The sequence below is a fragment of the Leguminivora glycinivorella genome, chromosome 3 (assembly GCF_023078275.1).
Source record: "Leguminivora glycinivorella isolate SPB_JAAS2020 chromosome 3, LegGlyc_1.1, whole genome shotgun sequence".
Classification (NCBI taxonomy): Eukaryota; Metazoa; Arthropoda; class Insecta; order Lepidoptera; family Tortricidae; genus Leguminivora; species Leguminivora glycinivorella.
Genome location: NC_062973.1, coordinates 9,405,033 through 9,477,121, shown reverse-complemented (window position 1 = coordinate 9,477,121; position 72,089 = coordinate 9,405,033). Strand labels below are relative to the sequence as shown.

Sequence of the window (72,089 nt, the reverse complement as noted above, 5' to 3'; positions counted from 1 at the left end):
CCACAGACTAAACTATAAGTGCTAACTTTTCAGTGTTGGATACTCTATGGCAGTTCCGACTCAATTATAATAAGCTCATTATAATTGACTTTAGTTAACTTAAATAATTTCAAAAATAGAACTTCATACAATTTCTATACTAATTTGCGATATCTGGCAAATTTTCCTGCATCTGAAACACATTTTTTTATCTGTCGCGTTATCGGCCAATCAGAGACGGTTATTACAAACAATTGGTTGCTAGGTAATTCGATGTTGATACAACGGTGAACAACTCTATTGACATTAATTTTAACTTGCATGAATGGTGATATTTCCGTCCATTGATGATGAAGATGATGACTCGTAGAAAAAGTATTGTATACAATAGTGATATAATTAAGCTTTTTACTCTCGTACCGTACTACAACATGGTACTCGACTGAAAAGTTTTGTATTATATCACGATTGTATAAAATACTATTATATAAATTTCTTACAGGATTCGCTACAATGAATAAATAACAGGTACAGTCGGTCTTTAGATCGTGTGGTCCGACCCGAGTGTTGCCGTTGTCGACACCGGAATCAATATAATAATGAATCTTTTTCTATTTATGCATTAACACACCTCTGACACTGGCGATCAAATATATGAAAGAGGCGCGTTCCCCGCACACAGTCTAAGCTCGCGTAGGTGAACGCGTACTATCCTTTATGAATAGGCTTTAATATCATATTTTTATATTTATAGAAAAAGCAAACCGTTTGACATTTATGGTGACTTGAATTTGCAACTTACAGTTTTTTTTTTTTTTTTCATTTAACATTAAATGGTCATTTTAGTACCAAAACTAAATTCTACGTTATTTATTTACTCGAAAACGATACTAAACATGACCTAATAGCTAAACGGGTTCTAATAGTTTTTTTTAAATAAAGGCATTTTAAAATTAAGCTCGCGGCGTCCCGACGCCGCGCGGCTTAAAGGTTTTTTTTTTCTAAAACTTAACGTTAGTAAAGGTGAGTAAAAATTATATTATTCATAATCTATATTAAATAGGCTTTCATATCATATTTTTTATTTGTAGAAAAAGCAAACAGTTTGACATTTATGATGACTTGAATTTGTAAATCATAGATGAAAATTTCAAATTTTTCATTTTTTTTTCTTTATTTACCATTAAATTATAATTTTAGTACCAAAAATGAATTCTACGTTATTGATTTACTCGAAAACGATACCAAACATGACCTATGAACTAAACGGGGTATGTTAGAATTTTTCAAAGCAAGCCGGGTGAAGCGGTACTTTGACCCCCCCTCCCGAGCCCCAGGGGGTAGGCTCCCGAAGGCTCCCGATCTTAATCGGCTTATTTTGATATAAGGAACAACTGTGCCAAGTTTCATGCTTTGGTCAAGAAAAAAAGGTTTGGCCTCTTTTTGTCGATAAACTTCCCCACTATTACCGTTTATCCTAGGTCGATAAAAGAACGCGGACGAGTTGGCATTTTGGTCGAAATAGGAACGTAGACAAAAATGGTATATTGACGATATCAGATATTGGACGAGTTGGCACTATGGTCAAAATAGGAATTTAGACAAAATGGGGTATTGACGATATAAGAAAGTGGACGAGTTAGGAAGGTTACGAATTAGGAATTGTAGGGTGACGACATAACACTGCGGACGATTTATGGAGATGACGAAATGAAACTGGGGCCGAAGCGTTCCTGAGCCAATGTTTTTTTGACTATGAAGAATAACTTTCCGTATTAAAAGGCTGGCATACGGCGCCATGTTGCGGAATTTCATTAGAAATAGAATTCATATTTTTAACTGCCGCCTCAAATCTCTCAAGAAAGGTAGTTTTCAATTCGTCTGTCTGTATGTTTTTTTTTTAATGTTTGTTTCACGATATCTCCGTCGTTACTGGACCGATTTTGAAATTTTTTTTTTGGGTGAATGTATATGCATACAGATTGGTCCCATTTTTATCAGAACCCAGTTCTGATGATGGGATCCTGCAGAAATCTAGGGAACTCCTCAAATCTGAAAGGCATACATATGGTGATTTTTGTGTTTTTAAAAGAACAACATGCATTTACGTACGGAACAGTGACATTTGGTGCAGTGGAACTGCTGATGATGGTCAGAACGGAACTCCTCAAATCTGAACGGCACACTTATAGTGACTTTGGCATTTTTATAAGAACAGCATGCACTTACGTCCATAACAGTGACATTTGGTGCAGTGGAACTGCTGATGAAGATCAGGGGGGTTACCATGACGTGCTAAAGCCGTTTAGTTTAGGTTGAGAGAGAGGGACGGAGCTATGTAACTGCTATAGCTGTGCTCTCAACCTAAACTGAACGTCTTTAGTACGTCATGGTAACCCCCCAGAACGGAACTCCTTAAATCTGAACGGCACACTTATAGTGATTTTGGTATTTTTATAAGAACAGCATGCACTTACGTCCAGAACAGTGACATTTGGTGCAGTGGAACTGCTGATGAAGATCAGAACGGAACTCCTTAAATCTGAATGACACACTTATAGTGACTTTGGTATTTTTATAAGAACAGCATGCATTTAAGTTCAGAACAGTGACATTTATTCGTTATGAGATTTGTTATGTTTGTTAAGCATATTGAGTTTTCAAGTCAAATTTTGTCAAGCTTCGATTTCTTATAATCGGATTCATAAGGAATTGAGGAAACTCCTCAAACCTTAACGGTATACGTAGATTCATTTGTGTTGCCATCAAATAATTAAAGCATCAAAGGCAGCTTTAAAAAATAGCTACACATTTCTACATAATCCAACATTGGCAAGTAGCTTTCACCAGAACCCCAAGGCGGCGGTTTTTTTTCTTAAAAATTATCTTCATACTGTACCTACTGTACTGTTACCGTTAAATCAGAATAATAGCGCCCTCTTGACAATAGTCATAATACTTATAGTGACATATTTCTGGTCAGGTTTCACATAAGTATTTTTGTTACAATAAGGTAAATATTTCCGAGCATAATATTATTGGAGAAAATTTTTTTTCCGTCCGAACTGGCTGGAGATAAAATCTAGTTTGTGCTAGTTTTTCCTTCACCCTCTTATCCATTTTTTATCGTAGCCTGAGCTTTGCCTGGCTTCGCAATAACTTCATAGATAATGGGAATAAAAAACACTTTCTGGGTTCAAAGTACAAACTAGGCAAGCATCTGTACCTAATCAAAAGTAAATATAGCAAACCTTAGATAATATTGTACCTACAATTTATTATTGGCTCTTAATTGTGTATTGATAATTGCCTAATACATGACCTGTTGAATGAACTGTCGCCTGCGGTATTTCCGGACCGATACAACCTTAAATTAAAACCTTTAAGAAAAGAGCGCACACCCATCTTAAACGCCGGCGACGCACCTCCTTCTGGTGTTTCAGTTCAGGTGTCCATGATGGGCGGCAGAGATCGTTTACCACCAGGCGATCTGTCTGGTCGTTTGAATCCTATCGCATTAAAGAATACACACAGATATCTATTTTTCCGCTTACCAATTTGGGCTTACATTATAGAGATAAGAGTATTTTTTGCAAGCCTTAAAACTTATCGATTGACCTAAGACAAAGTATCTACCGAAATGCCACGGTATCTTGCAATAATTGACCTCTCATAATGACTGATAAATGATAATATATCACAGAACGTGACAATCAAAATAACCAAGAAACATATACATATAGGATAATAAAAGGGAAAACAATGAATAATAGACCAACCAACGACACATAATAAGTTGATAACACGGATAACACTATAATGACGTAGGTACGAAGGTACGTGACGCAATTTTTTGAAACTTACAAGGTTTAAAAAATAACCTATATTTAGTTATAGTTACCTTATTACCTACGTTATAGGGTAAGACAAAATAATAATGAAAAGATTGGAAAACACTCTGTAGATTAGATATTCCGCCATTTCGGTACCTAAATGGCTTATATAACTATCTACCAGTGGCGGCTGGTGAAAATTTCTGCTAGGCAACACTGAACAAAAAGAAACCTACAGTCAGTTCATCTTTACTTGTCCTATCATGTAAACAAACGAAACGTCAAATATGATCAAAGACAATTACTAGTGATTGGAAATGTCGATAAAATGATGTATTAACGATAATTTGTAAATAAACGCTGCTAACGTCATCAGAGGATTTTCAATTTTACGTCACACAATATTTATGTAAAAACTAAATTTTGTTAGGTTTCGTCACATTTGCAACAATCCTATGGAAAAGGCTAGTACAGTATTCATTTTATAGTACCTAACATTAACATTAATACAACAAAAAATATACTGATAGTAAAATATTTATTGTAATGAGGTAGGAAATAAAACGTAAAGAAGTCGGTAAAAAATCTGATAAATTATTGTAATTAATATCAACGCACTTTTTTAAAGCTATACAAACTCAAACGTTCATATCGATCGTTCATAACGATAAGTTGTCATCCCAACATTATGACTCATAGACAATTTAGACTTCTTAATGTCAGGAGTTTTTGATGTCATCCGTTCGTAATTACAATTATTGATGAAAATCTTTTTAGAAATGATATTTTTCAGTGGTTTTTTGATTGATTTCAATACTTTGTGAGTTTATTTAAGTGTATCATAACATTTTTAGTGATGGTTAATGTGCAATTCCAGAGAAAATTGAGATAATGTTTTCCAGCAGTGTTTGTGTACATGATTGGACAAGTTAGGTTGAACTGAGTGTACCTTAACATTAGGAACTTTACTAGTAAAGTAATCAATTTTAGGCAAGCCGGTGGGAATCGGCTTGTATGGGCCAGCCGCTGCTGTGACCTACATAGTATATGTATATTTAATTTAATTCTGAACGAAGCGGAGCTCCTTGCTATCTTGACAGCATCAATTTAATTGTTTATTTTATACGGAACCCTAAAAATCGAATACAAAAACATAGGAGGGATATACATACCTATAGGCACATAGTATAGCTTTCATTAGCCTGCCTCGGGCTTTGAACGATGAATACCTTTTCCGATTAATTGATAGAAAATTTTAAGGTTAACGTAAATAGCATTTGTTTACAAACATTAATAATAAGACGTGTTTATTTATAGTCAGCAACTTAGTTGCACGTAGGTATGATATGCAGTTCAGCTGCGCCTACTGAAGTATTTCACCCCTAAAGTTTCACGACGCCAAATACGACTGTACCAAATTACCAATATAGGCACATTTACCTACCCTACTACTTACATATATGAAGAAGTAGTAGTATAGGATATAGGTAAATGCATAGCTGGGCACCGTTAATCAAATAGTTAACTTCGATAATCGTTAATCCGTTACTTAAAAAGTTAACTTCGTTAATCGTTAAAGCGATACATTTCGGTAGATTTAACGGAAGTTAAAGTTAATCGATAATCCGTTAACACGTCATAAAAATAGGACTCCACTGTAGGTATTAAGTATTTCTATTTACTAAGTATCCACCAAAAACCATTAAAACCTGTGACGCCAATCGGTAAAAAACCGAAATGTAATAATTACGGTCTCTTCGGGCTTTTATCGCCGTTGGTTGGCTAAATCCTAGGTTTTACTTCGGATTGGCAATTATTGAGTCATTCATGCGGTCGCGATCGTGGTGCGTCGGTTCTTCAGATTGAGATTTGAGATGACAACTCGATGCTGTGGGCCACGATAACTTGGTAGAGTAATCTAAGGCCCGCGCCGGACTCTAACTCGATGCGTCGGTTGCGCGATTTGTCTGTTATGCCTGATGATTGCACTCTATTCCCAGGTTAGTGATCGATCTAGCACGCCTAATAAGATTTAGAAGATCTCGAATAAGTGATCCAAAGTCGCCAATTAGTCTTTAGACTATTTATAACCGACGGATCTGCTTTTACCGATAAAACCTTGGTTTTGCCGTACTACGGGCATTTACAGTAGCAGTAAGAACGTGGTTTTCGTGGCGCAGCGAGCCGCTTATTGGGGTGCTGGATTAACGATTAACGGACTCTATGAAATTTAACGGAAGTTAACGAATCCGTTAACATTTTTTAAAGTTAACTTAAAAGTTAATCCGTTAACCGAAATGTTAACTTCGTTAATTAACGATTAACGGATTAACGAGTTAATGCCCAGCTATGGGTAAATGTGCCTTGCCTATATTATACCAAAGACATATGACACCGTATAGACAGCTACAGTCTAAGAAAAAAACGTACCTCTGAACAATATAGAAATCGGTACGGTGGCCTAGATGGCGTTACACCTTTGGGGACGCTCGGCTAGATGGCGCTAATACTAATATTTGACATTTTAACACATATCAAGGTAAGAATATGGGCCAAATAGTCAAAACTGAGAGTCAAAAGTTTTAAGCCTGTGTCGAGAGATGACAGTCTTTGGTGGTTACATATTTTACTTTGACAGTAACTCTCTATAATACTTGATCCTCTAATCCTCTTTGATTATACATATGAAGATATGCTACTGCTTATGATGAAAATTAGAGCGTGAATATCAAACATTCATGTTTATAAGAGTTTAAGAGAGAGAATTAATCACCAAATGAAAAATTGGTCCCTAAATTTACAGAGGTCTCCTTTACATCTCAAAACCTAGGCTTTGAGACTCGCTTGTGAGCCATGACGGAAATCGGGCCTAAATATCTACGAGTACTGGCATTAACTCGTTAATCCGTTAATCGTTAATTAACGAAGTTAACATTTCGATTAACGGATTAACTTTTAAGTTAACTTGAAAAAATGTTAACGGACTCGTTAACTTCCGTTAAATTTCTCCGAGTCCGTTAATCGTTAATCTAGTAGGGCACAGGCGCCATCTGCGCTGCGAAAAACACGTTCTGAACGCTACTATAAAAGCCCAAAGTACGGCAAATCCTATGATTTGCCGGTAAATCCTAGGTTTTACCGATGTCGATTGCTAAAAGTCCGAAATATTACCTAAAAAAGTATTCTTCACGTGGATTTGCTTTTACTAACTTTGATTCGGTGAATCCTAAGCGTTACCATGGCGACCGTTGTAGTGATAGGGCAGCAAATTCGAGCCCTATTTAGAATAGAATAGAATTTTTATTGCTCTCATGTTGGTGTACAGATCTTACACTAGGTACAATACATAGTTACATAGCAACATGATACCCTACAGGGTATTGCAATATGGTACACATAATATATTAAAAAAGAAACAAGCATCTTATAACTAAAGTACTTAATCCTAAATATAAAAATCCAGTCTATTTCCTGTATATAAGTAAAATAATATAGTGTATTTATTTATTTAATTCTTGGAATAGTACTCGTTTGCGTTGAAAAACTCTTGTAAGGTGTAAAAACTGTGCTCGATTAAGTAGGTTTTTAGTTTGTTAACAAATTTTTTGCGTTTGAAGAGCAAACTTCAGTTATATATTGGGGGAGGCAATTATAAATCCTAATAGTCATTACATGAGGACTTTTATTACTAATTTGTAAGTTGCTCGAAGGTATGGCTAGTTTGTCTCTATATCTTAAATCTATGGAACATGTGTGACGGTCTTTGGCTTTTGTATACAAACTAGGGTTCTTGCGGACAAATTTACTGGCTTCTAGAATATATAAACTGGTCAAAGTTAAAATTTTAAGGTTTTGGAAGAGAGGTCTACATGTTTCTGTATTTTTACTATTTGTGAGGATTCTAATGCATTTTTTCTGTGCTATGAATAATTGCAATATGTCTGTGCTATTGCCCCACAAAATAATTCCGTACTGAAGGCAGGTTTGAGTAAATGCATAATATGCAGTAATGGCTGTTTTAAAGTCTGTACTTTTTTTTATATTTCTTAAGACATAGGTGAAACGAGAAAGTTTTGTGCTAATTTTGTCAATATGAGATTTCCAGTTTAAATTTTCGTCGATGTTTATTCCAAGGAGACTGCAATTATTGATTTGTTGAATGGAATTATTTAAATATGTGTAGTTTATTTCTATTGGAGGTCTTTGATGGGGTCCGAACTGGATAAGGTTGGTTTTTTTGAGGTTTAATATAGTTATGATCATCAAACCACTTAACAATAACATTTAGAATACTATTCATATTTTGGTTTACTTCCTCGTTATTTTGACTTGAAAATATTATGGAAATGTCATCAGCATATAAAAAGCATTTGATATTGATGGAGTTAATTATCTTTGGAAGGTCGTTGATGTATATTAAAAATAATATACAACCAAGGACATTCGCTTCCCTAGCCTCTACCGCCCAAAGTGCCACAACAGTCCCGTCACCGCCAGCATCTCTCCTGACACAGCTTTTGGCAGTAGCTCAGGCGATCACTGCCTTCCACGTGCAGCCTAGAGTTCAATAGGCTAGCTGTACTTCGGCCTTTTACAGAAATATAATACGTTATAGTGGATACTGATGCAACTAAATATTTAAAGAAAAGTTCTTTTTTTTTCACGTGTTAACGGATTAACGATTAACTTTAACTTACGTTAAATTTGTCGAAATGTATCTCTTTAACGATTAACGAAGTTAACTTTTTTAGTAACGGATTAGCGATTAACGAAGTTAACTTTTTGATTAACGGTGCCCAGCTATGCCTATATCTAGTAGATTTCTAGAAGGACGGAGAACACGAATATTGACGTAGTAATAATGGTGTTGCTATCTTTTATATGATAACGAAATGTAAAACAAGGTGACGATTCAATTCATATAGCGATTGCGTCATATTGAGACAGGGAGCATAGTATATCATCGTGTCATCGTTCTCGCTGTTTATCTCATAACAATGTGGATTTTTTTATTTATTATTATGAATGGGCTTACTCTTGACCACAGACTAGCCGAAGGCAAAGACGTGACCTACGATGATTTGTCCAAACTGATTCACCACTAAGTACCTATTATGTACTTAAAAAATCGATATTTTATGTGACGTAATATGTGGATGTCCTCAAGGATAAAATTATCTACTAGGGAATGCAGAACCGGTACCAGTCCCAGAACCGGGACTGAGATTTCCGGTACTGGGAAAGAACCGGGAAATCCCGGTTCTTCGGTACTTTTCGGTACTGAGGGATAAAACATAAAATGGAAGTCGTCGATAAGTTTTGCTACCTTAGGTCGACCGTATCCAACAATCTCTCGCTTGATGCAGAGATTGTTGGATACGTATTGGCCAAGCGGCGACCATGTTCGGGAGGCTACGTTCAAGAGTATGGTGTAACAAACATCTCATTAATGTTTTATTATTATTAAGAACCTGCGATGTCCCACTGCTGGGCAAAGGCTTGCCCCCGCTTTTTCCATTCCTCCCGGTTTTGTGCAGTCCTCGGCCATTCTTTCATAAAGGAGTCCAACTTGTTCCGCCATCGCATACGTGGTCTGCCGGGTCCCCGTTTTGGCCTGGGCTGCCACTCTGTGGTAATCTTGGCCCATAGCTCATTCGACATTCGGCAGACATGACCGGCCCAGTCCCACTTCAGCTTTGCCGCTTTTCGAACTACGTCGACTATTTTTGTTTTGGAGCGCAGCGTGGTGTCCCATGTCCATGAGTTTTCGCTTAAGTGACAGTGGCAAATCGCCTTTCATGAGATGTTTTATGGACCAATAACTTCTCCAGGCGTTTTCAGTCCGTCTTTCGACTTCTTTCTCTTGTCGCGCCTGGAAAGAAATTAGTTGGCCCAAGTAGATGGACTATGCAACTGATTCTCCGTTTATCTCAATCCTACATGCGGTGCTATTATTGGTCATGAACTTGGTCTTCGACATGTTCATCTGAAGTTCAACCTCGAGGCTTGCGTCACTGAGGTCTTGAAGCATTGATCGTAGTTCGGAGGCAGTTGAGGAGAACAGAACAATGTCGTCGGCAAATCGAAGATTAGCCTTCTATTCCCGACGATAAAGCCCCGATCTTCCCAACTTGGCATAAGCTTCTGGAAGACTTGTTCAAGTGTGCTGGTAAACAGTGTTGGTGATAACGGATCTCCTTGCTTGACTCCTTTTTGAATAGAAAATGAGGAACCTGAGGACTGTAGTTTTATGGCGGCTGTACTATTTTGATAAATGGTGGTTATGAGCTGAATGTAACTGGGATCTATATCTTGATTGCGTAAAGCTGTGAAAATGGAATTGTGATGAAGACTGTCGAAAGCTTTAGAGTAATCGACAAATGCGATGTTGATGTTGGAAGCTTTCTTCTAAATCAGGCACAGGCTGTGGGTGTGTGGGAGATTCGGAGTAAAGGGTTTTGTAGAATTTGGTGGCTATTGTTAGAATTTTATTCCGGTCGCCTATTAGAACCAAAATTATAGTATACCAGACTGCGTTCTAAGCATACTTTCGAAACCTGGACGACATGTGCAAGAAATCATTACAGACCTCAACTAATTCTAACATTAGCAAAGTTAGTTTGGTTTACCCTCTAAGTATAACCGACGCCGAGGTCCCGATCATAGCCGATGAATGAATACCGAGCGGGACGAGTCTAACGCGTTTGAAACTATTTTCATTACATTTGTACAGCATTCAATGGATATTCCGTCGTTTACGTTCAAATTTTTGAAGTGATTAAATGCGTTTTAGTGTGTAATCTTTGTCCATTTTTCAGTACCGAAAAGTACCGAAGAACCGGGATTTTATAACATCAGTACCGGTACCCAAAGAATTCAAAAATCCCGGGATTTCCCGGTACTTTTGGTACCGGGAATTCCCGGGAGCATTCCCTAGTTCTTCAGATTGACAGTCCCAACTCAAGAAAACTTGTGTTGTGGGTACGGATACAAATACTATATTATCATTTGGAACAAATTCATTGCCAGCAAATAAAACCTACGCGGATTTGAACAAAGCTGTGACATGACAACTTGAAAGCATTATAAATGTTATGTTTAGTTTATTGTGTTTGATTATAAATAGTTGTTCATGTGTAAAGTTTTTCTGTGAATAGTAAGTATAAGTAGGTACTGTTGATTACTTAGTAAGTACAACTATACAGTAAAATTATAGTAAAAGCCGATTACAAGACTTATTTAAAAATGTATTACCATATTTAGACAAATCAAACTACGAATACTAATATAATAATTTTAATTTTAATATACCATATAATAATTATGTACCTAAATCAATTGTGACGTTGTAACTAAACCTCCGCTCACCTTACTTATTTACTTACTTACTTGACTAATCAACAGTATAGCTAACCCCCCTTTAAAATACCCCATAAATTTGGCCTTGTGATCGTCTAGCGTGAATAAGTAGAACCCTTCGACGTGAACCGCGATAACTCAGATCCTTTTAATGAGTATCAGCTGTATTTTTGACTAATTTTTAAAATTTTATTTATTTATATTTTAAAGAAGAATAAAGGTTATTGTAGCATAATAATGTAGTGTTATAGAAGAGTATTTTATTAGATTTAGGCCTAGAAAGTTATGAGTGAGAAAATTAATGACGAAATGAAGAAATTATTAGTATAGAAGTTAGTGAGTGAAACATACATGAAATTAATATTAAAAAATATTTTGGTAATCATCCGCTACGCTCTATTAGTGGTCCTGGTTTGGGTACGAACTTGCGTTGCGGAATAGGATCCTTAATCTCAATCAAACCACTTTATCAGGAGTCCTATGCAAGTAAGCCTGAAGGGCTATCTATCTAAAAACTAACCCCCTTTTATTTTGTCTCTTTTCCCTAGCTAAACCCCCCTTTTCCCCAATACTGCTAATAGACCATAACTTCTCGATCCTTCTAATGTATCATCAAGGCACCGAGCAGTTGCTACCACTGAGAATAAGAACTAAGTCTAGTAACTTTGAAGCTTTTGACTTGTCATCAGTGGACGGCGCTCGCATGCCACTGGGCCCTATAACAAACCTATGCTTTTTATTCCAAAGAATAGTTTGTTTCCCTAACCAACTTGATAGAATTTACCTTGAAAAACCAGTTAGCAACACTCACTGTCCTCGATGCCACACGAAAATCAGAAATTGCTACCACAATTATTAATTTCACTCAAATAAATTAAGTAATAAAAGGTTTTATAAATTACCAGTTTTACCACATATTTTAAGATAATAAACACCACATTTAAAGTCCATTTAAACCATATAAGTAGTAGTAGTTAAATTATTTCTCCACAATACACGTTGATCAATTATATTCCAAGACCAATCATAAAAGAACTCTACTTTCATAGAAATAGTGTGTGACTCTACCCTAATCCTATTGTTTTCCTACTCTAACATATCTGAAACACAGACCCTCACTTACCATAGATCTTGTGTTCAGAATATGTACAAGTGTATCCCTACTAGAACTGTACCGTTCAGCCAGCGAAGCTGAGATAGGCAACCTATAGGCTTGTGTTCTGATCCCCCCCTCTGCTCTTGCCCGCAGGCTAGAGAGTAGGTAGCAGAGAGTAGATCGCCCTATCCGTGTATATATCCAGTATTCTAGGACACACCAGTACCAGCCACATGGGAGACCCAGCTGCGATCAGACTTTACTTAGATATGGATCGATCACAACCGAAATCTCCAGCGACCAACGCCAGCATGAACCAGAACACCGAGTAAATAAATATATATATATATATATGACCCCAGCCTCAAATACTGCCGACTTCAGTGAGCAAGGATTACTCCTAATGTCTTTCGTCAATCGTGAAAGTCCTCACTTCCATCTAACAGTTGGACTCTTTGAGACCGGTGAGAAAATACGCTTTTGTAAGTATAAAAAGCGTCCAAGCCCTCCACTTGGAACAAAAAGACCCCTAAACGCCTTATGTTTAACAGCCGCAAGGTATAAAGCGCTTAGCCGGACAACAGTCTGTCACAAACAATGATCTGGCTTATAACTTTCACAAAATAACCCCATAGAAAATTACTAAATTCAATTTTACTGACCAACTAAATAAACGAATGAAGTTTCCTTTACGTGCTATAATCTAAGCTTAGTTTTACAAGAATTACTTCCTATAAAACCAAGCACAGACTTATCTCCAAGTACCAGCTATACATCGACCCAGTCTTTGTATTGCTTGACGGCACTCATGAAACAAAGCACAGAAAACTTCACTATACACATCAATTTAAATGTAACACTACACTATAAATAGAACACTAAAATAACCCCACAACTGACAGTAAAGCAATTCCACTACAGGTCTAAGTTCAACTGTACGACGATATTGTCCCCGCACAATCAAACAGAGACACAATTTCAAAGTTTACAATCACTTAGAATAATTTCCAAGTAAAAACAAACAGAGAAATAATAGCAGAACAACTTCACTCACCAGTATAACACACGAAAGCCAGAGACACTGTTAGTCTTGTAGATATTTTAAAAATGACGCGCGTCGGCTCGCTCCGACCCTTTTATAGATTCTATCTCCGACTTCCGACTTCCGACATCCGACTTCCGACTTCTGACATTCGACTTCCGACTTCTGACATCCGACTTCCGACTTCTGACATTCGACTTCCGACTTCTGACATCCGATTTCCGACAAGATGGCTACTCAATCGTGTGCTTTGTTTACTAAGTCTTATGCCCTATGCATTAGAGTTCACGATTAACACACGGATGTTTGCTTATCAACACGTGCCGAGTGCACGTGTTTTAGAGAGAGACAGAGCTATTGATATTGATACCTATGCAGTCCAATAGTGGAGCGATTCGCAAATATTTTTACGTAAATATTATTTTGTGGAACATTCTTATTTATTTTGTAAGTAATTTCGCAATGAAATATTTTATCTGTTACTAAATGTTACATTGAATGATATACTCAGGAAGCATAATAACCAATATTAGTCATTATTATTTCTTTGACTTGTAAATGAAATCCAGACACAATATCGGAACGTTACGCAGCTGACAACTGTCAGTGTCAGTATTCCGTCCATGTGAACGTAGTTTGTTGATAAATACGTTTTTCCAACCTGTTTTGCACCAAATAATAGTGAATTTTATGAGTGAAGACGTGACTAAACATGTGATAAACCATCACAGATATTATATTTGTTAAAATATTCAATGAAATCCCAAAGTAAACATGCACCAAAAAGTTGGTCAAGGAAAAGTTGATTCGCCGTAAGTTTTATATGTAATAACGAGTCAATTTCCTCGTCATGGACGCTTGTTCTGTTACAACGTGTAATATGTAACAATATTATAAATAAATGAGTATGAGTATTCATTGATACATATATTCCTGCATTCGTATAGCCACATCTATGCACCCCATACCTATATCTGCACTGTAGGATCCGGACTTACATCATTTACCACAAACACTTTGAGAACCACAAAATGTGCATATTTTGTAGCCAAGTATAAGATCGGACTAAAAAACGACAATTTTTTTTCAAAACTTGGTTCCCGCCAAAATATTATGAAAATAAATGTATTTCCATAGTATATTTTTTAATAACTAAAGTTCGGATTTTTTCCATGTATGCACCTTATTCTTCTTACTTTAGAATTTAAATTAGACACTAGTCCGATCTTAAGCCGAGAAGGTTTTTGGTTGGGTGTCTTGAAAAAAAGATCGGTCTTACCCGAGTGTACCTTAAATATCCAATAAGCATTGTTGGGTATAGCGCCATCTCTCGGCGAATTAGCTAATTAATTTGCGCGAACCGTTTTTTTTTTTTAATTACACTTGGGCGGCGTGGCGCTGACGTTGTTCCGCGTCTTACGACGTGCGTCGCCTGAGTGTTGCGGCACTAAGCCTCAATATGATGTAAAAAAGAAGATAAGTACTTGGATAGAATGTAAAAATTATGAACAGGTGGAAGACCTACTAGGATACGTAGTGTAGCCTCACCACACACACACACACACACACACACACACACACACACACACACACACACACACACACACACACACACACACACACACACACACACACACACACACACACACACACACACACACACACACACACACACACACACACACACACACACACACACACACACACACACACACACACACACACACGCGCGCGCACGCACTAGGGCTTCCAATACCGGGATCCCGGTATCTCGGGATCCCGGGATCCCGCCTGTTTTTGGGCACATTTCAATACCGGTATTTAATTTAGTAATACCGGGATCCCGGTATTTTTAGTAACTAACAAATTATGGCAAATGAACGTAAATTACTCATCAAAAACGTTATATTTCTGCATCATGATGGTCGCTACACGCGTAAATCTTGCTTCTTGCTCTCGTTTCTCGTTTTGTCACATTTTCTGTTTGGTGTTTTTACAATATCTGTATGAAAATGATGGTTTTTTCGATGATTACCTAGATAAAGAATTAAAGATACGTGTCAAAAGCATTCATTGAGGAGGGCCTGCCGCGAACCTTATTTGACACATTTGTCGCACTTGTGAACTCGCACGTAAGTGTGACAGAGAAGCAACACGTCAAACGTAGTTGCAACAGGCCACAGAGTCTCTGTAAACAAATCGCCTTGCTGCTGTGCTGCATCTATATCATAGATATAACTTTTCCAAAAAATTGGTTAATGCATACGAACTAACGTATAACGTAGCTACTCAATGGTTTATTGTGCGTGTGCGGTAATGTGTTGAACTCTAGCTCAAAACTTTGCCGTAACATTCCCTATAGTAACGAAATTGGGAAATCTGAATTATCAAAATCAAGAAAATTACTTTTCTAATCCGTAAATTAAGTGTTCTTATTCCGCGAAGTAATCTTCTTGTTTTGATTATCATGGATTTCCGCAAAGTAATGTGTGATTCCATAGATTATTTCTTTATGTGATTTATAATAAAATAATCTGTGTCGGATAATTTAGCTTTTTTGGCTAATTGTTCAATGATTTAGCGGATTTATTTTATTAGTGCTTTAGCTTCTCTAGCGCCACGAAAATCAAAAATACTACTAAATTGTACCACAGATATTGATTATAATGTGTTTCCAAAAAAAATCATCTCATGTTCTAGTTTCAAAAGTCAACGATGAAACTGTAGAGTGTGTATAATCGAGAAATGCTCTTAATGCTTGTTATTTAATAAAGTGATAATAATATCACTTTACTATAAAGTTAAATCTACAGTACAATGACACCATTAAATAACACTGACTATACAATGTAAAAGATTACCTACTGAACTACAAGGTTCTATTCCGCACGAGCCTAAAGAGATCGATGTGGCAGAAAACATGGTTTGCTATGACCGCGTCTTCTTACGAAATGTCTGACCTGGCGGCGATATTTAACTTACAGAATCACCTGACTAGAGATCTGGCGCTCTTTCCCGCTTGCTTTTATACTGAGTCCTCATGCAGTCCCTCTCATAAAAAAAATAAAGAGCACGGGGCGAAGCCCTTTGACCTACGTATACTTAAAAACAATAGCAGTTGAACCGACTTGGCAACATAAGTTTGCGAACCGTTTTGGGTTCAAATCGAAACTTATGAAGTTCGAAATGTATTCGATTTTACATATCACTAAGTCGGATTGGCAAGATTTCGCTGTAGTATAACGCGCATGAAAAGTAACAAACGAGATTTTGAATAAAATTTGATATTTTGAGCAAATTACTTGGTTTTTATATGTACCCGATTTCAATACCGGGATCCCGGGATCCCGGTATTGAAATCGCCAATACCGGAATGAATACCGGTATTGGATAAGGTCCGGTATTTGGAAGCCCTAACACGCACACACACACACACACACACACACACACACACACACACACACACACACACACACACACACACACGTACGCATGCGCTTTATATTATAGAAACTTAGTAATACTTAGTAATAACGTATTTACGTAAATGGAAGAGCGGTGCCTCCTAGCACAAGTTATTTCGTAAATAACTTAAAAGGAGACACCAGCCACTGTATTAATTGTACTTTTTTGAACAAATAAATAATTTTTGATTTTTTTGATTTTGATTTTAAAGCAATATGTGACATGTTTAACGATAAATATTTTTTGAGATTATGATTTCTCGTGCACTAAATGAAAAGTCGGTCTTAAAGTTTGTCAAACTGATGAACAGTTTTGTTTGCATCTTGTATAGTTGTTAAAAATATAAATTAATAAAATCTGTAAGTGTTAGTGTTTTTATAGATACATGGGTAGGCTAGAATCAACAATAGTTAAGCGTTGAACTCGATCTTGGCCTTTGCTTTATCTCTTAACAAAATATGCACGATTTTATCTAAAAGCACGATAGGTAGGTATTGCAAGCTATTTAAAGGAAGCGATGCAATCGAAACAATTTCAGTCTATGTTTGTCGCCGCAACGCGTACCATACCATTTCTCTGCGGTATAAAATACTTAAATTTGTTTCTGTGGAAGTGAACATATTATTAGTGAAACTTTTTGAAGTATTTACAAAGTTTTATTCATTACAGCACAAGTGATATAATCTTAAATGAAATTATAAGGTAATTTTAGGTTGTAGCAAGATGTTATTGATTTTAAGGCGATTGTGAATTTGTTAAACTAAGGTTGAACAAGGAGTGTTCGGCTTTATGAGCATTTTGCCGCCCTCGGTGAAGGAACGTCGATTAATTAAAAACATTACGTTTTTCATGGAAATACTAAGACAATAGACGGGCCAATCTTATGCATCTATCTATTTTTGAAATTTGGAAAAAAACATGCCTGCAGGCTGTTTGTTTTGTAGTCGATCTGTGGGAAGCAAATTTTGCTGCTAATCAATGTGTCCTGTGACTGTGACGTGAGCAGCATATTGTTTTCTTCTTTGTCTAATGGCCCCTGTACACACATGGCCAACGGTTCCACCAGCCCTTTGTGAAACTCCTTGGCCAAGATAAGAGCCGCTGTTTACACATTGGCGAACCAATCACTTGGCATTGGCTCTTCATGAAAGATGGACGTGGAATGAAAAAATCTAGGAAATTCTTGGTCATAGACGTTGTCAGAAAAAAAATATTAAAAAATAATAACCCCGTAGTAAAATTAAATTATTTGCAATATTAACAATTTTTTGAATATTCTGATAAGAACATTTATCTTTTTTAGGAAATACATTAAACATTTGCAAGGTTATTTTATTTCCTAAAATCTACACTATTATTGGCATAGATAAACTTATTATTTTCGTAAATATATCACTACTGTCCTCTCTGACGGCTGACGACCAACTGAATGAAGCGCCAACGTGTAAACGCAGTTGGCCATTGGCGCCAAGATCCTTTGATGTGTGGACAAAAAACCGACACGAATCGGTTGGCCGGCAAGCGCAAGCGCCAACTGCCAACTTACGGCCAAGTAGCCCTCTACACACATGGCCAAGGGGGTTGGTGGAACTGTTGGCCATGTGTGTACAGCGGCCATAAAAACTAATAGGTCTTGGCATAGAGTATATTGAATAGGGTCTTGGCACTAAAAAATGGCGCGAAATTCAAATTTTCTATGGGAAAAAGCTTCGCCCCTAAATTTTCAATAAACTTTTAAGTGTTAATATGACTCGTCGACGATTCCGCATGCGTTTTATGAAGGCAATTGCATATATTTTACGACAAGATTCGTTTAACCATCTATATATCAGGTAGGTATATGATATTAAGATAATAATATAAGCTGGAAAAAACAATAAAATAGTATGTATAGTACAATAAGAAGGTTTTATTTTATGAAAAATGTCAATTCATGCTTTTTTATGGAAGCGAATCCAAACGCGGTGATAAACTTCTATTAATTTTACATAGGTAATTAAGTTTTACCAGTCATTTCCCAAATGTTTTGTAAATGTAAGTAGGTACAAATTTTCTAATAGTTTTTGCTATGTAAGTACTTTACTTGTATAAAAATATTTAAAAATGATTTATTTATTATATCACGATTATATCAAACTAAATATTATGTTAAACATGGGCGGCAAAAGGCTTCCTACGCGAACACTCGGTTTACAAAAAAAGGCGCCATAGGAGTCTAGAAAGAAATCATTCAAAAATAAACTATTAGAAAATGTACACTTCTTATAATAGGTTGAGAGTGGATACAGAGCAAGAAAGTACTTACGTAATACAAGGGACTTCATTTTATTCCTGGATTTTCATTTAAGATTTAAGTAATCCGCCATTTTGTAAGAATACAGATAACGTCAAAATTACATGTGGTGTTTTTACAAATGAAAAGATTTTAATCACAAATTATCCCACAAACAGTTATGCATTTATACAGATGTTGAATTATGCGAAAATTGGTTTTTGAGAAGTAATTACCCTATTACGTTTAATATAGCAATTGTCTAATTTATGATTTTGTTGCCTTTCATTTTCTTACAGGTCAAGAAAAACATTTCATAAAAGTCAAAACAAACTATTTTGGCCAATTACAACACTTCGATCTGTCAGCTGTAAGCAGCGCGTCATCGCTTCTCATTGGTCATTATTTGCGTCTCTGTCGCGCCGCTCCGACCTTATAAATATCAGCGCGAACTCGCGCCGGACCTCTTTTCCACAGTGTTAATTCAGGGGGTTTTAGTCGGGTTATTTTGTGAGCTAACTCTTATTCAGAATGCCGGAAACTTCAAAAATGAATGGATATACAAAAACTAACGGACACAGTTATGATATGGAAGATGGATCAGTGTTTCTTTTCACCTCCGAATCGGTTGGTGAGGGTCATCCAGGTTAGTTTCAAATCTCCAATATCAAATGCTGCAGGAATCATGTTACTCGAAAGATGGCCGCCCTAGGCATGTGCGCAGATAATTTATAAAATATCAATGCTGGGCTAGCTAGAAACATGTTAATTACAATTCAGCCACATAAAGACTGCTATTGGGTTCCATGGTTCCTGGCGATTACTATGTTACATCATGGGCCGCACACAATTACATTTGTCAAAATAGTCGCAACACGTGGTCCGAGCCAAACAATGATGAAATGAACTATCAATTTGTGGGTTTACTGTAAAAGCATGAATTTTACAGGTCTTATTTCGTTTCAGATAAAATGTGCGATCAAATAAGTGACGCGATTCTTGACGCGCATTTAAGACAAGATCCGGACGCAAAAGTAGCATGCGGTGAGTGCATTATCGATTTTTGCAAAGTGTTTGTTTGAAGTATCGTGAATGTTTACTAACAAGTGCTACATTTAACAGAAACTGTGACAAAAACTGGGATGGTCTTGCTGTGCGGCGAAATCACCTCTAAAGCCAATGTAGACTATCAGAAGGTAGTCAGAGAAACCGTCAAACACATTGGCTACGATGACTCATCTAAAGGTAAGCATAAATCTTCAATATCCTCGAAATATTGTCATTATAGAAGCAGACACATAGTGCTGGCAACATGCCAGATACTGAACAAAATGTCTAAATGTCCATTAAAATCTAGAATCTCATTAAAAATGTATGTTTATATTATTTGAAACCTGAACTATTATTTCCTGCACAATAGGTTTTGATTGGCGTACACTAAACTTATTACTGGCTATTGAGGAACAAAGTCCAAATATTGCAAAAGCGTTTGAAGATAGAGAAGAAATTGATCTGGGGGCAGGAGATCAGGTATAAATTCTACATGAGCCTGTTGCACGAAAGAATTATGGGTTTCAAACAGAACGCTGGACTACCATAAATTGGCTAGTATTAAGTGCATGCTTAAATATTTGCAAGAGTTTATGTAAAACTTGCATTTTTGGCTGGCATAAAGTCCAAAAGGGCAATTTTCATTACATTAAATTAGTATAAACAATGTCAACAAGACAGCCAAAAGTTGCAATTTTTTGCCTAAAATTTACAGGATTCATAATATTACTTAAAAAAATACTACTGTTATAACCCGTGACTATAAAAAGGCTAACAGATTACTAGTAAGCTGGACCATATCAACCTGTCAGTTATTAGATGTGGTTAGCTTATGCAATTAACGGACAAGCTGATATTGTCAGGCAAACTGGATAACTGTTTGCTCCTTTATGTTACAATTTCATCAAAACTTTAAAACTTACCATTTGCATTGGAATCCCCACTCATACTTAGGATTATTGCATCAGAAAAATGAGAAAAAAATCAACATATTTCAATTTATTTCATCATACTTTTGGGTCCCTTACATTTGGCAGGTTAAACAGAACAAATGTCTTTAGGGATCATCCCCATACATTTGTCACGTTATCCCTTTAACAGAAGTATGAAATGTCGTAATATATGGATTTAATTATAGTGTAGTAATCATAAATATTATACTAATGGGCATGTTGGGACCAGGCTTTGATTACAAGACATGCAGCGTAATGTTGGCGCTTGACCAGCAGTCTCCGAACATTGCTGCAGGAGTGCATGAGAACAGAAATGACGAAGAAGTAGGAGCTGGTGATCAGGTAACTGTCCCTCTCCATTTCACCTGGTCTCATTTTCATACTGCACTTTTCACCCCATTACAAGTTACATGTTTGTGGACACTAGACAAGTCTCTTTCTATTAGCGTCCATGAATGGCTCAAAACCTCAGTATGGTACTAACAGTTAATGTGGTCATAAATGGTATATCATAAACTTGCTCAACATTGCCTAACTTTGCGCAATATTGTGTTAAAATAAAAAGTAAAGTTGACCACCAAGTTGTTACCACTGGGAATTAATTTTCCGATCATTTGCAAGGTGGGAAAAAAATGCCTTTTTTTACTTTTGATATAAATAAATAGATAGCAATTTGTGTAAAAAATACTCTTTGTTAGGTTTTTTTTTACCAGACAACCTTGAGAATGACAAGCAATCTTGAGAAAAAAATGTAGTAATACATTATGATCACACTTTTCAGTTAGTACCATGTTTTGTTTTAGTATAATCTTCACCATGAGTCATGACATCCATCTTAGTCATTTTTGGGTAACCATTAATTTTAGGAAAAAATTGTGGATACCATTGCAAACATTAAAAGTAAAGTTTGGCATGTAATAAAACAACTAAAAAGTTAAAAAAACAATGAGTGCAATATTTGTTTGAGTTTTTTTTTATTTTTTAGAAGAATATTAATAAATAATCTTCCTAACATTTTCTAGCATCTGTTTTACTGCGAAGTATTTTTGATTATATATTATAATACATTGTACAATGTATATTTAAAAATAGATTTTTTTAGGGCCTAATGTTTGGCTATGCGACAGATGAAACTGAAGAATGCATGCCACTGACAGTGGTCCTCGCACACAGACTAAACCAGAAGATTGCAGACTTGAGGCGAAACGGGGAGTTCTGGTGGGCTCGCCCGGACTCCAAAACTCAGGTAATATCTCATATCCTTGTTTATTTTATGTGAAAACAACTCTTGCGGGCTGAAAGATGATCCTAAAATGATCACGATATATTTTATATTTGTCTTGATATTTTAGAATAGAAAAAAATTGTACTGTACAGTACAATATAAAATATAAGTGTAAGGTATAATTTTAAATGTGATTCTAGGTGATTGTAATGCTCCATGCATACAAACTGGCAATTGGGCCATTTTCTTCTGAAATTTCAACATAAATTCTGATACCTTCCTTATTGTGTATGAAACATAAGTACTAAGTAACATTGTACCACAAATAAATAAATAATCTATAAATAATTATTTAAATGGGTTTTTAATAAAACTTATGATATGACTGAACCTCATCCACTAAAGTTAATATATTGATGAAAGAGTCTTCTTAACCAAGTACTTCATTTGTTGTGCATAAATCGTTGTTCCTTATCAACTAAAACACGTTCTCTAAAGCTTTATTCAAAAGTTATTGCTGAGAGATCTCCTTGCCAAGAGATCAAATGACAAAACACGCCAGCAATATCGTTCATGGGTACCTCAATAACGATCAAGTGATAAAATTGACACCGTCTGCTAGCTCGTTGATCAAATTCATTTGTGGAACAAGACCACCACGTTTCAATTTTACTCCATTTGTTGATGTAACGAATTGATCGTTATTTAACCTTTTGAGAGCAGTCTGGTAAGAACGAGACGCGAGGCAAGTTGACGTAATTTAGCGATTAAATAAAATTGCAAGTATTATACCTAGAATACTTAGATAGATAGATATTTATTTACATACGTGTATAAACTTGCACCTATATTCACAAAAGGAACATATGGAACTGCAAAAATTTCAGTGTCACTTAGCAGTTAACTGAAAATGATGATATTAAACAATGTCTCAATGTTTCCAAATAACATAATTTCACAAAAAGAAAATTTAAATCGGGTAGGCTTGTTGAGCAGGCGTGTAATGTATTCATTGCATTATGTAGGGAGCAACGTGTTTTCTATTGCATTTCTTATCTACCTCTTAGCTCTAATTAGCATTCTATCTTATGCCCAAGTAGGTATTCTGGTAATATTGTAGACATTATGATAATATCTGCTATATTGAATTATTTGTTATTATTTAATAATATCAACGTATTGTTTTACATGAGAGTAATTTCCAGGTGACCTGCGAGTATATCTTCGCTGGCGGCGCGACAGTTCCACAGAGGGTCCACACTGTCGTCGTTTCTCTGCAGCACTCTGAAAAGGTTACTATTTTTTTCTTACCTCATACCAAGAGATATTTACAGCAATTTTTACTGCCTAAGAGCAGCACAACGTGCTATGGACAGCCGCGAATTGATCGAACGACCTCTTTGGAGACACATATTCGTAATCAACTGATCATGATCATCCAAATTATACACATTCTAATTCAAACTTAAACATATCTCAATTATTATTATTAGGTTTGGATTGGATATGACAATGTTAAAATTGACCGTCTTTTTTTTTATTCTTATTCAATTAAAAGTTCATATTAGGACATTTTTATAGGAGATTAAGAATATTTTTGCTGAATGCGTTGCACTCACTCCAATACATGCGTGGGCGTATAAGATAAATTTAACGTTCTGTAATAGTCAATTATCTCCGCATATAATATTATTCATACTTATTCGTATGCTTATGATTTAATGCTGTGTAATCAAAATAATTGCAGACATCTTATAAATCCTTGTTGGAATTATTAAAACTAGTTAAAAAAAAAAAATTTAATCTGTTTATTTCTAAGAAACGTACATGCATTTATAATATAGGTACTTAACTGCTAATCTTAAATTGAAAAGATTATTTGAGTTAAGGAGTCTAGTTACATATGAATTGTTATTTATTTTATTTATAGTTAATGGATGTAATGCGGAAGTATGGCGCTTAATTGACCTTCCTGATAACATTTTATACGACGCAAAAATGTCTGATAGATAATATTTTGCATCAGGCAGAGACTTGGTAAATAACCTAACCACAAAATTAAACATATTTTAAAATTAAAGGAAAAATGGAAAAATTCACACCTTCGGCAGGACTCGAACCTGCGACCTTTGGCCTTGCCGGGGCCAAAGAAAAATAAATAGATTTAGAAAGGCCAAAGGTCGCAGGTTCGAGTCCTGCCGGAGGTGTGAATTTTTCCATTTTTCCTTTAATTTAAAAATATGTAAAATCGCTCGCAGACGTTTCTGCATGATAAAAAGCAAATTCACAAAATTAAAATTTAGAAAAAAAAAACCCCGACATAGCGGATCGATTTTCATGAAACATGGCTAAGAACACTTCCGACTAACTCAGCTTTCAAACAAAAAAAAACTAGATCTAAATCGGTTCATCCTGTAGGGAGCTACGATGCCACAAACAGACAAACACGTCAAACTTATAACACCCCGTCGTTTTTGCGTCAGGGATTAAAATGAGTAGATATTACAAAGTAGCAACATCGTCCCCAACATGCCGTCCCTTTCAAATCAATACATGTTTACAATCAAACTAGAAGGACTCGTATGTGAAATGTGTTTGTAGCAATCAAGCGAAAGTGTATCATATTATTATATTATTTATATAAAATCCTGTTTACAGTTAATTATACGACCATAAGCGAAACTATCCAAGTAGCGAGAGATATCACGCGCGTGTATAAGTTCAACAAAACCTTTATAACGAATTGATTAGCTAGCTTGATAAATAAATTATTCATACGTCTGTGACGTGAAGATAAGGTTGCAAACGCATGTAGTTACGTCAGTTTCTTAGCTTATCTGGCATCACTTGAAACCATGCTACGGCGTGGGAGTTCGCCTGAAGTGTATCGACAGTATGTGTGCACGTTATGTACCTCGTGCTTTGACTAGATTTATTTTAAAATAATTCGTAAGAAACTATTATACTAAAATCATTCAAGTTGACTTATATTTTATTTTGAGAGGTTTATAAATATTAAATATTTATTTTTGTTTACTCTATGATGAAGAAACTTAACTTTTATTCAATATTCTGTGAAATTCGGTGCGAGAACTGTTATTTATTACTTTCCCATGCTTAACGCCTTATGTACATGTTTGGCACAACATTAATATACAAAGCCTAATATACTACACATATTTAGTGCATAATCATATTACTTATCTATCTATACCTAATGGTTCTACCATTGTTATTTAAAATTGATGTGTCTAATTAATTCATAAATTAAAATACGCTGAATATTGCAATGACTTTTTACACAAGAAACAAAACAAAAATCAGAGGTAACAGGTGTCACTTAAGAGGGTCGATCTCAGACAGTCTTGAACAAATAGAACGCAAAATGCCTACAATATTTTTTTCGTTTATCTTAACTTTATAGCGTTATCGACGGAGCCCCGCTTCCGCGGGGCTCATATTATGTACAAATTGACCTAATTTGACAAAATTGAAGATAACCTAACGAACGTAACCTACCTATTAAAAAAAGTGTTCATTTTACTTTCTAGACCGTTTGCAATATAGACTCGTGCAACTCTTATACGCATTACTTACTAGATAAAATTAATGTGTAGATAACTCTGGAGACGCTGCGAGAGGAAATCAGGGAGAAAGTCATCAAGGAAGTGATCCCCGCCCAGTACCTCGATGAGAGAACCGTCGTGCACATCAACCCCTGCGGACTCTTCATCATCGGAGGACCACAGGTAATCTTTCATTTCTTTGAAAATTAAAAAAATGCATTTTTTATTTTTGTTATGGTGGACTAATATTAGACACAATTTTTTGACAGTGGGTTACCATTACCATGTTAGTATAGAGCAGTACAACACCAACTTGTTATTAAGAAAAAAAGAATCTGGTCTTAGGAATTAAGATAATCATTTGGTAAAGGTTAGGTCTTGCTTTTGGCTAGAATTTTTTATTCTTATTGTGATCTGTTATCGAAACATGTGTTGCTGTTATAGAATGCTATCTGGGGCCCATTTCTCGAAAGTTATTGGTCTAATAATATTAACTAGTGTGTTGTCATGGCAATCCATACGATTTGACAGTTCGTGGACTAATATAATATCGTTCGAGAAATGGGCCCTTGGAAAAGCTAGTCTTAATTATCTTTTTTAAGGCACTCCTTGATTATGAGATGAGTCGTGTAGTAGGTGATTGTATTATCGTAATCACAATACAATACAACTTGTTTTGCTGACTTCTTCTGAATTTAATGATAAAATTGTACGCGGACGTGATATAACATTTCCGTGTAAGGTTTCATAACAACATTTGAATTATCTGTATCAGACATACAATGTTATGATTATGACCTATGACTATACCTACTTAAATATTTTTTGCCAATTGTTTTTAAAGTGGATAGTTATGTTTGCACAGCTTAGTCCTTGTTTCTTTTGATTGAAAACTTATGAATTATGTAGTTGGTAATGTTTTTGAATTAAAAAAATAGTACATTACGATACAAGTGCGTAAAAAAGGAAGTTCGAAACGAGTGGCGATAAATTAAAACACGACCGAAGGGAGTGTTTTAAATCGACACGAGTTACGAATTTCCTTTTCGCACGTGTATCGTACGACGTTTTTCAGTACAGATGAGCCTCTGAAGTTTCGACCTGGCATATAATGAACCACTTCTCGAACGAGTGCGTAAAAAAACGACCATCTGTACTGAAAAATACATTACAGCACTTAAACTTCAAAACCGCACTATGTAGATTTAGCATAAATTAACAGGTCAAGATAAGCTATATCCCTCGCATTTGGAGCATTCCATGAGAAGGTCTACCAATGTCCCGTACAAACGCGAATTTTCTCAAAATTGTCTGGGGTAAAAAGGGTCTTTTTCTGAGGTAATGTGCAGAATTATGCAGAACTGATAGCATGATTTGAACGCCGAAAAAAAATCACAACACGAAACATGCGTTTATACGGGACAGCCCGTGGACTGCTCAAGTGCTCATATTTTGCTAATTTTGCAAAAAAGAAATAAATTTTGCGCCACTACTACTCTACTAATTAAAGCAGACTTAAAGAGTCCAATGTCTCTTCTACGAATTCTTGTAATTTTTTGTATCTTTTTCTTTGAGGATACATGAGGTGGCCTTAAGTAATGAAACAACGAAAACTTAATGTATTGGTCGAAAGAGAAGCAAAAGAAACTGGTATCATTAATGATTCTTTTTCGACTTATTCCAGTCTGACGCTGGCCTGACGGGTCGTAAGATCATCGTGGACACGTACGGCGGGTGGGGCGCGCACGGCGGCGGCGCGTTCTCCGGCAAGGACTTCACGAAGGTGGACCGCTCCGCCGCCTACGCCGCGCGCTGGGTCGCCAAGTCGCTCGTCAAGGCTGGCCTCTGCCGCCGCTGCATGGTGCAGGTGAGCTCCGATCCGACTATGCGCTCCTGGTGCCGTAGCCGAATGGCATTTCTGCGACGCGAAACGAAAACGAAACGCCGCGAAAGGTAGTCTGGCTCTGTCGCGCCATTACACAAGAGCGATAGAGATAATTATATGTCTACGAGCGTTGCGTTTCGTGGGCGTTTGTGCCATTCGGCTACGTAGGGTACGGGTATTATGTATGATAGAAAACGCCAAAGACCTGGAAACGAGTCGCTCGTCTAGTGCGGCCTCTGCTGCCGCTGCATGGTGCAAGTGAGCTCTTCAACCGTTATTTAGCCTTGTTATCTAGCTGAGACGATACCGCCAGCACGTCGAAAACGCTAAAGCCGTGGAAAAAGCTACTTACCTCCGCTCCAAAAAGCTTCTATCATCTGCTAAATGACCCACAGGGCAAGAACATTCATATTACACGTTTGTCTCTGACGTTGCGACACTTGCGACGCTGCTCGCTCTTCTTGGCTCGATCAAGCGCTTACGCTCAGTACCGAACGAAATGGCAATTTCAATCTCACAGAAATATGAAAGTGTATAGACACATAATTTTGGGGAAAAGTAGTTAGAATGCAATAATTATTTGCTATACTGTGATCCGAGTGACTTCAGCACTGCATATTTTCTATTTCGATGTAACCACCAGAAGGAGTGCCAATGGGTGTTGCCGACTATTTTCATTTAAATAGTCATTATAGTCAACAATAAAAGCAATGCCAATTTACATAGTAATTATACACATAATTCCTGCAATTAGAATTAGCATTTTTATTATGTTATTTGTTTAACACGCAATATCGTAGGTTAGAATAAAGTATATTCACAAAGAAAACTGAGATAACATCTCAGATACGGATCTATTTGTGTACAAAAAATAGTTAATTAATGGAGATCCTATCTAAATCTTCTGATACACATCTTCAATATCATAAATTATACTTTTATACCAAGCATTGTACCAAGCTAAAACTTCATTGTTATATGTATGTTTGTACTGACACTAAAATATGAGCCTCCAACCAAGATTTGCAACAACGCGGACTTGAATACTTATTTATTATTTTGGTTCGACGCGTTATTTCGTAGACTAAGGATACATCTTAGCAAAGAGGATCGAGTATTATAGAAAGTTACTGTCGAAGTAAAATGTGTAATCACAGTACATAGACTGCCATCTCTTGACACAGGCTTAAAACTTTTGAACCTCAGTTTTGACAATTTGGCCCATATTCTTAGCTTGATATGTTTTAAAATGTCAAATATTAATATTAGCGCCGTCTAGCTGAGCGTACCCCAAAGGTGTAATGCCATCTTGGCCACCGTACTTTTTTCTGTATGGTACTGAGGTACGTTTTTTTCTTAGACTTTATCTGTCTATACGGAGTTATATATATCTTTGATCTTAGTCATTCATATGATTCATAAGTCATAACTTTTGAGATTACATCAGGAGATATCCTTTTGCATGCGAAGAAGTGTCTGACAGCAATTTTCCTTATTTTATTAGGGATGACTTTGAGATAACATCTAAGATAGACAGATATGTTTGCATACAAAGAAAAGAGATTCTATCATCATATTTTAATCATGTACCTACCGTAAATTAGATATTTTTTGATCTCATTTGATAGCATCAAGTCTTATTTATCTGTACTTTCGACCTGATTATTATCAGGATCACATCTAGGATATGTATTGATGAATCAGAGCATAATTATGTAATGAGTTCCTATCAACGTTATTCTAGGACTGGTAGTTAGTGGGCTCAATATATTCATATACGTTTACGTTGGTATGTCGCCATTATTATTTTTTATTATTTGCTCGTTCGCGGGTTCGTGTCCCGGCATACGACCGCTCAAGCGTCTTTGAAACCCTTCCAGAGCATTAATATTAAGTAGCCGGGCACACCGACCGCGGCAAGTCGCGAGGCATTTGCCTCGCGCGGCAAATGTGCTATGTAGACTTGTCTCGGTCGAGGAAAGTGCGCGCGTTTTAGACGTTTGCCGTGCGAGTTATTTGCCTCGCGACAGTTATATATATCTTTGATCTTAGTCATTCATATGATTCATAAGTCATAACTTTTGAGATTACATCAGGAGATATCCTTTTGCATGCGAAGAAGTGTCTGACAGCAATTTTCCTTATTTTATTAGGGATGACTTTGAGATAACATCTAAGATAGACAGATATGTTTGCAAACAAAGAAAAGAGATTCTATCATCAAATTTTAATCATGTACCTATCGTAAATTAGATATTTTTTGATCTCATTTGATAGCATCAAGTCTTATTTATCTGTACTTTCGACCTGATTATTATCAGGATCACATCTAGGATAGGGTATTGATGAATCAGAGCATAATTATTTTATGAGTTCCTATCAACGTTATTCTAGGACTGGTAGTTAGTGGGCTCAATATATTCATATACGTTTACGTTGGTATGTCGCCATTATTATTTTTTATTATTTGCTCGTTCGCGGGTTCGTGTCCCGGCATACGACCGCTCAAGCGCCTTTGAAACCCTCCCAGAGCATTAATATTAAGTAGCCGGGCACACCGACCGCGGCAAGTCGCGAGGCATTTGCCTCGCGCGGCAAATGTGCTATGTAGACTTGTCTCGGTCGAGGAAAGTGCGCGCGTTTTAGACGTTTGCCGTGCGAGTTATTTACCTCGCGACAGTTATATATATCTTTGATCTTAGTCATTCATATGATTCATAAGTCATAACTTTTGAGATTACATCAGGAGATATCCTTTTGCATGCGAAGAAGTGTCTGACAGCAATTTTCCTTATTTAATTAGGGATGACTTTGAGATAACATCTAAGATAGACAGATATGTTTGCAAACAAAGAAAAGAGATTCTATCATCAAATTTTAATCATGTACCTATCGTAAATTAGATATTTTTTGATCTCATTTGATAGCATCAAGTCTTATTTATCTGTACTTTCGACCTGATTATTATCAGGATCACATCTAGGATAGGGTATTGATGAATCAGAGCATAATTATTTTATGAGTTCCTATCAACGTTATTCTAGGACTGGTAGTTAGTGGGCTCAATATATTCATATACGTTTACGTTGGTATGTCGCCATTATTATTTTTTATTATTTGCTCGTTCGCGGGTTCGTGTCCCGGCATACGACCGCTCAAGCGCCTTTGAAACCCTCCCAGAGCATTAATATTAAGTAGCCGGGCACACCGACCGCGGCAAGTCGCGAGGCATTTGCCTCGCGCGGCAAATGTGCTATGTAGACTTGTCTCGGTCGAGGAAAGTGCGCGCGTTTTAGACGTTTGCCGTGCGAGTTATTTACCTCGCGACATGCCTCGCCTAGTATAGACCCGGCTATTGATTAATTATTTCTTAAGAGGCCGTCAATATCAAAAAGTAGAAAATCGTAAAATTGGTAGTTTTCTACGTCCGGTTTTAGTTTCAGTATATACTTATTGATAAGAAAAGCACTTGTTTTAAACAGCGCGTATTCTTATCTACAAAATCAGTAGTTAACATCAAGGAAAAGTTACTCCCTGAATTAATTATGATTTTTTTCCTTACGCTAGTTTAAGAAAACCCGCAAATAGTGCTCACGTCTGAGTGAGCTGAGCTCAATTTTGTATACTTTAGGCTGCTAAAATTGATGCTGTCGCATTACTTATATCCTAAACTAAAAATTCAGTAGTTTACATGTGTGTTATCATGCTACTAAAATACAGTAAATGGAAGTTAAACGACATCAATATTTGTCTAAAAATACTTCGAATCAAATGGCAATTACTTCGAAAACCTTTTAGGCAAACAAAAGGCTTTCTTGATAATTATAAACTTTAAGTATGTGTATGCAAAATAGTGTGTAATACAAATCAGGAAACACTTCCAATTTTAGATACATACTTACTTAAAGTTGTAACTAAAATGCGGTCGGCCCCTGTCGGCATCTTCATAAATTTGAATATGTACGACCGTGTTTTAGTTTTAAAATAATGTTATTTTATAAGCTAGATAACTGGACTACAGAATTATTACCTTTTCATATTTTTCCTTACAAAGAGAACGAATAAAATCAATGTTGAATATAAACTTTCGTAAATTTTCCATACAAACGTCAAAACTGCGAACAGATTCTATTGAGTCAGACGCCCGATCGGGCTCGTTCGGAGCGGACGTGTCGCCAAATTTGCTCCAATGACATTTGTTTTTGACACTGGAAATCATATACGGATACAAAAAGATTGCCAGTGCTATGAATGTATTCAAAAGTAATAAGGTAAATAAATATCGTCACGTCTAAAAGAGTCTCAGTTTAAAATCGGTTTTTTTTGTGTTGTTTACTACTTATTATTGTTGAGTAATAAAAAAATATATGTAACTTTAATACAATGATAAGAAATATAGGTATTTTTTGTCTTCTAAACTTTATTAAAATGAAAGAGTTTTAAAATTAATTTTAACTCGTTGGAATTTATTTTCATTATACTGGTCACATTATTTAGTGTGTCAGTGTGTGTAACATTCTCTTTCGCGAAGAGACATTCAGTGTGGCGTATGAAAAAACTAACAGAACTAATCATTATAATTATATTCTATAAACGATTATTTACGTAAATGGCGAAATTATTAATTGTAATAATATATTATCTTATCACAAAATTGTTCTGTATGACTTACCTTCTTACGTTCAATATAATTTTTAAATGGTGTTTGCACACGGGGCACGTAACCTTAGATTCAGACAACTTTAACTAAATTTTGAAAATTATTATTTTAATGAAGAATTCTATATATGGCAACAACTTTACATGTAAACTGACTGTCAACCTCTGTTCATACATAACCTCAACCTTCATCTCAGTGCATTTATAACGGATGTTATAATGGCTAAACCGATCAGGAACAGTGAATTATTTTAATTCATTCGGAAAAGGGTTTAACCATTTATAATTAGAATAAACGAAGCACTGTTTTTTTACACCAGAGTTGTTTTGATTTTATATGGTGTTTGCACAAATTTATTTTGAAAAATAATCGGAGTCAATTCGTGTGAGATGGTAACACTAAATTCACACTGTCCGCAATCTAAACACGCGGCAGTGTGTCAAGCCAAGTTCAAGTAACCGAACTGGCAGACAACATCGTGTGTAATATTACACGAACTATTTGGAGCCTCTATGGGCGTCCTCACAACAAAAACTATTTCACATAAACGTCTTAAATTTGGCTCTTATATTGATATTTGTGACATACATATTATGTGCCTGTCGTGATTGTTTCACCGGATGGTCTGATCGGAAGATTAGACCATTTCGTTGGATCTCCTTCTTGTTTATGTCTTATTATTTGTAACGTTTATTTTGTGTGTGTGTTAACGAATAAATTAATTATATTCTATTCTATTATAAAAGTTATAAGAAATGATATTTTATGTCATCAATTGTCATAAAACATTTTGAGGACTGCCATTGAATTTGGCACCCGTTTAGATCTCACTGCTTTTGTCGTTGACGCCAACAACCAAGGCATATATAATATTGAACTTGGCTCATATTTCCCTTTTTTGGTTTTGATGGGATTTTAACGTTACAACTGATCTTCAGTGAAACTATAGACCTGTCTTAAGTTCCTCTCACTTAGGTCACTGACCTCTTCCAGTAAATTGCGGTAGTGTGCGAAAAGTATGTTGGTGAGTGTGACGTGCGTTAGTGTGTGTAAATGGGGTAATTTGACAGATACTGAATTTTTACCCATCGTGACGGGCTCTTAAAATTCTAATGAGGTATTTTCCGTTCCAGGTTGCATACGCCATCGGCGTGGCCGAGCCGCTGTCCATCACGGTGTTCGACTACGGCACGTCGCACAAGACACAGCAGGAGCTGCTTCGCATCGTGCAGAAGAACTTCGATCTGCGGCCCGGCAAAATCGTCAAGTGAGTTATTTCTTTTAATCCTTTTGTAATACAATTTGATTCAAATCACACGTTACGTAGGACCGCCAAGCTAATGAAACTGCAGAAGTTTTATGTCGTACGCTTTCAATTTCGTATGCAATTACTGGCACGTTCGCCAACATCTGTAAACTTAAGATCAAGTTTCATCTGTGAACTTAAGAAATGTGATGTGTGTAGTAGGTCTGAGATGACGTTAATTTCTTTACATGGTAATAGGTAACCTAGATTCTCCAGGCATTTGACATTTTATACCACGAAATGCATTCCCGCGCACTGTATGGAAATAAGATGGTACAATTGACTAAACATGAAGTGAATTAGGCAATGATTTTTACATACCTAGTTATTAATGCGTATGTGTAATCTTGTTTCCAGGGAGCTAAACCTCAGAGCGCCGATATACCAGAAGACCAGCACCTACGGGCACTTCGGCCGAGAGGGCTTCCCGTGGGAGAATCCCAAGCCGCTTGTCGTAGAATGACTTCAGACCTGAGCTCTAGAACATTGTACATATTCCACCATATAACACTTAATCTACGTGTGTCTTAGCGAGGGCGCCGAGTATCGCTCATGTCTCTCTATAGAGGTTTATGTTTCGCGACTTTAATCTCGCCTGTGGAACCCGCGTTCCAACGGCGACGTTACACTCGCCGGATTCAGTGTAATTATTAAGTATTCATTAGATTAGACACATTAGACACGTAGGTTTAACACGGTACCGTCATATCTGAATTTAAGTTAGTTCAGGGGTTCGACCGGGCAGTTCTATCGTTTAAGATATCAATCTTCGCTTCGGGTTGAGGAAATTGTGATTTTTTTTTAATATGTATGCCGTACCTAATTGATGAATTATGCCAGTGCAAACTATGATTTTTAAATGTTATTTTACTTAAAAGGTGGACTGCCTTATAATCTCGAATGTTTTCATTGTGAGCTTTATGATGTAAGTGCTATGATTGCCGGTAGAGTAGACTACTTCCCTGGAGGCGTCACAGCGGCGCGGCCGACCGAGTCGGCTCTCGCTCGCTGCAAATACAGTTCTGCGCGGAGGCGTATTCGCCATTTATTATTAAGTTATAGCTATTTAATTTAAGTGTCAGTGAACTGCCGGCTATTGATGAATTATTATTTAGCCAATTATTGTTGGCGCGGCGTACCGCGCAGAACGATTTGTGTTGTGTTTCCGAAAAGGAAAGGAAAGGAGCCATTTTGAAAGCACACCGACAAGCCCAGGGCAGTAGTGCACTGTGCATTTACCACGTTATGATTATTCCGCCGGTAGGCTTAATTAGACGCAATCCTAACCGTACGTTTTATGACATTAGAATTTAGAATTTTAACTATTCGTAGGTCGGTTAGTGAGTATTGTGGATTATATACGTTTTGATCTGTTTCGACCCGTTAAAGTTTCTAATTGACTTACTGTGGAATATCGATTTATCAGATTGTGAAATTTAACTAATATTAAAATTGTGTTCTCCCGGCACATTATCGGGATTTGAAAAGGTGTTTTATTTTACTATTTTTAAGAAAACAGCAACATATTTACACTTAAAAATGTAATCATTCATTGAAATTAGGAATAAGGTAAAGGTAGCAGTGCTCGACACGCTACCCTTTATTGACAATGACAAGATTGAAAGTGCATCTAATGGGGTACCTTGTACTAGTATATGTATTGCTAGGTGATTGACAAATACATACATACATTTTCTAAGACCAATATTCAAAACACCAAATATTCTTTGTTTTTTAAAGTTGTCAATCACAAAGCAAGATTGCCGAAATACACGGCATTAACAGGAGACTAGTGTCACGACATAATTTGCTACAAGGCAAAAAATAGAATAGAAATTAAAAAGTGGCAACACTAGTGCCACCCCTTCCTAATGAATTTACGTGAGAAATGGGGTCGACACTACTATGCCACTTTTTTTGCCAGACTTCAGTCCGATATGCAATTGTAAAAATTAAAAAAGTGGCAACATTGTAGCAGTATTATTTAATTTTGTTGACTTGAAATGAGCATAAACTAGTGTTGCCACTTTAAATTTGTTTAGTTGAGCCAGGACGCCACGATGCGTCGCGCCTCCTGCTTCGTCTGCGTCATTCGGATGGTGTCTGTGTTCAACCAGCCTTGCATGTCGAAGCAGTGGGATGCCCTGTACAAACGACAAAATAAAAGTATGGAAACGCATTGTCTTTATAAAAATAACTTTAGTGTAATTTTCGGCAGGTAAGTGTTTTAGTAGGGAAATATTGGTTTGTTCACCAAACTAAAGTGAGTATGATGGAAGTAAGAACACTAAACTTCCTCTGACAAAAGCTTAGAGAGGTTTCTAGATGGCATTATATAAATAACATTACAGCTTGGCCAAAAAGAGATCAAAATAAAAAGTGGCAACATCGTAGTACAGTTACCCTTTGAAATCCAAACAACGTGGCAAAAAAGAGGCGATATTTAAAAATGGAAACATAGTACCTAGAGTTGTTCCTTTCAAATCAATGTGAGAATACAGGACGACACTACCAGGTTGCTTTTTTGCCAGCCTGTATTATATGCATCATTGATTACATGTAAAAGAGAAAGGGCACAAACTACGATGTTACTACGTACCACAGATCAAATAATACTAGTACAGATACCTAACCCCATACTAAAAATGGGCGCCGTCCTAAGTATTCTAGACCTGTGTACTAAATTTAATCCACACTCAGAGAGCTAGATGGCGCCAGTAGCCACGCGTGGCCAACAAAACTCTTATCAGTATCCTACGTCGAAATAGTCATCAAACTGCAACATCTTGCGACATCTGTTTTAGCTTTCACGCACTAAACATACAACGTCATGTGCACGTTTAAAGTCAGACATTACTAGATGGCGTTGTAGACATAGCCTACCAGTGGATTGTATGCCGCGCGGTTTGTATGTGTGCGTGCAGGTGGTGCGCAATGTACGTACTACGCGCTGGGTCCCCTCATCAGTGTGCGTAGTCGAATGCACATGTGCTCACGATAATATTTGTTTCGTTGTATCTATCTACCTCTAATTATAGCTCTTGCGTACTTGCGCGACAGAGCTAGACTACATGTATGTCTGCATATGGTGTCGACAATTGCCATTCGGATTTCGGATACGCCGGCTGCTGAGTAAAATATAACACGCACCTATTATTATTGGTATTATTTTGTTGAGCCGTTTCATTATGAGTCCTGTGGCACATTGTTGTTTATATAACCTCGTAAGGACGTCTTGTTAAACCAAATGTTAAAACTCCAGTTTTAAGTAGGTAACATGAATAACAAATTATTTAGTTTCACTAATCAAATTGATTGCTCTATAAATTGATATAATCTGTCAAACAAGTCTGTCAGTAAATAAGAACAAAGAAAACTATAGGTATCCTTTTCTATAGCACCCTAAAGAAAAGGACGCGTGGTGACCTGGTGACGTCTTAGAAAAGTTACTTCGTTGGGTTAGTATCGACAGTATCGACACAGATCGACTAGAGAGAGGTAGTTTATCGATACAATAAGTTCGAGAACAGCATATTAATGCAAGTTAAAATAAATCATGTAAATAAAATTGTTATTTGTTATACACACTGTTTTTATTGAATTCCGTTAACTTTAAGGGAAGATCAAATTAATTTAATGTCTCTAAGAAACTTAACTCTTACGGTTATCGAGTTATTAAAAAAATAAAGATAATTACTGAACATGTGTATGACTGCCTTTACCAAAGATAATTACTGAACACGTGTGTGACCAATTCCTAATGTTTCTTGTTTTGACATGTGCAGTCAATCACTTGACACTAACTTGAATGTTATTCGTAAGGGTCTCTCACACTAATAAATTCATTTGTTATGTATGAAAATGATGAAAAATATTTTTTGCGGATTTAATTAAAAGAGGTATACATCAGGGTGGCAAACGGCCTCCGCGCGGCTTGTATGTGTGCTCGCCGCTTAGGCCCCGCGCACACGGAGGCAACAGTTGCTCGGCGACTTTCGTATTTGTATGAAAAGTTGCGTCGCCTCGTGTGCGCACTTTCATACTAAGCCATGGTCGCGACAAGAAAGTCGCCAGCAACAGTTGCCCGTGTGCGCGGGCCCTTACGTACTCGCTCTATCCGCGACACATGCAAGCGGATGTGAATGAACAAGATTTAGTCGCGGCCCCGCGCCCCGCGCCCCTACCTACCTATACAAGTACCTATTCTACGCATCACATTTGCACTGACCTTGAGAGGCCCGAGCCCCCAATCAAAGAATGCGTTGGTTTATTAAAATTTAAAGCACTCGAAAGCAGGCGCGTAGTTAATTAGAAATGTGGGAAAAAAACCGTCGCGTCGTCAGTGTCGTTTTTCCTTTCGTGTATGATATCTATTTCAATTTATAAATATGGAAATGTATATTATTAAGTAAACAAATACATGTACTTAATATGAAAAATAAAAGGTAATGTAGCTACTAGCTAGGTATTTGACAAAACATTTTCTAGAGTAATATTGTCTTCGGTTACCGCGATAGTTACTCATGAAATAAAATTATGGAAACGGATTAAATCGCGTATAATGAATGAATTTAAAATACAGTATAGAAATAAAAACAAATAGTAGTAAATATAGTATTTTAAATTCATTATACGCGATTTAATCCGTTTCCATAGTTTTATTTCATTTTCTAGTACTTTTTTACTCATGAAATTGAGAAAAACACCGAAATTAGTTATTTACTGAAACTTGACGTTCATATGTTCATTGTAATTTGTAATATGCCTACTTGAAAAATAAATATTTCATTTTCATTTCATTTCAACACATAATTACTATTATCTGTTATGGCCTTATGGCTGCCGGCCAGATGAGCCATTTTTTTTTAAAGTTGTTCACCCCTCTTTTTTTGTAACATGGGTGTTTTTTACGCGATTCATACTCAGAATCTCAAGGTCTTTCGATCCTGCCTGATAGGAAGTAAAAAAAAATGTCTTAAGATATCCATACATTTTTCAAACCTTCCATTCCGTTACTGCCATACAAAATGTATGAAAAAATGGTAACGGAATGGGAAAAAACTTGGGAGACTTTTTTCTCCTATTAGGAGTGAAAGAGCTCACGATTCTGAGTGGAAACCACATAAAAATTTCCAAATTAAAAAAAAGTCGGGTGGACGTACAACTTTGACAAAAATAAAAATGTCCCAGATAACAGTTCTAATCAACATTCAATAATTAAAATTATTTATTAATAATGAAGAACTAACACGATAAGGTAGGCAAGCACGAATTCAAATTTGTGATATTTGTGTTTATTGCCATCGCGCAGTCGGGGGCGGTGCCGCTCGGCTGCCCGCAGAAAGCCACTTTATTTGTGCGCCTGCTAACGCACACAGACGCGTCCGGTGTACTCGTGTCCGCACCGCCGCGGCGCCGGCCGGCACCCGTGCGGCACAGTGTGTTAAAAACCCCAATTTTGTCTCACCTTGTTTTTATTGCATAATACACACACACATATTCACATATTGCTTTTCGTTTTACCAACAACGCCATTCATTCATAAGTTTCATTAACGATACCATGTGGTTACGGAGTGCACACGAGTTGAATACGGCTACGTAACCAGTCTAAAATGTGCCGTCCAGACGCGTAAGAAGATCATGGTTCCGGAGAGCGCCCTTACACTGGTTTTTTGAGCGTATGACTAGCCCGCACTCAAGTGGCTATTCTAATTATATCACGTACGTTATGCACAGTCACTCCATCTAGTGACGAGAGGTAATAATACTTAGACGACTCAATAACGTTCAATGCGGGTTTGCTGATGTTGTATTCAGTCGTGTAATAAATTTTAGATTCGAATTTTGAAAAATATTGCATTGAATTCGTGTTTTTGTGGATTTGTGTATTAAATTAATGATATTCTTAATGCATTCATGAGACTAAAATAATACCTTTGAGACCTTTAAATTTATTGAATAAATAAGTCATAATGGCTAATCGTGGCACGTAGCGCCATCTATGATTTGGGTTTGACATTAATTATACGATGTTCCGGATGAGACCCCATGCTACGTACTATCTAATTTCTACTATTTTTTTGTTTGGCAAAAAAATATATAACTGTATAAAACAAATAAAGTACGCCATATAGTGGCGACAGCCATATACGCTCGTATAGTGGCGCAACGCCTTTGATTGGTAGATGGCACTGATTTCAACATAGGCCAAGTTCCCAATTTAAAGTTTAAACTCTGTCCTTATAGTCATTTTCTTTACCCAGGGAATAAATACTAAGTCTATTGTGCCCTAAACATTTCATGTCTCGGCTTACCTAGGAACTGTAATAGTAGGTGAGTTTTCCTTGAGATCGTGTTCGAAGACACCCAGGGCGTGCCACGGGTCATACGTCCCGTGAATGTTGATGGTGTTGTTCACGTTTGGTTGTAAACCGCCGAATATAAGGTTCACTCGCTCCACTGCGTCGTAGACAAACTCCTTATCGAATCTGCAACGGTAGTAGGTATCTACAGTAAGTATAAGCAATTAAGCACCTACAACCAACTAGGTACTTCTGCTTATCTTTACTTGTTTGTTTTTGACATAACCTATTTTTAAATGTTGTTTTCTAAAATAATCTCGTAAGTATTAAAATGTTCACTAAAATAATATTTCAATCCCAGTCTCAATTTCAGAATGTGCCAGACGACTAGAATGAAAGTCTAGTTCCTGAATTCAACTCAAGATGTCGCTGTTCAAGCTAGTGAAAATCCTGAATCACGCTATTAAGAATTTTCTTGGGATAATGACCCCCAAAAGCGATAAGTTTTCTGAATTCGACGCTAGATGTCGCTGTACAGACTAGTAAAAATCCTTAATCGCGCTATTAACATTTTTCTTGAGATAATGACCCCCGAAGTCTTGATTTGTCTAGTTCCTGAATTCAATGCTAGATGTCGCTGTTCGAGCTAGCGAAAATCCTGAATCACACTATTAAATTTTTTCTTAAGATAATGACTCCTGAAGCCTTCATTTACAGTATTGTTCCTGAATTCAACGCTAGATGTCACTGTTCGAACTAGTGAGAATTCAGGAATCGCGCTATTAACATTTTTCTTGAGATAATGACCCCAGACACCTAGAATTTGTTTAGTTCACCAATTCAACGCTAGATGTCAGTGTTCAAGATAGTGAAAATCCTGAAACGTGCTATTAAGATTTTCCTTGAGTCAGAGGCCCAGAATTAATATTTAGTTCAGGAATCTGACGCTAGATGTCGCTGTTCAAGCTAGTGAAAATGAAAACCCTTAACCGCGATGGATTACTATTCCAGCGTGCGTAGCCGAATGCATAGAGTATATTGAATAGTATGGTATAGAGTTATCAGTCAAGATTTTCTAATGCAGCGCCATCTATTATTAACAGATTATGGAGGATTCTTACCTCTCGGAAAAAACCTGTTTGCAAATGTCGACGTAGAAATCGACGCTGAGCCATATTAAGGGGTCAAATACTGTGCCACTTCTGGGCGCGGTTTGATAGTACCCGTATTCGGTACAAGTCTGGTAGTACCAAGCTCGAGCTAAAAGTAAAATAAGTATTAATAAAAAAATATATATATATATTTTATTAACCAAGAGAATTTGTTTAAAATACATACAGTATGCAATTAATCGACGACCCCCACACTAGGCTAAGCCTGTATCGTGGAAGTCAGTTACATGCGTGATTTGACCAGATAACAGCTAATTTTTAATATTAGGTAAGAGATTACTGATAAAAATGTGATGAACTCCGATAGGTATGTTGTACTTGTATTAATTGTACATACATGGCGGTCCATCAGCATCGTAAGTATTAATAAAACAAAGTACCTATCAGGTAAACTGATGAGTTGTCTTTTTTAGTGTTCGAATCGTGATGAAAATTTACATCTGATGAAAGGCGTTTAAATAGTACTGACATTACGATAAAAGTGCGGAAAATAAGAATTTAAAAGTTACGAATTCTCTCTTCGTACGTTAATCGTACCACAGAATATATAATAGTACAAGTACAGAAGGCCCACTGCTTTGATGTTCACGAAATGCCGCTTTTTAAAATGCCTACAAAATTCTAACAAAGAAACGAGCCGCACGTGCGCAGCGTCGGACGGTAGGGTTGCCTATAGATTAAAACGAATTAATATTTGCAAAAAATGTTATACTATTATATTCATGTCTTGGGTACTTTCTAGGTATATATACAGCATTTATATATTTTTGTTTGTCCCAACATCACAAGCCTTATTGAACTTTTCCGTGGGACTCAATCAATAGTAGATCTATGTAAAATTGTGCTATTTTATTCATGATGTATTTAACTAAGCTTTATTAGCCATTCCACACGCGGACATCGCATATGAAACTTAAAAAAAACTCGCGACGTAAAGTAACAATTAGAATGTGCGAACGTGCGTTCCATGAGAATGCGCGCCACCCCTGAGTAGGCCGCGAACTCGCGGCCGCCGGCATGTACCTGTAGCGCGGCGATAGGATCGCGGAGTGAGCCGCCCTTGATCGTACGATGTTTTACAGTAGTTTCGTATTTAATTATAATGAATATGTAAATACTCACAGTTTGATCTAGGGTTACTGTAGGTACCTAACAGTATAGAGTATTCTATAGTCCAGCATGTTTGCAAACCGGCGGTTTGGGCGATGTAACCCCCAATCTTCTGCATTGGGGTGGTGCCTAAAAAATAAAACTTTCGTTATTGACAGAGGCATCTGATGATACATTCTCAAACGTTTATATTGTACGGGGCCCGGGGCAAAAAGTAGCCTATGTCACTCTCTATCCCTTCAACTATCTCCTCTTAAAAAATCACGTCAATTCGTTGCTCCGTTTTGCCGTGAAAGACGGGAAAACAAACAGACACACACTTTTCCATTTATAATATTAGTATGGATAACGGATAACGTCTCTATCCTCTTTGGTAGGTATAAACGGCATCACCGGGTTAGAAGATGACGTGGGGTTAAATATGGTGGGGATGAAGGCTGGCGCACAGCTGGGTGGCTAGCCGAATGGCACAATCGCTCACGAAACGCTCACGAAACGAAGCGCTAGTAGATATCTATCTCTATCGCGCTTGCGTATTGGCGCGACAGAGCCAGCGGCGTATCGCTTTCGTTTGGCGTCGGAGAAATGCCATTCGGCTACGGGGCCAGACCTGCCGGCCTGACCGAAGTAACAATCGTTATCGCTGCGTGTTAAGTTAATCCAAACGCAACTAGCTCTGTCGCCCAAGAGCGATAGAGCGAAGTAGCTAATATGGAGCGTAAGCTATTGTGAAGTAGGTATCCTGAATCTGCACTACTGCTCCCACGCGATGGGTCGAGGTTTTTATTTATTTTCCCCTCACTACCTCGGAAACACGTGTTTTGTCCTTTAATACCAGCGGGTAAAAACGCATTTTATCCACTACTGGGTAAAGTAATTTGACCTTGATTAAAGTCAAATTAACTGCTTTAAAATTGATATAAGTAGGTGAATCTAGTAATAAAGATGATTTACCACCTGTGGAACTACCGGAAGCAGTGATAAACGCATTTTTTGCGTTGTAGTTTCCTCGCTACAGTGTGGGGAAAAGTTTTGTGTTACACTCGGGTGCAAATGTATTTTACTTCTCGTGTGTTAAAAAACTCGCAAGTTCAGGATTCTATTCTCGAACCACTCGCTTCGCTCGTGGTTCAACTATAGAATCTTTTCACTTGCTCGTTTTTAAATTCCACACTCGACGTTAAAATACAACTTTGCCCCCTTGTATAACAAATAACTATTAAACTTTATTGCACAGTAATAAAAAAAGTACAAATGGCGGACTTGATGCCTTAAGGCATTCTCTACCAGTCAACCATAGGGCAAAACAGAAATTCGCGAATGTGGGTGCAGTAAGAAAAATAATTTAGAGAGCATGGCAACTAGGTATAGGCAATTAGTTTAGGTTACCTATGACCCATCGGGCACCACAGCGCAGCGGTGACGCTGAAACAACATCTCAAACACTCCTAGAGTGTGTTAGAGGGCTGGGAATTGCATACCATAGATATTTCCAGCAAAGTTATTGCAGATGGCTTGAAGGACGCCTGGGCGAGCCGACTGCACGCTGCCGGAGAATCTCCAGCTGATCAGACCGGAGAAGTATCCTAGTTCGTAAACGTCGTCGTAGTCTAGAAGCGGCGAACATAATCTGTAACATAAAGTAAGGTTATTTTCGATGAACTACAGTATGGAGTTCTTCAAAAACGGAGTGTAGGTACAAGTTTCTAAAGGGTCGGCAATGCGCATGTGACACCCCTTGAGTTGCAGGCGTCCATAGGTTACGGTGACCGCTTTCCATCAGGCGGACCGTATACCTGTTTGCCACCGACGTGGTATAAAAAAAATACACAGTATACGTATGTCCCACGCTAAACTCTTCAGGAACCAATACTTATATATTTGTGTCCATCACACAAACAAATCCCCTTTTCCGGGGTCCGAATCCAGAGCCATCGGATTGCAGAGGAGGCAGAGTAACTTCCACTCACAGAACACCCCACTAGAAGCCAAATGCAAGCGATATTGTTCGAGACGCAAATCACCAATCCTTGCGGGGTGAGGCGGTCGCGCACGGTGCTGCCATTGGTCGTTTCAAATAATGGCGCGCCTTTATGATTAGCAGTAGGGATGGGAATGGGACATGTCTATTATAGACAATGGTACCGGTACCAGTACTGTGGTGAATTTGTTTTGCAACAAATTATAATATTATAATTAAATTATAATAAGGCCTAGTTACCCTTCGGGTTGGAAGGTCAGATGGCAGTCGCTTTCATAAAACTAGTGCCTTCGCCAAATCTTGGTAGTAGTTTCCAAAGCGGACCCCAGGCTCCCATGAGCCGTGGCGAATGCCGATGCCGGGATAACGCAAGGAGGATGATAATTGTGATAGCATCTCAATAAAAATCATTCTAGTAACTAATAACTAAACTGTGCATTTTTACTTACGTTTACTAAGTTAAATAACCAACTAAATATTCTAAACTAATCAATGAACTAAATACCACTACAAACTCTACAGATTCTAGATAATTATTCACTATTACAAATCTGCTTTCTTTTATATTTCATATAACAAAAAATAAAACCGCCTTCAAAAATAAGCGCGTTACAAAACACGGAGAAACTAAAAAGTAAAAAATAATAAACCTTTGAATTCAGATTTCTTATCGTATTGCAATAATCTAAACATCCAAATTATAAACAAATCAATTATTTCTGTAGTCGGTACCAGACCTGTTCGTCACCTTGCTTTTTGCCTGTTTGCCCCACTCAACCACCCATATAACCATAATCGGTCGCCGTTCCTACGCAAATCCTCCTATTTTGTGTACACACAGGTCTTCGGGTCTCAATGTTTAGTCGCAGTACGGTCGACGTTTAGTCGCGGCGACCCAAATGGGGACGATTGGTAACAGGCACAAATGGTCACAGAAGTGACAGAAAGTGTGCACTACGCGTGCACACATTGTTACCGTTTGGCGACCATTTTCCCGAAATCATTCGTTCATTTCATTCTTTTTAAATGGCGACTGTCAGAGACGTCAAAGTGAAAAAGAAATAAAATCATTTGACATTAAAATGTAATGGCGTAAGAATTTGATAAAGGTAAATATTGTTTACATTTGTATTATGTATAATGTGGGCTAATTACCATGGCCAATTAAATTGCTCGAGTTATTTCATAAAATAAGTCTAAATTTATCAACGCGCCATCAATTTACCTCAGTTTAACCAGCAATAATATTATTGACTACTCGGTGTTTGTGTTTATAACTATTTGATTGGTGAAGTTTTAGTGCTGTGGTGTATATACTATACTGAAATAATAAAAATAATGCCTAGAAAACCAACAAAGTTGTTAAAATATGTATTAAGACTGGGTAATATTCTATGTAAAAAACAGTCGCCAAACGGTCACCAAAACGGTCGCAAAATGGTCGCAGCGTACACGCGTGACCGAAAGCAGTGAATATTTATAAGATTTTCAAGATGGATTCTTGTATTCATTTTTTCCAGGTATCCTCAAACTTTATTAACATTAAGTACATGTTTTGTTACAGATTTCGCATTTCACAAAAATATGCGGAAATAAGGGAAATTTAAAAGTCTCTAAAATTGGGCTTATGGTTGTGGGGGCAATGTTCACGGATTATGTATTGTCTTAAGTGACATGGAAGGGCAACAAAACATGCCCCAAAATGCCCTTTTCCAGATTTATCAGAATAAGAGTAATTATTTATAAAATATTAAAATTAGCAGACAGCACTTGCTCTATGCAAGAGGCGGACCATTTTATCCAGAATAGTGCTATAAAGCACAGTGTTCAAAGGACTAAGCGAAAATCGTGAGTATTTTTGACTAATTTATAAAGACTTTTTCTTTTTTTTAACAAATTTGCCTACATTAAAACCATATTAAAACAATGTAAAATAGTCGTGGTTTGAAGCTATAAATAATTATTTAGACTCTAAAGCGGAGTGAGGGACTCATAATACGAAAAAGAATCATTTTTCGTGTTTCACAATGCACATGCAATTAATTGATTGATAAAGAAAGCCTCAAGGCGTTTAGTCTGCCATATGTACCCCTTTTTTGGAAGAAATGGTACAAATGGCGGACTAAACGTCTTGATTTACAATTAACATAGTTACCACGTCCAAAACTAAACTTTCGTGAGACATATTTAAATATAAATGGCTGTACTTACTCACGTTAATACGAGTATATTGCGATTGCTGACATATTTCGAATCATTTGGACATGTCGCCAATCACAACATATTAATCTGGACACATCCCTATATTTCTATAATGTTTCACATTGCCACAATTTACCTTTCTTTTCAGATCCACTCAATTAAAGGAAACGCAAAGGAAAACAAATACAGAAGGGACTGAATAGGGGATATTGCATAACTCTGCGTGGAGGCACTCGGACGGATGGTTGTGAATTGTGATGTACATACATACTGTGTGGAAAGGTAAGTCGGGCCCTGAAGAAAATCTACCTTAATTCTTTATAGATCAGTCAATGAATGCCTAAAAGGCGAGTCTAGGTGGAATGGCCGAAAGCAGAAAGTTTCACTACGGGATGTTACTTATTAGGGATAGCATAGAGAAAAATTATATTCCTCTATGGGGATAGTCAAGAGACATACATACTAAAAGTTCTAGGACTTTGGACCTGTGATTGAAGAGGGGGGATGAAAAAGGTCCCATTTTTTTGCTTTTTTTCTCATATTTCAAAAATTATGCGTCATACGAAATTTCAGTTTACGACAGTTTGAAAGCTTATAAAATTCTCTATGACTTTGATCTAGAAATTTCCTGCCTTCTAGGCCAATTTTTTTTATGTATAGCTAATTGTATTGTTACCTGTTGTGTAAATGCATTTGTACAGCTATGGTACCTAATACAATCAAGTTCATTAAATACCTATATATTTTACAAGTTTATCACATACATTTGTTGTTGCATTTCGTTCACTGAAAAAATTGCTAAAATTGTAATTTTTTTAAAGTCGTACGGTACATGACACATAACATAAGCATATGTATTATGAAAGGTAATTGAATGGTCTACAAGATTTTTTAAGAAAACTTTTGTCTCAGATAAATAGATTTCAAGATATGGAGCAATGTATGTAGCAAGAAGTGGGAGGATGACAATGGTTAAGAATAGAAAAAAGTTTCTAAATCAAAGTTATAGAGAATTTTATAAGCTTTCAAAGTTTCGTAAACCAAAACTTCGTATGACGCATAGTTTTTGAAATATAAGCAAAAACCAAAAAAATGGGACCTTTTTCACCCCCCCTCCCCTCTTCGAGCTCAGGTCCAAAGTCCAAGGGCTTTTAGTATGTATGTCTTCTAACTATCCCTAACAATATCTCGTAGTGAAACTTTCTGCTTTCGGCCATTCCATCTAGAATCGTTCGTTGACCAAGCTATTAAGCTGGCTCGTTTTACTTAAAGAAGAGAATCCTTTATTTTAAAAATAAATAAGTAAAACTGCATTTAATTTTTTCCAAAACTCGCTTGTCTCGACGGGACTCGAGCTAACTAAAGTAAAATAAAAATACACGCTATTTTATCATGTTAATCGCTAGCAATTAGCATCACTATTCAAGATAAAATTTCTCTAATTAACATTTTGCTCTTAAAGATGAAAATGATCTTTAAATCTAAATAATATTATCTTTATTTTACTCTCAATTTAAACTCTTCCGGAGTTTTAGAAAACCCTTGAATATAGTTTTGTTTCTTTATAAAAATAAAGGAATGTCATTTTTAAGTATGATGAGCCAGCATAAGGGTCCCCCCACATCTAGCGTCTCGCGAGCGTCGCGTCGGGCCAACTGTATGGGCAAAGCCTGACGCTGCGTCGACGTCGCGTCGACGCGACGTCTTTTTCCATACAGTTGGCCCGACGCGACGCTCGCGAGACGCTAGATGTGGGGGACCCTAAGGATTTCTGGTAAGTAGTTTTCTTTGAGGGCCTGACTTTTATTTCCACCATACAGCCTGGCAATAAAGAGTTGGAAATAATAATAACCACCGTCTATGTTGCCCTTGAGCCATCTTGGATGTCGCTTTTTGTGGGGGCCCATCTTGTGGGGACGAGTCACCGTCTGCCGGAAATAAAATTGGATACCGTTTTATTAGGCAGGCGTCCGGTTTTTTTATCCATAGCCCAGTAATTAGTCCATCACTTTCATCAAAATAGACCAGTTCATTTTAGATTTCATTAACTCTCAAATAGTTTTTACACCCTGGCGGGTGTTGCCTCTGCGTGTGTCCCATGATACGGGCAAGGGCAACATCCGCTCGGTGTACCCCTTACATTTCATTAAAGTGTCGAAAGGGCCTCTACGTGTTGGCTTCGGCCCCGCGCACGCCTCCCAAAAGTCCGGAACACCATTGTTCCGTGATGGGAAAGACCACCGTCTATATAAATCGTTTTGCGTGTGGCAATTATTGAGTCAGTTTTGTATGGGAAAAGTAAAAGTGTTGCTATGTTTAAAAAAATAGTTCCATTTCTAATCTTTTTTGCCTGGCTGTAAGAGTTTTTTTAACGACTGTTAAGTATTTGAATTTTATATCCTATGACTAATATTAGCAAATATTAAAGATCATTTAAATCCTACACTTACGTGTAGGTAATTTTATGAGTGTTATCTTTAATATAACTAATTTGAAGCAATGTGATTGTTTTTAATTATTTTTGTTAAATATATTTGATTGAAATAAAATGTTTTCTTTATATATTACAACCTATAAGCAACATAATAACTCTAATAGGGAATTATCTATCCCATTCGTATATTTTTTTTAATACTACGTCGGTGGCAAACAAGCGTACGGCCCGCCTGATGTAAAGCGGTCACCGTAACCTATGGACGCCTGCAACTCAAACAGTGCCACATGTGCGTTGCGACCCCATTAGAAACCTGTACACTCCCTTTTGCTGTGTTAAGTACACAGCAAAAAGGAGTTTACAAGTTCTAAGGGGGGTTCGGGTTGCCGACGACTCAAAGGAAAATAGACGGGACAATTTAAGTTAGTTCCCTAAGTCCTCCCGTCATCAGCACACCGCACCCTCGCTGAGCTCTGGCAGCCTTACTCACCGGCAGGAACACAACACTATGAGTAGGGTCTAGTGCTATTTGGCTGCGGTCTTCTGTAAGGCGGAGGTACTACCCCAGTTGGGCTCTGCTCTAGATTCGAGCGAGACGATATCCGCTGTGCTGTGTCCTACCACACAAAGCGGAATATCATTCGCTATGCCCTACCTCCTACAACCTCCGCCGCGTCGAATTTTAATTAATCAATAAAGCAACTTTAAAAAACTAAGAATAAAGAAGACCTGCTGTTAAAACTTGTAGGTAAGATTATAATTAAAATAAAACTAAATGTATGATAAACAGAAAACTTAAAAAGGAAGGATTCATTCCCATTGATTCCTTCCCAGAGTGACTGAGTCCCACGGTAAGTTCAAGAACAAAAAATTAAGTTATTCTCTTCTGTTCCCGCCAGGATCGGGTGAAAATTTGGGTATCGCAACTCGTAATGGGATATAAGTAACAAAACTGATATTTGCGTAGGTAGATATTTAGGTTGTTTATTAAAGTGTTGACAATATAGGAAAGAACACCATTTCGTTATTGTTAACCATTGCAAAAACTTTGCATTTGATGTCGTCTAAATTATATTCTTTCGTTTCTTCAGTTTCATAATTCACCTCTGTAGCGTATATGCTAATGTATGATGATTTAAACGGTAACTCAAAAAAATTAAATTTGTTTTTTGCCGAAGACTTTAATTTTTTCTTCCACACAAGTAGCGTATTGCATTTCTGTTACATTTTCGTCAGTAGTTAGAAACCACTTGTCTTTATTATTTTTAGATATCGAGTATTTTTTACTAATTCTGACTGTTTTAAAATAAGACAGACAATCAATAAGAATTAAAAATTATATATCTAATACATTAAGTAACTATAAAGTGCTTACTTGTATTATCGTTCTGTACTTTTCTTAACTTTACCACATTTCTATAATCGTCGTCGTTTATTATTATTTAATTCGCTCATATTTAAATGATTCAAAGCAACCAGTCCACAACTTCACAAAACAGTTTGAGAAACCTTCGTATTTCAGATTGTCATTTGCGGATACAGTGGTTTAGGAGCAGTTCGGTAACCAGACCTACACATGTGTGTACAAATTCTGTCAATGTCACTGTCAGAAACCGTTCTGACAGTGACAATGACAGCCACAAATTCGTCCACATGTTGTTACCGTTATGTGTGCAAACGTCGACTAATAAAGTGTCGTTAAAAGTCATTCTGACAGTGACATTGACAGCCACAAATTCGTACACATTTTGTTACAGTAACGAGTGCACACGACGACTACACTTTGTTATTGTAACAATACGGTCGCATTGTTTGCACGACGTTACCACGCGTTATGTCACATTTGACAGTTAGTTACTGATTTGAAGATTTTGCGACTGAAATGGTTGTATGGGCATACACAGGCTGGTACCGACTCCAAAAATAATTGATTTGTTTATAATTTGGATGTTTAGATTATTGCAATACGATAAGAAATCTGAATTCAAAGGTTTATTATTTTTTACTTTTTAGTTTCTCCGTGTTTTGTAACGCGCTTATTTTTGAAGGCGGTTTTATTTTTTGTTAAAAAGTTTATTTATTTGTTGATTTTTAGTGGTTCCTATTGATATTATATGTATCAGTCCGAATATATGCACACTAGTGAAAGAATTATCCTTTAACTCCTAACCATTGAGGAGTTGACCTTCCATCATCAGCTCAGCCACATAAAATTATTACCATCAGGCGTAAATACTGGTGTACCTTTGAAAACTACACTAAGAACATTACATGTGCCTATAACATTTGAAGAGTTCCCTCGATTTCTCCAGGATCCCATCATCAGACCCCGACTTGGTGCCAATGGGACCATCTCGGGGTTATACCCGTACGATCAAAAAAAAAATTTTGAAAATCGGTCCACAATTCTCGGAGATATCGAGTAACATACATACAAAAAAAAAAAAAAAAAACATTCAGTCGAATTGAGAACCTCCTCCTTTTTTGAAGTCGGTTAAAAATGGTAGCACATGGTACGAACGGCAGTACGAAGTTCCCGCAACAGACATAAACTAACATGGCCCCATGCCTAGTCGTTTACGTGAAAGGGATAGCATATCACATTGTTAACTCGGTAAAGAGGGATGGACGCGCCTCGGCGCCGCTCAGCACAACCATATTGACCAGTATAAATGAACTCCGCGGACAATAAACAATATTCAACAAAATAATTAATTTGACTTAACTGTGGAATGTTGTTCCATCTTTTTTACATGTAGAAGTGTTAGAAGACTTGCCACACCACTTTATGCTATAAGAGACCATTGTTTGCAACCAAAATTGATTATTTAAGATTTTTTCCCGAGCGGACACGGACACTGTTAACGGGTCGTATACTTGGGCGCTACTGATCGGTGTCGCACGCGTTCAAACTTTTATAAACCTGATTTGTCGTATGCTTGGTGACCGCGAGTCGCCCTGTAAGGGCCATCTTGTTGTATTGATCTGTGCTTCCACTAGACCACCAGTCTAGACGGTTGGCAAGGCAAGTTGAATAAAAGCTTGTAAAAAGAAGTGATCAAATCAGTTAAAAACTAACCAAAGCCATCTTCAGGCATATTATGGCCCAAAGTCGTGTAATCTGGCTTTTGTAGCGTTCAACATTTTAAGAATCACGTACCGATATGCCTGTTCTAATTCACGCCGACCTTCCTCTGTCTTCAGCGCCTCCACGGTGTCCAAGATGCCTTGCCTGATGGTCGATATGCACTGTTCGCCGCCTTCCGCTAGAAATGCGTCGTGCACGACTTCCAAATATCCTGGAATCGAAAAACCGTAAATTTATATATGTACACATTATACAATCACGCCTGTTTCCCAGAGGGGTAGGCAGAGATCACGGATTTCCATTTACTATGATCTTGACAAACCACTTTCGCTTCACACACTTTCATAACGTTTCTCATACACGCGGTTTCGAGTAGGTAGTACTTCTGACCTGGCCTTTTTGCAATATTTCCCCGATTTGATCAAGAAAAGTTCGCCTAGGTCTTCCACTTCCAACTGACCCTTCCACTCTTTTTAGGGTTCCGTAGTCAACTAGGAACCCTTATAGTTTCGCCATGTCTGTCTGTCCGTCCGTCCGTCCGTCCGTCCGTCCCTCCGTCCGTCCGTCCGTCCGTCCGCGGATAATCTCAGTAACCGTTAGCACTAGAAAGCTGAAATTTGGTACCAATATGTATATCAATCACGCCAACAAAGTGCAAAAAAAAAAGTGGAAAAAAATGTTTTATTAGGGTACCCCCCCTACATGTAAAGTGGAGGCTGATATTTTTTTTCATTCCAACCCCAACGTGTGATATACAGGGTGGGGCCTGTAACAAAAGCAAAAAATTAAACTGTAGGCTATACTCCTTAAACTGACCAACATTTGTTCAGTGACTTTTAAAAATTATGAAGTCTTTAATTTTTTTATTTTTCATACAAAATAAATATTAGCTTCAATGTACGCCATTATTGTTGTCATTGACGTTGTCTGTCATACTTTAGACTTAACAAAATTCGCAATACATTACCTCTTAGAAAAAACTTTCAATGGTAATAAAAATCAAAATACAAGTTATTTTTAAAAGTAGCTGAACAAATGTTGATCAGTATAAGGAGAATAGCTTACAGTTTAATTTTTGCTTTTGTTACAGGCCCCACTCTGTATTGTTGGATAGGTATTTAAAAATGAATAAGGGTTTACTAAGATCGTTGTTTGATAATATTAATATTTTCGGAAATAATCGCTCCTAAAGGAAAAAAAAGTGCGTCCTCCCCCCTCTAACTTTTGAACCATATGTTTAAAAAATATGAAAAAAATCACAGAAGTAGAACTTTATAAAGACTTTCTAGTAAAATTGTTTTGAACTTGATAGGTTCAGTAGTTTTTGAGAAAAATACGGAAAACTACGGAACCCTACACTGAGCGTGGCCCGACACGCTCTTGGCCGGTTTTTTTTCATACTTTCTTCGTTAATCTCCTCTCATCCATCCTCTCTACATGCCCGAACCACCTTAACATACCCATCTCAATCTTTGTCACTACATCTACATCCACTCCACACTTCTCTCTTGTCACGCTATTTCTGATCCTATCACTCAACACTCACTTGATCTTGGCATATACTACGCTTGGTCACCCAGGGGAGGGGGGAAAAAAACGGTACAAATATGGTCACGTAGTTTGGGTATGTTCCCTTTTTATGTTCCGTGAACTTACCAGTGAAGTCAACTTCTCCTTTAATAGGTCCACTCGACGCGACTGTTCCCACGACCAAGTGAGGGTACCGTTGTTTGAACCACAGCACCATATTGGCAGCATAGGAGCCTCCATAGAGGATGAACTTGCTGTCGGCGAATTGTGGCGATTGCTTCATGTTTTGGATGAAGTAGGCGAGGTCGGCCAGGGCTTGGTCCACGTTTAGGAAGCGCAGGTTTTCGGTGGTAAAGTTTCTGGAAAAGTAGAAAGACAAATATGAAGCCGTTTGGTGTAAATAATTAAATTAGGTATCCGGATTAGTAGTAGAATTAGATATAATAGCTAAGTCTACAATGTCGCTGTAATTGGCAAGATATTGTAGAACAACAAAAAAAAATTGATCGTGTTATTTTAGTTTTGGGTTTCCTTGGATGGACTTACCTAGAACATCGTAAAATCGTAATTCGCTATTAGCAGGGGCAGGTAGCAGGTACACTACACCCTCAGGACGGCGGCGGCGGTCGCTTTATATTTAAATTAGATATCTCGCTCATTTCTTCATCGCTTTATTCTCGGCTTGCGGATTCTCATTGGCGTAATAACATGAAAGACGGGAATATAAGGGATAGGCCGGTAAAATACGTACGTGTAAGGCACAGTCTGGCCATAATACCGATGCTCAGTGTACACCATATACCCATGGTTCTCGCGAGCCATCTCGAACATGTTGCCAGCGAGCAGCCATCCCGCAGCGATGTCCCACTCTCCGCCCACAAGGATGAACACTGGCGAGCCAGGGCCGCCGAAGAATTGCTCGTTGAACATGTAACGCTGGGGACGTAAACGACAGAAATTACTAGACAATGATTTCACACCAAGCGGTTCACTCGTGAACATTGCGCACATTTGAAAGAAGAGTGAGCATAACAGAAGAAAGTACTACACTCAGCACAGGTGCCGTAGCCGAATGGCATTTCTGGTTCTGTTCTTCTGTCGCGCCAATATGTAAGAGCGATAGAGATAGATATCTATGAGCGTTTTGTTTCGTGAGCGTTTGTGCCATTCGGCTACGTACCCAGCTTACGCTGCGAGAATCAGCAGTCACGCGTCGCCCTTTATATTACACGTTTCCTTGATTTTGGTGCGCGACTTGGTAGAACAAATTAATTCCACTGCAGACGAAACTGCTACGCGCGACTCGTCGAGGCTAACATGGACTAAGATAAGCAGTTTTGTCATTTATAAAAGTTACCATCATAAACGTGTCCGAGTTCTGCGGATTAAAGTGGTCCAGTGGCATGCTGATGAAGGTCTGGAAGACGTTGCGGGTGCTCATGCGAGCTGTTTCAGGCGGCGGCGGCATGTCGTATCGCAGTGGGGGCTCCACTGGTGGCTGGCTCGGGACCACATCGGCACTGACGGTGGCTAACAGGAACAGACATAGCTGGAAAACGAGATTAATTTTATGAGTAAACTATAGCTTTTACCCGCTTCGCTCGCGTTAGAAAGAGACAAAAAGTAGCCTATGTCACTCTCCATCCCTTCAACTATCTCCATTTAAAAAATCACGTCAATTTGTCGCTCCGTTTTGCCGTGAAAAACGGACAAACAAACAGACACACACACTTTCACATTTATAATATTACTTAGTACTTAGTATGGATTTAACTGAGGTTTTTAGTGCTCAGGTTCCCTAGGATGGCCGTGCCGTCATAATATATACCGGCCGTCTCCATGCTTACTTACCTATTTCGTACCAGTCCGAAGATAGTACTCCTACTTAAAGTACAGACTTATTACGTATGTAAGTGATTTTCAGGGCCACCCTACACAAAGCGTCCGTTCGCCTTGAAAGTCGGCGACAATTTAGTGTTTTGGAAAATGTGACACCAAGACTTACGTTGCGTTAAGCAGCAGCCACAGAGTTGACTACATGCTGACGCGTAGGAAACGCTATTAGCCGCCTTTACACAGTCGCGTGCGTTCCTTGGAGCGTACAGGATAGCGCGGAGGTAAGCATGTGCGCGCATTCGCGCGCAATGGCGTTTTGTTAATTTTTAAGCTTCACGTTCATTCGCACGTGATTGCGTGTCTAAGTTTGTGGGAACGGAAAGAGCGTATATGGCGTTTTGTTAATTTTTAAGCTTCACGTTCATTCGCACGTGATTGCGTGTCTAAGTTTGTGGGAACGGAAAGAGCGTATAGCTTGCTGTCGTGGCCATAAACGGCATAAACTATAAACATAATATACCTAACTTTACTCATATCATACGCACTAATAAGTAATTTGTGACTAAGACTAAGCATCTATTGATTTGATCGTGCGTTACGTTACCGACTGACTATAACTATAACCTAAATCATCTTCGCTAGGCCGCAGGAAAGGAAGAAACAGTGTAACAGGGTGGCCAATCATGAGTGTAAAATTGTGATTATATGTAATTATTTATATTTATGTTCATTATCATCAACAAAGACTAGCTAATATAAATAATTACCTTATGTGAATTATACAATCGTCTGATAATATCCAGTATCCACACAATCCTGAATACTTTCATAATTGGTGTGGTTCTGTTTTTTATTAACCGTCGCCTCATATCTCTCAAGAAGGACGGTTATCAAGTCGTCTGTATGTTTTTTTTTTTTTTTTTTTTAATGTTTGTTCCTCGATATCTCCGTCGTTACTGGACCGATTTTGAAAATTTTTTTTTTGATTGAATGTATATGCATACAGATTGGTCCCATTTTTCTCAGAACCCAGTTCTGATGATGGGATCCTGGAGAAATCGAGGGAACTCCTCGAATCTGAAAGGCATACATATGGTGATTTTTGTGTTTTTAAAGGAACAGCATGCATTTAGGTACGGAACAGTGACATTTGGTGCAGTGGAACTGCTGATGATGGCCAGAACGGAACTCTTCAAATCTGAACGGCACGCTTATAGTGACTTTGGTATTTTTATAAGAACAGCATGCACTTTCGTCCAGAACAGTGACATTTGGTGCAGTGGAACTGCTGATGATGGCCAGAACCAAACTCCTCAAATCTGAACGGCACGCTTATAGTGACTTTGGTATTTTTATAAGAACAGCATGCACTTACGTCCAGAACAGTGACATTTTGTGCAGTGGAACTGCTGATGATAGTCAGAACCGAACTCCTCAAATCTGAACGGCACACTCATAGTGACTTTGGTATTTTTGTAAGAAAAGCATGCATTTAAGTTCAGAACAGTGACATTTATTTAGTTATGTTTGTTAAGCATATTGAGTTTTCAAGTCAAAGTTTGTCAAGCTTCGATTTCTTATAATATAATCGGATTCATGAGGAATTGAGGAAACTCCTCAAACCTTAACGTTATACGTATATTCATTTGTGTTGTCATCTAATAATTAAAGCATTAAAAGCAGTTTTAAAAAATACTTAGGTACACATTTCTACATAATCCAACATTCGCAAGTAGCTTTCACCGGAACCCGAAAGGCGACGGTTTTTTTTTTCTTAAAAATTATAAATTATAGCCTACAATGGTGTCAATGGTACGTGAGGTCCTGTACATAAACAATAATGTTATGTAAATTATTCATTTTTAGGTCAGAGATTTCAATCATTTTGAATCCTTGGCCCACTCATTACAAATGTGGGTACATTTTTATTACGGCCCCCTAACTGAGACTGATGAACTAGGTTTACTAGGTTATAAAATAAGTAGGTAGACAGGTAACATGGTGAGGAGGATTGCCTCACGGCACCCCTTTTGACTGTCAACGGCGCCTGGGCCCCACAGTTTGGAAACCCCTGTATTTAGGGCCCCATAATAATAAGTATTATATTCCAAAATTCTGAATTCCAACAATATTGTGTTATATTATACTGTTTGTAGGTATTTAACTTACCAAATACATTGTGCTTATAAATCAAACTTCACCATAAGAATCACACACACATTCTGATATTACGGGTATTTGATTTTTACTAATTATCATATATGAGCCTGCGATAGTGTTGAATATTTAGTTAAACAATAATTATCGATGTTGAACTAGTAATCAATAAATCATTCTGATTAAGAGATAAACAGACCTAACTAAAGCCATGATAAAATGATAAAGTTAATAGGGAATACCAATTACTTTATAGTATACAATTTTCACTTGTCATACCATGTGGCTACCATAAATGATTAAGGTACAGCGGGACAAATTTCGACTGGGGGGCAATTGTAACTTATCCATTTATTTCATTATTACACTGTGATGTTGAGTTCTACATGTATCCACTGAACACAATAGGTGACGGTGACCGCTTTCCATCAGGCGGGCCGTATGCTTGTTTGTCACCCACGTAGTATTAAAAAAAGGGTAGGTACCTAACTAAAATTAAACACACACACCAAGACTATAACTCTTACCTCTAAACTAACTTAGTAACTTGGACTAAGTACTTTACCAATTAAAGATAGCAGTAAACAAATTAGGTACATACATTTCTTTGTACTTATTTCTCCCGCGTAATGATTAAGTATATCTAATGAATAGTGTTCGATAAGCGTAGCTAATTTCAAAACAGCGTCGTGAGTTAAAGGATTCTGTAAAATTTAGCTGAAATTATTATTTAATTAAACCCTCTGCTTCGAACAACTGTTCTTTCTTTTATTTCGTTGTAACTCCACTGCGTGACCAAATTAGCTACTTGTTACCAAAGAGACTCGAGTCTCTATATACTCCTCTATAGGAATATGTCAAAGCAGATAGTCTATAGCAGCCATACTCAAAGTGTGCTCCGCGGATCCCTAGGGCTCCGCAAAGCCTCTCTCCGTGTGAATTTTGGTTACCTGATATGCAACTTCAACTCTCTTCCATAAAACCAAATATTCACCAATTGTTAAAAAATAAAAAACAGTTTCATGTAATAACCTCACATAACTCACATTAGAATCGAATCATTAGATTTTACTACTTATGATTACTTATTAAAATAAAGATTGCAATTAACTATTTTTTAATTTTTTTTATTTAAGGGTTCCGTCAGATATTTTGCTTTCTAAAAGGGTTCCATGGGAAAATAAGTTTGAGAACCGCTGGTCTATAGGATTATTTCAAAGGTAAATGTGTAGTCATAGTACATAGACTGCCATCTCTCGATAAACGTTTAAAACAATTGAACATCAGTTTTGACAATTTCATCCATATAATGTACATTGTAGGTACTTACTGTACTTGATATGTGTGAAAATTGTCAAATCTTATACTATTAAACGAGCAATTCTTGTATATTTATTTATTTATTTATCTATTTATTTATTTATACCGACGATCTCGGAAACCGCTCTAACGATTTCGCTGAAATTTGTTATGTGGGGGTTTTCGTGGGTGAAAAATCGATCTAACATATCCTTAGGTCCCGGAAAACGCGAATTTTCGAGTTTTCACGCGTTTTTCTTCGCGCGCCATCTCGTGTGGAGTAATTGTATTGTTGAGACAGAAGTCTTTCGGTCGATGTAAGTATTATTTACTTCAAAGACTAGATGGCGACACAGGTCAAGGCTAACACGAATAGAAAAATACACTCTGAGCTTTTGTGACGAAACGCGCGCCATCTCGTGTAGAGTAGTTGTGTTGTTAAGACAGAGTTCTTTCGATTGATCGATGTAGGTACTATTTATTTTCGAACTAGATGGCGTCATGGCGACACAGCTCAAGGATATGAAACAGAACCGAGCGGAGCTCGGTCGCCCAGATATTATGTAGTAATACCTATTAGCGCCATCCAATTCAACCCACCATCAATGATGTAGCGCCATCTGAAGGATCGTATTTTTACTTGGTATTTCCAAGGCACGTTTATTTCTTAGACTTAGTGCGTTTTCACATTATCCGATCCGATATCGGATGTCGGAAGGATTTCAAAGGCAAAAATCAAAGATGGCGGCTTCAATGTATGGGATATCGGTCCTACATCCGATATCGGATCGGATAATGTGAAAACGCACTTACAAGGAGATACTGATCATAGAGTATATTAAATATACTGATGTCTTTGGTGTTAATTTTCAATTTTAAGTGGTTCGCTGGAAAGTAAAAAATGAGAATAATAAACTAAACACATCTTAAAATATTTACATATAATTTAATTTCATTTCTCAGGTATCACAGACACAGTAACTAATAAATAATACTAATCGGTTTTATTCTAGATAGGTTTTATTTTAAGCCTCTTTGTCATATTTTATTATTTGGAAATCATGAACATTTATATGTATACAGTACCTAACTACCGTGCTTGAGCTATTAGCAGTTTTTTTTTAATTGTAGCATTACTGAATTTTTAAGTGTTTTTAACGACCGCATGTGTAGAAAAAATGTAACTTTAAATATCCAAAAGTTAGCTAACTCAGGGGTTTTCAAATATTTTCTATGCGGGCCACGAAAATGCAGCTAACAGTACCGTGAAATGGGTAGCTTTACTTATCTTTGATCCATGATATGGTATTGTTAACTAGTATTTAAATAATAATCTAAGTAGTCAGCGGTACCATGATAGAGCGATGGTAGCCGAAATACAAATATTAAAACGTACAAAAATTTCAAGACCCCCAAACTAACCAATCAAAACACGTGTCGTTTCAGCCAATGAGCGTTCAGCATTTGCTTCCATATTGTCTTGAGCAATCGCCAGCGCCGCACACTAGTTTCCCGGTACCATGGCCACTTTTGTACGGCACTTGACCCATCCAATTGCCACTGAAAAAAAAAAACAATTTAATATGTTTGCCATTCAAAATCGAAGACGATTCATACATAGTAAATATTGTTTAACATAGAAAACCCTCTTTGGGTTTCAACAGGGATTTGAATGTGAGTTTTAAACAGGAAATAAAACATTTTATTGTACCAGAAAATAATACAACACACAAGAAAAAAAGTGCTTATAATTATAAAAATAATACATAAAAAGTCGGAAGTCCCACCTTCTTACACAACCCGATGATAACTTCATTTAAAGTAACGCCATCTAGTTTCAACATCGTCTAAACGTAACTTAAATTTAGTAATTACAGGTAAAGAGAAGCAGTTCTTATCATTATCTGGTCTCTATAAAAATAATTACAATACGGAATTCTGTCATCAATAGAAGGTTACAAGTTAATTAACCACCTAAATATCTTGCAGATTAAGATCTGTATAATCCTATGTTGTATTTCCTGGTTTAAGAAATAAAGATGTGATTTTAATTGCAGCTAAGAATAGATAATAGCTTAGTAGCCATAGGCATCATGGCTACTAAGCTAATTTCAAAGCAGAAGTACCTAAAGGATTCGCAAAATGTATGACAGAACAGAGTTGCTCTTCCATAGGAGTTTTGAATAAAATGAATATTTAACACCTAAGTATAAATCCTATAATATACACGGTGAAATAAAAAGAACCTTCCAAATTTTGCATAGTGACTTTTGAGGTCATAATGAACAACTTTTATTATGGGACCAAAGCTGAAATCGCCAAAATTTGGATGTTCCATACATTCCGACTGTCATGATGCGGCTCATTTATAATAACTAGGGATGTACCGACTATTGATTTGGCCGACTAGGCCGACTACCGACTAGTCGGCGCTTGGGTAGCCGATTAGTCGGCCGACTAGTCGGCTAGTCGGCCAAAACATAATTTCCGGCTAAATTCACATTTTGAATGTAATTTTTGGTCCTTCAAACACGCTTTTCATGATTTTTTACAAGTTCAAAGGTTCATGACAATATTTATATACATTTTCCATTTTTGACAACCGGCTTGGCTTAGTGGGTAGTGATCCTGCCTATGAAATTGATAATCCTAGGTAGGATATTTATTTCTGTGCTAAATACAGATATTTGTTATTTTGACAAAAAAAAGGAATTACGAATATTTACATAATACAACCATAATTTTCAGATGGTAATTTAATTTTGTACTGTTTTTCTATCACTAATGAAGTGCCGACTAATCGGCCCTTTTTGCCGACTAGTCGCCGACTAATCGCCGACTACAAACGGATAGTGGCTTTCCGGACTAGTCGGTACATCCCTAATAATAACCTTATCGGCGTTCGAACCCCGCAGGGCCAGACCGGTCGTCCATTGTCATTATTGTCAATCATCATCATTTCATAAAGACTGTCGCAGGTAGGCACTAGTGATAAATAAAAATGTGAATAATTACGCTGGTCCGTAGTTGCAGACGACTGTGAACTTGTTCCAGTGCCCGTCGTGATTCTGTGCCACTGCGCAACCGACGTGTGTTGAGTCGGACCAAACCATCTGTGAACAATCAATTTATTTTCATTTATAAATAAAAACAATAGTTATTTGTTATACAAGGGGGCAAAGTTGTATTTTAACGCCGAGTGTGGAATTTGAAAAACGAGCAAGTGAAAGGATTCTATAGTTGAACCACGAGCGAAGCGAGTAGTTCGAAATAGAATCCTGAACTTGCGAGTTTTTTAACACACGAAGTAAAATACATTTGCACCCGAGTGTAACACAAAACTTTCCCCTCACTATAGCGAGGAAACTACAACGCAAAAAATGCGTTTATCACTGCTTCCAGTAGTTCCACAGGTGGTAAATCATCTTTATTACTAGATTAACCTACTTTTATCAATTTTAAAGCAGTTATTTTGACTTTATTCAAGGTCAAATTACTTTACCCACTAGTGGATAAAATGCGTTTTTACCCGCTGGTATTAAAGGACAAAACACGTGTTTCCGAGCTAGTGAGGGGAAAACAAATAAATAAGCCATCTATAACAATAGCTTCATGATAGAACGGCTTTAAATCCGAAGGTTGTGAGTTTAAATCTTGATTATTTTTCTTAGTAGGTAAGAAAAAAGTAGTGCTGAAGACAATTCTTGCAAGTAGAAGCCAAACGAACCCCGGGCAATTATTAGTTGTGCAAAGCGGGACTACAAGAGGGAGACTTAATGCCTCATTGACCAGAGCGACACCGTAGCGTAGGTCTACGTTGATCGGGTGCGTAGCCGAATGGCACTAACGCTCACGAAACGCTCACGAAACGAAACGCTAGTAGATATCTATCTCTATCGCTCGTGCGTATTGGCGCGACAGAGCCGGACTAACTGGCACGGCGTTTCGTTTTCGTTTGGCGTCGGAGAAATGCCATTCGGCTACGCATGCAGAGAGAATAGGTCTACGCGTTTAACTAGATTCGTTTTTCTTTTCTCCTCCACAGGTTGCAATTCTCAAGCGATTATTGTGAAATTTTGTTATTCAATTCTATGATTTTTTTGTCGATTGTCCAGTTATTGGAAATTATGAAAAATTTGGAAATTATCATAAAGGACATAACCATCATGCTTTGACTAAGATAATGACTAGAAAATCTTTTTTCACGTCTGCATATTGTAAGCAAGTAGTTAATATTAAAGCCAACAGAACTTTATTTAGGTTAGGTCAGGGGTTGACAACCCTCGGCTCGTAGTTTGTAAGACGCAAACGGCTCTTTTAGTGATGTGGCTCTTTGAAATTCTGAAAGATTGATTTTACTCACTTTCCGTTTTCAAGAGTCAAGATCGTTCTTAACTTTTTTTTTTAACTACTTGTGTTAATAAATAACATAATAAAAATAAATATTGTCACTTGAAAATTCGTGTAAAGGGCCTTCCGCGAAGACGTTACATTATTTAAATTAATTATCTATTGCGTGTGGGCCTGTAATATAGTTAAGAACTTTAATTTATCTCCTGGCAGGCAAGCATGGTCGCGCGATAAATGATAAAACATCAAGCTGGCAGTCCCTATCGCACTGATGTTTTATCATTTATCGCGCGACCATGCGTATTAGACGGAGAGCTGGCAGGATTTTGGAGTAGGTCCTTGAGGCAACCTGGAAAGGTGCTCAGATGCTTCTCTGATCATAGCCAACATCAGGTCTGCAAGTCTGGCAGCTGGGGAGCGGGGCTTTATCGAGCTATGAATTTTTAAAGATTTAATTTTTTGAGGCCCAAAAAAGGTGTTTGAGGCAACCTGGAATTATTAAAAAGTGAAAATAGAGTTCCTCAGAAGTCGCATAGTATTTATGCCAGATCATTTGGCCGGGTCCTTCACCGTGCCAGAACGGTACAAAGTGGTAAAAAAAAATTCCAAAAAAGGTTCTTGAGGCAGTCTGTCATTTTTACCAGTGAAAGATGAGGGTCTAAATAGCCATGGAAAAATAATGCCATGACATGAGGTGGGGTCCGTACCCTGCCATTCGATCTTGAAAGTCATTTTTTTAGTTTTTCGTAAATAACTCGCAAACGGTGGCCCACAGCAAATAAATATGTTAAACAGAAAATATCTACATAAAATTTCCTACAAGAAAGGTTATGTACGTTTTTTCGATAGGATCAATATATACATGGATAATTTAGTAAGAAAGTTTTTTTTAATCGATTACATGCTCCGTTTTTCGTCAATACCTCGTAAACGGTGGCCCACAGCAAAAAAATATGTTAAACAGAAAATATCTACATACAATTTCCTATAAGAAAGGTTATATAACTTTTTTCGCTAGGATCAATTTTTTAGTTGGAAAGTATTTTTAAATAGATATTTGAGCCGTTTTTTGTTGATAACTCAAAAACGGTGGCTCACAGCCAAAAATAATGTTAGACAGAATTAATCTACATAATATTTTCTACAAGAAAGGTTCTATAAGATTTTTCGCTAGGATCAATATTTTCGTTGGAAAGTATTTTTAAATAGATTTCATGGGCAGTTTTTTGTTAATAACTCGAAATCGGTGGCTCACAGCCAAAAATAATGTTATACAGAATTAATCTAAATAATATTTCCTACAAGAAAGGTTCTATAACATTTTTCGCTAGAATCAATATTTTAGTTGGAAAGTATTTTTGAATAGATTTCATGGGCCGTTTTTTGTTAATAACTCAAATCGGTGGCTCACAGCCAAAACTAATGTTTCACAGAATTAATCTTCATAATATTTCCTACAAGAAAGGTTCTTTAATATTTTTCGCTAGGATCAATATTTTAGTTGGAAAGTATTTTTCCAACTTCCCGGACCGCCGGCGAGTCCATCAGGGACGCTCCGGGCCTTAGGCCCTACGCGGAGCTCGGCCTTCGGCCTTCGCTCGGCTCGAAGCTCCACCGTTGGGCCTTCGGCCCGCCGGTTACGCTTGTTTAAGACACTTTCGAAGGAAATTGTATGGGAGCACTTTATGCCCGCAGTGAAATTACTTTGATTTGGCCCGGGTGGGAGCCTAAAGGTGAGCTCCGTTCCTGCGGCCCTCCGCGGGGTCGGCCTTCGGCCTCCCACCCTGAAGCTCGCCCTTCGGGCTCGCGAAAATACTTGAAAAAATTATTTTGCCATAACGGCGGCCATCTTGGATTTTCGAAAAAATTTTTTTGACATTTGTATTCTAGGGGCCCATACCTCTCCGCATGCAAAATTTCAGCGCGCTCGGACCAACTTGAAAAAAAATAGTCGGCCATTTTGAATTTTTTTGATGCAACTTTTTTCTACTCGAGCTCCTGTATGACATTTGATCGAGCACCCCCCGGCTATCTCTTACGGTTTAAAAGTTGCCATACAAAAAAAGTGGATTTTTTTTCCCATTTGTAGCATTTTTCAAATTTTTTTTATATCATTCTAATCTAGACCCTAGAGAGATTCTATGACCAAAATTTGAGCACTCTAGGATAAACTTGAAAAATCGACAAAAAACAAGTCGGCCATTTTGAAAAAAAAAATGGCGGCCTCAAAAACTGCCCAGGGTCCTCTATGACATTTGGTCGAGCACCCCCCAATATCTCCCCCGTTTAGCCAGGCCGTCCAACATTTTTTGACCCAAGAGTCGCAGACCAGATTCCATATTTTTCCCACACGTCTCCCCGCTCCCTCTATACAAAGACACTTCGACCGTCGAAATCGGTTTAGCCGTTCTCCAGATATAGGGAGAGGTTAGAAATCAGTGGGGTTGCAGCTATATATAAGACCGTATGCCTGTTTGCCACCCACGGGATCAAGATTTGTTAAGTCGCAGTATACAGCATTTCTCGGAACTAGCTACTTACGAAAGCAAGGAGCGCCGGACGATTGAACGCAAGTCCGTTGTCTACGACCTACGAGCGCTCGGCGCAGACTGAGCGGGCCCGTATCAACACAGTGTATTTTATTCGAATTTTAGGTGCTTTAAAAAAATGTCTGTCGACAGAAAGGTATGTCCTATATGTATAATTTTTTCTTATATGTCAACAAGAAGTTCTAGTTTAGGATAATATTATTTAAGAGTTACAATAAATGCAGGAATCCCAGGAAAAATACATAATGTAAACCTCTTTTTATCGAAAAAAATGGGGAAGATACGGAAGGTTATTTATTAAATCCACCATTTCAAATATCTTATACTATTAAACGAGCAATTCTTGTATATTTATTTATTTATTTATATATACCGACGATCTCGGAAACCGCTCTAACGATTTCGCTGAAATTTGTTATGTGAGGGTTTTCGGGGGTGAAAAATCGATCTAGCGTAGCCTTAGATCCCGGAAAACGCGAGTTTTCGAGATTTCATGAGTTTTTCTTTCGCGTTTGTAAACATAAAATATGGTCCTTAATTTCGCCGCGCGCGCATCGATTCCGCTTAGCTCAGTCGTACGAGGTCGGTCTAATGTACGCAGATAGATCGTAGGTGTCAGGGTTTCGAATCCCGGCCAGAAATTAAGTTTTTGTTTTTTGTTTTTTTTTGTTTTTGTATTTATAAGAGTTTTTTTTAGGGTTCCGTAGTCAACTAGGAACCCTTATAGTTTCGCCATGTCTGTCTGTCCGTCCGTCCGTCCGTCCGTCCGTCCGTCCGTCCGTCCGTCCGTCCGTCCGTCCGTCCGCGGATAATCTCAGTAACCGTTAGCACTAGAAAGCTGAAATTTGGTACCAATATGTATATTAATCACGCCAACAAAGTGCAAAAATAAAAAATGGAAAAAAATGTTTTATTAGGGTACTCCCCCTACATGTAAAGTGGGGGCTGATTTTTTTTTTCCTTCCAACACCAACTTGTGATATATTTTTGGATAGGTATTTAAAAATGAATAAGGGTTTTCAAAGATCGTTTTTTGATAATATTAATATTTTTGGAAATAATCGCTCCTAAAGGAAAAAAAAGTGCGTCCCCCCCCCTCTAACTTTTGAACCATATGTTTAAAAAATAGGAAAAAAATCACAAAAGTAGAACTTTATAAAGACTTTGTAGGAAAATTGTTTTGAACTTGATAGGTTCAGTAGTTTTTGAGAAAAATACGGAAAACTACGGAACCCTACACCGAGCGTGGCCCGACACGCTCTTGGCCGGTTTTTTTAATCTAAAGACGTGATATATTAAAATACAACCGAGCGAAGCTCGGTCGCCCAGATATAAATCTTAAAATGTCAAACCATGATTACCTCGTACAGCACGGGGAGCATGGTCGCGCGATAGACGATAAAATAGCAGGCCGTCCCTATCGCACTATTTGTAAGTGCGATATCCGGACGGCCTGATATTTTATCGTCTATCGCGCGACCATGCTTCCCGTGCTGGATATAACAAATAGGATTGTGATCATTTATTACCCCAAATAACATATTTAACAGCACAATCACGATTCTAAACGAGTGATCCCACTACGAAATTTGAAAACGTCTACCGAAAAAACTGATTTGTTTTAAGTATAAAAAGACATATTTTAAAATATTATATTATGATTAACTAGCTTAAGATATGTTTTTTTAGGAACATTATCAGTTTTTTAATAATCACTTAAGTATAGTTTCTTTATAGTTTTGAATGAAAAATGTTACATTTTGCAAAAAACGCTCTTCTTTAGGAATAAGGCCTCTTAACCTTGGCTGATTCCGTTTCGCGCTACTTAGATAGAGGGATGCAGGTGGACGTGCTGTACTTTGATTTAAAAAAAGCCTTTGATCGCGTAGATAACGACGTACTCTTAAGCAAATTATGCAGCATTGGTTTCTCGCCTAAACTGTTTTGCCTTTTTGCTAGTTATCTACGTGATAGACGGCAATATGTGCAGCACGGATGCTTTGTGTCGAGTGCCTACCCCACCCGTTCCGGGGTCAGTCAGGGCTCTATTCTGGGTCCTCTGCTCTTTGGTGTTATGGTCAATGATCTGGCCTTGGTGCCTAAGCATGCGCAATGCCTACTCTATGCTGACGACCTGAAACTAATTTACAGGGTCCAGGAAGATTCTGACTTACAATCTTTACAAAGTGATATTGATCGGGTTTATGAATTGAGTCTTGTAAACAAACTTCTGAAACTTCAGTTCAATGTTGACAACTGTGCGGTTATTACTTTTTGTAAAGCGCGTAGTCCCCTGTGTAGGCAGTATCTCCTGGGGTGGAAACCCATCGCCCGTGTCACATTGATACGGGACTTGGGGGTTGTTTTAGATTCCCACCTTAACTTTCATGAGCACATGACAATGCTTGCTGCAGACTGTTACCGCAGGCTTGGGTTTGTTGTCCGCAACGCCAAAGAATTTGACAATCCCAGGGACATAAAGCTTCTTTATACTGCCCTCATGAGAAGTAAGCTTGAGACAGCCTCAGCCGTTTGGAATCCCCATGAAGCGCCCTACATCCTGCTGCTCGAAAAGGTCCAAAAACATTTTTGCGTTTCTTTTATAAAAAAATGTACGGGTATTACCGATTCTTGTACCCAACAAAATTCCTTTTGGGGACGTTGGGTTTCTTCTCGTTAGAAGTTAGGCGTAATGTCGTGCTGATGTCTGTTGCATGTGGTATTTTGAAGGGGAGTCAGATTGCCCGGTTTTAGTATCCCAGCTGGTCCGTCTATTTGTTCCCTCTGTGACGAAATATGCTTTTCGTGATGCCTACATTCACGAAAAGCATATAACCCCTACTGGCGGTGCCGGCCGCTCGAACCGTGTTTTGCCGCAAGTAACCGCTAGTTCGTGCACTGCAAATAGTGAATGAGTTTTTAGACGTGGCACCTAATGTTGATATTCTTGCGAGCAGATGGGCGTTTATACGTGACGAATGCATGAGGTTTTGTGTGGGATTGTCATTCATCTGTTATTTATTAGTTATGTTATGGTATGTAATGTTTTGATTTTGCTGTTTATTTAATATTTAATTTTGTGTTACTTGTTGTAATGTTTATTTAAAATTCACGGTGCTTTAGTTTTGTATACTGTCATACTGTGTAATTTTCTTTGTGTAAATAAATAAATAAATCTATTTAAATATTATTGATCCTAGCGAAAAAACATACAAAACTTTTATTGTAGAAAATTTTATGTTTGTTATTCCCGTTGATGATTGATCTAGCTGTGGACCACCGTTTTTGAGTTATCAACAAAAAGCGGCCCATGTAATCTATTTAAAAATACTTTCTAACTAAAATATTGAATTTAGCGAAAAAACGTATAGAACCTTTCTTGTAGGAAATCTTATGTAGATTTTTTTTCATGGACATTTTAGTCGGCTGCAGGCCACCGTTTACGAGGTATTTACAAAAACGGCCCATGAAATCTATTTACAAAATACTTTCCAACTAAAATATTGATTCTAGCGAAAAATGTTATAGAACCTTTCTTGTAGGAAATATTATGTAGATTAATTCTGTGTATCATTAGTTTTGGCTGTGAGCCACCGATTTCGAGTCATTAACAAAAAACGGCCCATGTAATCTATTCAAAAATACTTTCCAACTAAAATATTGATTCTAGCGAAAAATGTTATAGAACCTTTCTTGTAGGAAATATTATGTAGATTAATTCTGTCTAACATTATTTTTGGCTGTGAGCCACCGATTTCGAGTTATTAACAAAAAACGGCCCATGTAATCTATTCAAAAATACTTTCCAACTAAAATATTGATTCTAGCGAAAAAACGTATAGAACCTTTCTTGTAGGAAATATTATGTAGATTAATTCTGTCTAACATTATTTTTGGCTGTGAGCCACCGTTTTTGAGTTATCAACAAAAAACGGCCCAAATATCTATTTAAAAATACTTTCCAACTAAAAAATTGATCCTAGCGAAAAAAGTTATATAACCTTTCTTATAGGAAATTTTATGTAGATATTTTCTGTTTAACATAATTTTTTGCTGTGGGCCACCGTTTACGAGGTATTGACGAAAAACGGAGCATGTAATCGATTAAAAAAAACTTTCTTACTAAATTATCCATTTATATATTGATCCTATCGAAAAAACGTACATAACCTTTCTTGTAGGAAATTTTATGTAGATATTTTCTGTTTAACATATTTTTTTGCTGTGGGCCACCGTTTACGAGTTATTTACGAAAAACTAAAAAATTGACTTTCAAGATCGAATGGCAGGGTATGGACCCCACCTCATGTCATGGCATTATTTTTCCATGGCTATTTAGACCCTCATCTTTCACTGGTAAAAATGACAGACTGCCTCAAGAACCTTTTTTGAATTTTTTTTTACCACTTTGTACCGTTCTGGCACGGTGAAGGACCCGGCCAAATGATCTGGCATAAATACTATGCGACTTCTGAGGAACTCTATTTTCACTTTTTAATAATTCCAGGTTGCCTCAAACACCTTTTTTGGGCCTCAAAAAATTAAATCTTTAAAAATTCATAGCTCGATAAAGCCCCGCTCCCCAGCTGCCAGACTTGCAGACCTGATGTTGGCTATGATCAGAGAAGCATCTGAGCACCTTTCCAGGTTGCCTCAAGGACCTTCTCCAAAATCCTGCCAGCTCTTGGACCATATATGCGGTTTATAGAAAATTTAAAACAGTGTAAAGAATCACCTGCGTGTAGTGTCCAATTTGCTTCTTGCCTGTAAAATCAGACCCCTTCATGGGTGAATATGTATAGTCTTTGTACTCTTCAAACCATGACTTTAGAGCGTTGTCCACGTTCAATTTGTATGATTTGTCTGAGGTCATATACCAGTAGAGATTTTCGCCGGTTTGGTATTTTCCGGAGCCTGAAAATTATTCATAAATAAATACTTCTGAACAGTTTTAGGACAAAGAAATAGCAAAGCTCGAAATTTTATAAACACAGTATTTACTTGTATTTTAAAGTATGTATTTGATAAAGTCATAGGCAGTGAATGTCGAAGTGGCTATGTAAAATTCATTCGGAGTTGGATGGGAGTTGGTTAATTTTTTTTATACTACATCGGTGACAAATAAGCATACGGTCCGCCTGATGGAAAGCGGTCACCGTAACCTATGGACGCCTGCAACTCAAGGAGTGTCACATGCGCGTTGCCAACCCATTAGAAACTTAACTCTAGGATCGAAGTCATTAAAACTATATTTTTAATTGCAACTGTTCCAATTATCACTTGTCATGCGAGCCTTTTGACATAATTCAACACATGCTGAAAATAATAAACTGCAAAACCATTAATTTAACTTATTAATTGCTTATTAATTGATAATTGTTGTCTGGATTCTTCCATCACAGCAATATCGAACTGTGCAGTGATAATAGCACAGAAATGTTCTACACCGTGTTTTTTTTGTTTTCCGTTAATTTAATTCGACATGTCGTTAGGTTCATTATCAGGAACCACCCCATTTTCATACATAATAAATGAATTAATCAGTGTGACCCTTAAGAATAACATTCAAGTTAGTATCAAGTGATTGACGGCACATGTCAAAACAAATAACATTAGGAAGTGGTAAAGGCTGTCACACACCTATGCAGTCATTATTTAAATTTTTTTAATAACTCGATAACCGTAAGAGTTAATATGCTAGTTTCTTAGAGAAATTCTCTAAGAGAGAGTAATTGATCAAAAGAAGCTTCCCTTAAAGTTAATTCAATAAAACACGGTGTATATTAACGTTTTAACAAGCAGGAACGTCTGAAACTTATGCTATTAAGCTTGGAATAAATTTAAAAGTGAAGTCTGCCTTGGGTTAGATCTGAACTCTCGGCTTCTGGATCGATACTCCAGCGCTCTGCCGACTCAGCCACCAAGACCTGACCCATTATCAGCGATTTTAAAGGGACCAGTAGGCCTAGCACATGATTGCCGCGAGAGTATGTCGCCGCGAGATAGACTACCCGTCCTTATGTCATTAATACAGTTAGAAAAAGACGTGTCATCTATCTCGCGGCGACATACTCCCGCGGCAATCATGTGCTAGGCCTACTGTACGACGTAGAACGTCGAACGTAGGACGTCGTGAGCATTAATTCAACACTTCTTAAACGCCAGCGTTTAAATTTCACTTAAAAAGTAACAAATTTTTACTTTTTAATTTCATTTACCTTATTTGTATAAAGGTTATTGGCAATCTTTTTAATGTAATAATACTCACCGACTGTTCTATCAGGGTTGTGACCTGAAGGGTTTGTGGAAGCCCAATTTGCGGCCTTGGTGGCTAATTCTTCGTCCCAAATCTGTTAAAGCATGACAGTCATTAGTTAATAAATTAA

At 37.4% G+C, this 72,089-nt stretch overlaps 3 protein-coding genes across 5 annotated transcripts in view; 1 reads left to right on the top strand and 2 right to left on the bottom strand.

Annotated features, from left to right (window-relative positions):
• Positions 1-17,324: 17,324 nt before the first annotated feature.
• Positions 17,325-35,178, top strand: LOC125242590 (S-adenosylmethionine synthase). 2 transcript variants are annotated; one of them, XM_048151376.1, is made up of 11 exons: positions 17,325-17,476; positions 19,346-19,692; positions 20,013-20,090; positions 20,169-20,291; positions 20,467-20,576; positions 22,152-22,295; positions 23,480-23,566; positions 25,892-26,023; positions 27,525-27,707; positions 33,519-33,652; positions 34,049-35,178. In XM_048151376.1, the coding sequence occupies exons 2-11, from the start codon at positions 19,578-19,580 to the stop codon at positions 34,152-34,154; spliced, it is 1,212 nt and encodes a 403-aa protein (XP_048007333.1). In that variant the 5' UTR covers positions 17,325-17,476; positions 19,346-19,577; the 3' UTR covers positions 34,155-35,178. The 2 variants fall into 2 exon arrangements, with proteins under 2 accessions (XP_048007333.1, XP_048007332.1); XM_048151375.1 differs by lacking the exon at positions 20,467-20,576 and adding an exon at positions 21,279-21,391 and having other exon boundaries at positions 17,326-17,476.
• Positions 35,179-35,215: 37 nt separating this feature from the next.
• Positions 35,216-57,644, bottom strand: LOC125242588 (putative serine protease K12H4.7). 2 transcript variants are annotated; one of them, XM_048151374.1, is made up of 10 exons: positions 57,518-57,644; positions 54,870-55,061; positions 54,264-54,448; positions 53,639-53,871; positions 52,055-52,193; positions 43,759-43,907; positions 42,290-42,406; positions 41,117-41,255; positions 40,008-40,181; positions 35,216-35,835 (listed from the first exon to the last, which is right to left on the bottom strand). In XM_048151374.1, the coding sequence occupies exons 1-10, from the start codon at positions 57,524-57,526 to the stop codon at positions 35,730-35,732; spliced, it is 1,443 nt and encodes a 480-aa protein (XP_048007331.1). In that variant the 5' UTR covers positions 57,527-57,644; the 3' UTR covers positions 35,216-35,729. The 2 variants fall into 2 exon arrangements, with proteins under 2 accessions (XP_048007331.1, XP_048007330.1); XM_048151373.1 differs by lacking the exon at positions 57,518-57,644 and adding an exon at positions 56,116-56,193.
• A 2,308-nt stretch (positions 57,645-59,952) lies between these two features.
• LOC125224725 (scoloptoxin SSD976-like) overlaps positions 59,953-72,089 on the bottom strand; it is a 14,601-nt gene continuing 2,464 nt past the window's right edge. Inside the window, exons 3-6 of the mRNA XM_048128164.1 lie at positions 71,972-72,053; positions 70,439-70,617; positions 61,820-61,917; positions 59,953-60,364 (exon numbers count right to left, since the gene is read on the bottom strand). Of these exons, the coding sequence (XP_047984121.1) occupies positions 60,262-60,364; positions 61,820-61,917; positions 70,439-70,617; positions 71,972-72,053 (462 nt within the window). The 3' untranslated portion in view covers positions 59,953-60,261. The remainder of the gene's footprint in view (positions 60,365-61,819; positions 61,918-70,438; positions 70,618-71,971; positions 72,054-72,089) is intronic.

Coding starts and splice junctions, on each gene's coding strand:
- LOC125242588 (XM_048151373.1), bottom strand. CDS start 56,178: ATGAAAGTATTCAGGATTGTGTGGATACTGGATATTATCAGACGATTG. Junction 55,062..56,115: donor GATTGTATAATTCACATAAG/GTAATTATTTAT, acceptor CTCGTTTTCCAG/CTATGTCTGTTCCTGTTAGC. Junction 54,449..54,869: donor ACTCGGACACGTTTATGATG/GTAACTTTTATA, acceptor TTACGTCCCCAG/CGTTACATGTTCAACGAGCA.
- LOC125242590 (XM_048151375.1), top strand. CDS start 19,578: ATGCCGGAAACTTCAAAAATGAATGGATATACAAAAACTAACGGACAC. Junction 20,292..21,278: donor CTACGATGACTCATCTAAAG/GTAAGCATAAAT, acceptor TGTTGGGACCAG/GCTTTGATTACAAGACATGC. Junction 27,708..33,518: donor GCCGCCGCTGCATGGTGCAG/GTGAGCTCCGAT, acceptor TTTCCGTTCCAG/GTTGCATACGCCATCGGCGT.